This window comes from Triticum aestivum, chromosome 1A (genome assembly GCF_018294505.1).
Source record: "Triticum aestivum cultivar Chinese Spring chromosome 1A, IWGSC CS RefSeq v2.1, whole genome shotgun sequence".
Lineage (NCBI taxonomy): Eukaryota > Viridiplantae > Streptophyta > Magnoliopsida > Poales > Poaceae > Triticum > Triticum aestivum.
In genome coordinates this window covers 287,435,591-287,507,679 of record NC_057794.1, presented here as the reverse complement: position 1 = coordinate 287,507,679, position 72,089 = coordinate 287,435,591, and positions in this window count along the sequence as shown.

Here is a 72,089-nt window from a genome sequence, read left to right as displayed (position 1 = left end):
TGCATTGATTTCTACGTTGTACTGCTTCTAATTTTTTGAATTGCCACTTATGACAAGACACTTTTAACTTGGCAGAGTAATATTGGTTGCATCTTTCATATGGTGTCTAGCTTGCATTACTTCTATTTTCTTGAAAATCCTTCTGCTTAGTTTGCACATCGTAGCTGTGAATATGTCATCCCGTACTATTTTTCTTACATATTCCATCCTCATACGGTTGTCTTATATCAAAGTATTGCTTGTCTGTATCATGCATCAATGAGTTCTGAAGAGTGATTTTATTCTTTTGTGTTGTGGGTACAGCTTGACATGGCAAAGTCAAAAAAGAGCAAGGAAAATAATATAGTAGGGACTGATGTTACTCGTCGGGTGAAATGGAAAAGGTTCTGTCGTCGAGATTCTGCTAGTACTTATAGTGCAGTAGAAGGTCCATGTCCACCGGCTAAATCTACAAACACAGTATCACCTGCTCCACCAGCTGCAGCATCCGCTTCAACTGTACCAGCATCTCAACCAGTTACTCGTTCGTTTGCTCCGGAACTGGCCAGTTCCCAAGCTGCCTTCACACCTAACACTACTTCCGAAGCACTACTAACACAACATGACTTGGCAAGATCAGATGAACCTCATGAGCATCAACACCAAGACGGTACCTGACCGAGTCAAGCTGGAGTTGCATGCTCCTTTATATGTACTCTCACAGTTTGATGTACACTAACACTTTCCATATTCGTTGTTGAACTAGCACCATGGCGCAAGCGGAAACAGACATCATGGATAATGCTTGACAGATTAACAAAATCTAAAGGAGGAAGAATGGAGATCCATTTTGAGGCAGGTTTAAAACGGGCACGTGATGCTACAGAGTCAACCAAATTAGTATCAGAGGCAGTAGTTGCCGTTAGGTGTCATGCACATATCCTCCCAACGTGGATCCAGTACAGGAATGAGAAAGACAATACCCAGTTTAACACCTTCCTTGACCATTTATCCGTAAGTAATGTTATTCATCGCAATTAGTAATATTGTCTTGCTCTGTCCCATACTTTCTAGCTTCCTCCTAATAAGACTCACATTCTTTTTTCAACAGATGAGGTTCAAGTTGGATCCGAAAGATGATGCAACTAAACAAGCATGCACTCATGCTTTTCAGTCGGCTCTGCGACAGTATCGGTACCACCTTAGAAAATCTCACTTTGAAGGCAAGGCTAACAATGAAATTGCCCAAACATCTCCAGAGGAATATATTACAGATGAAGACTGGACAGCCCTCGTTAAACACTGGTCAGATCCAAAGTATCAGGTAGGCTATATGTATTTGATCAGACCACATATTGAACTTGTATTTATGTATGTGCCTTACAAGTTTATCTTCTTCTAGGCTAACTGTTTGAAGAACAAAACCAACCGTTCTAAAGTGAAATTCCAACAGACAACAGGATCTCGTAGCTATATTGCACACTGCGAGGCTCTTGTAAATAGCTGCTACTTCCTTCTTTTTTTGTGCCATATTATCGTATCTATATTGACTTGTTCCAAATACAGAGGAAAGCCCGTGCGGACCAAAAAGAACCTGAACCGAATGCAGTGCAAATCTTCAAGGATTGCCACACCAGCAAGATGAAGGGCATGAGCACACCAGTTCAAGCCGTTGTTGTAAGTCCTTACTCCTCCTGCCTTGAACTGATTGGTACTATGATGTGTTTATTTAACTACTTGGTTTGCAGCCAATGCCAGTTACTCTGTCCACTTTTATTCACAGTTGTCTTAACGTATCATTTCACCTTACATGGTTTAAAAGAGATGAAGGATATTCTTTTGGTCTTGATCTGTAATCTAGTTGTTATGTTCACATGCGCACACAATGATAATAGCCTGTTTGTTTTATATCTGTTTGCCCATGATATGAATGATGTCATACTATGTTCATCCTACTTGAAACCTTGTCTCTTTATCCTTAGATGGCAACGAATGTGAGGAAATAGACAATACAGTAGGCATGCTACATGGACATATGTTCCGAAACTGATTTTATTATGTAGTTGGCACTACAATACATGCTAATGTATTACAGTAGTTCACCAAAATAAGTTATGTATAAACGTTTAACCTACTTTGTTTGTTTTTGTCTCATTAGTAACTTATCTGGTACACTAATCTACGAGTTCAAACTTTTAGGAAGCTATGGAACAAATGATTTAACAGCCACAACCACCTGAAGGTGATGAGGCTACTACAGGCACAATGTCACCTCTTGCTGCAGTGCGTCAGTATCTCTCCACTAACAGTGCAAAAAGCACCTTCCTGCGTAATTCTCGGTTGGTTGTCAAGGTAACCTCGTCCAAATTGCCTACTGAACAAAATCTTCCTGCTAGACAGAGTGATATATCTGTGCTCCAGACACAAGTCCAATCCCTAATGGACGTTGTTTCGGAAACAAGAATAGTGGTTGAGAAATGTCGTCAAGATATGAACGGTTTTGAAACCAGACTATCAGACATTCGCTTCCTTGTTCAAGAGCAATGGCGGAAAAAAGGTGGAGATCGTGCTGCTCCATCAGATTCTACAGCCTGAAACATTAGCACTCAGGTCAAATGATCTGTGCTTCTATACATCTGATGGTGCTTTTATCTGGAAGGACTGTAAACTTTATGCCAACAAGCCTTTTGTTGTATGGTTGGAATTTATTTTGCTGTGATACAACATTTATGATGCTGCCTCAGGCTGCAGTAATTACGACGCTATTTTTGTATAGTGTAGGTTTATCTTAGTAATGTATTCGGCCGAAAGCTTCGTAGGAGCCCAACATGCCAACATTCGTCGGGCCCATTCCAATTGGGCAAAAAACGATTACGGGCCGAAATTGGCATTTATCCCACTAAAAATATCTGGGCCTAAATCAGCATAAGCTTTCATATTTTTCTGGTAGGCTTGTGCCCATAGTGGGCCTTTAACAGGCCTAAACATAATTTGGGCCCTCAGTAAAAATAGTCCGTTTACAGGTGTAAATATCTCGAGCCCATAAAAAACATGGGCCTTTAATAGACCAAAAGTGAGATTGGGCCCTGATTGTGCCAAATAACCCACTGGACTTAGCAGGCCGAAATGGTGGCCCATTTATGATGCGGATCTTTGATAGGCCGAAATTCGGACGGGCCGTAAATGCGCCGACCTATGGCCCATGGTATGACACGGGCCTTTAACAGGCCGGAACTTCGGTCGGGCTAGATTATCGTCATTTTTATATGGGCCCTTAATGGGCCCGATATGACCTTGGGCCACATATGGCCCATGGTTTACGTCCGGCGTTAACAGGCCGAAAATGACAACAGGCCGAAAGTGGCCCAAAGATGTAGTGGGCCTCTAACAGGCCGAATGTCAGACATGTCCGAATATGACCCAAATCCTTCACGGTCGTTTATGGGCTGAAAGTTTTGATGGCCTGTAAATGGGCCCAAATGAAGCCGGACCTTTAACAGGCCGGAAATACACCGGGCCATAATTCGGCCCAATTACTTAGCAGACTGTTAACGGGCCAGAAGTGACCATGGGCCGAGTTGATGACAAGTTTAGGACAGGCCGTTGATGGGCCGATTTGACAGAGAATGTTGGGCCTTTAGCTGGGCCAGCCCATTATGGTCTGCAGAATCTTGTGGGCCTTTACCTGGGTCAGCCCATTGTGGTCCGCAAAATCTTGTGGGCCTTTAGCTGGGCCGGCCCATTATGGTCTGCAAAATCGTGTGGGCCTTTAGCTGGGCCGGCCCATTATGGTCCGCTAAATTTTGCGGGCCTTTAGCTGGGCCGGCCCATTATGGTCTCCTAAATCTTATGGGCCTTTGGTTGGGCTGGCCCATTTAAACTTTGTGGGCCACTTTTGGGCCGGTCCACGTGTCAACATATCATAGGCCCATCTCGACCGTTGGGTGAGTGACACATGTGCCAACGCGGAGCTGACGTGTGGATCAGTCATCCAATGAGAATTTTACACGTGGAAAATCGACATTGGTCATGGCTGTTAACTGGTTATCGGATCCAAAATCTGACCCGATAGCTTAACGGCGTTCCGTTACGGTGGATGCCACGTGTCGGTCACCCTTGATGAAAGCACTTCTGTGACACGCGATTTATCGTCATGGAAGTGGACACTTCCGTGATGATAATTTTGGCAATGTCATGGAACACTTCTACGACAGCACAGGTATGACTATCTTGATTCTGTCATAAATTTTTCATGGATGTACATGCATCACAAAAAACGCGACCTACTGTGACAAACACGTATCATCCCAGAAGTGTATTTTTTTGTAGTGCAAGCTAGATACCATATGCAACATGCAACCACATTTGACAGTGCGAAGTTAAAGCAAGCACCTGGGAATGTCGGAAATGTCGTACAAGTTTAATTGTACAAGTTTAGGTTTTTTAGTACATATATTTAATTGTACAAGTTTAATCTTTAAATTATGAACGTAGGAAATGTCGTACTCGGACGATGACAGTCTCCCGAGGGAGTGCAGCTGGTGCCACGACGATTGAGGTATGTGCGACAGGTTCGTTGAGCTGGACGAAGATCGGCGCTTCAGCATTAAGCTCGAGGAGACCTTTGATGTTGAAACGGTACGCAACAACGACAAGTGTTTTTTTCATAATTAAGCATGACTTCAACTATTTCAACATCTAATTTTCATGTTTTACAATTCGACTAGCTTATCCCATGCCATGCAAGATGCTATGTCTTGGAGAGGATGGGTTTTGAAGACCATGAAAATTTTCAAACAAAGAAAATACACCTAAGAACCCATCATGATATCGATTTTGAAGTAAATCTGTACAATTCTCAGAGTGTAACCCATTTTGGTTGCCAAAATTGGGAAGCACTTTATAAAATATATGGTTTTTATGAGGGTATGATTGTCACCATGGATTTTGGTGATCCTGACATCGAGCAAGACAATATGGACATTTGGGTCCTTGTTGATACACTTCCGATTCTACCACAATGTGAGTTTCTCAAACATAGTTATTAACTAATTTATATTTTTTATTTCAAAATAGTTGACAACTTATTTCCATTGACAGCTTATTCTGAATCTTCAAAGAATGCGCAGAAGATGGTAGAAAAAACCCACTACACTAATGGCTCCGAATTAACTTATAAGGAGAAAAGTGAATTGATTGCTTATTGTACTTATCTTGAGAATTACAATACCTATTATCGAACTCCTCCAAATTATGGTGAATACGTGCCACTAGTGCACGTGTTGAACCACAGTAACTTCTATGGAGATACCCTGGTAAGATTTTTTTACTATTACGACATCAGTGCATCTTTTGCATACTTCTAAAACTAGTACATCATTGCTAACTACGAAGTTATTACTATGTTTTTCAACAGAAAATCCCGATGGATTGTGTGCCTCATTTGATGTATCAGAATGGTCGCCTTGCTGTTCTGAACATACAGCCAGGTCAATCTAAGGAGCTCACCTGTGCATATCATATTTCTAAAACCGGTGAACACATGCTAATCAAAGAATGAAAAAAATGTTTGGACATTCGCAAGGAGGTTCTTGGAAGTAACATTAAGCGAAAGGCGAGAATTGGAGACAGGATAATCTCCATTCTCCATAATGGAGAGTCAGGGGCTATCTTGTTTTTTGCTATTTTACCTTAGAGAATATAGTAGGTCCTAAGAGAATGTAGTAGGTCCTATGAGGTACAATATGTTTATTATGTGATACAATGTGTTAGAGTTCGTGATGAGGAGTACTTGTGATTACTACTAGTGACCAATTTGCTATGTGATGTCTCATTGATGAAAATGATGATCTTGAGGAGGTGTTATATGACAATGATGTATTATGATGATAAGTTGTTAATGATATGATGATGATGATATTTATTATATCATTGGGTGAAAGAACCGCGGAATAGTTTCAAGTGGATGTCCATCCACTTGAAACTAGTCCATGGTTCTTTCACCCCGTGATGTAATAACTCATTATGATGTAAAAACAATTTCTAAATTCCTGTTGTATGAAAACTTGTGTAAAGGTGTACGAATACAACATGAAATAAAATACGAAATAATAGTAGCAGCGCGGGCAGGGAGAAGCGCTACTACTAATTACCAGTAGCGCTCCTCCGGGAAGTCACTACTACTAAGTCGATTTAGCAGTAGCGTGGGCAGAGGCACGCTACTGCTATACGTTAGCTGTAGCGCCTTATCAGTAGCGCATCGCCCCGCGCTACTGATAGGCCTAAAACCCGCACTGCTGCTAGGCTTTTCCCTAGTAGTGGATGGTTGTGTGTGGCAATTGAGATCATCAACTGCAGAGCTACGTTTATTGTCCCCATCTACTGACACTACACCCTTTAGAGCGCTGAAATGCTTAGTGCTTATCTTCGAATTACACTGGAGCGACTTATGTCTTTTCTTTTTTGTATTCATCAACACTGCATCAGAGTCTGAAATACCCATGCATAAAAAACAATAGTGTGAGTATGGGTGAAGTGTGTGCACAAGTAGTACAGTGTAAAGGTAGCAGATAGCAGGTCGGTGAGAAATAAATGACGGGAGACATATGATAGCTCTACAACATGCATGGCACACGAAATTACTAGATTGTAGGATTTTGAAATATGAGCACAGGGATGGCTAGGAAATGCAGATGCTCCTCCAGCACACCACAAGGTGTGGTCCTATGAAAATAAAAGTCAACTAAAAACAAATAGGTCAGACCATTTTTTATGCACCGTCCGATGTACAAAGAACATGCACATCGCCTTCATCTACCTCCAACCAGTCAGTGTTACGATCTTCCTCGAAACACAGCGACCACCGGCCCAGTCCCCCGCCTCCGCCCTCCCCTCGACCTCACCGCGCCGCCGTACTTTGCACCGCCCCCGGCCATCCCTTCAAGCCTCGCCGACCTCCAGATCAGATGCAAGCAGCTCTTGCACCCTACACCCCTATGATAGACACCGATGTGCCACTTCCCCAGCGAACAGGTGTACTAGGTGCTCTGCGCGCCTAAGCAGGTGCTGCTTCTTTTAATTGCAATTCAACTGACCCTGAATTCAAATCCAGGCGGGCTACTGACCTCTAGCCAAGGTCAAATAATAAATGGGAGGAAACCTTGTGCATTTAGTATCACGAAGGAGATGCAGTAAAAAGCGCTCAACTAGTTTCTTTCGTGGGATGAATCGGCGTGAGCAGAGATGTAAGATTTGCACGAATAAGGGAAGAGGAGTACCTCTTTCTGCTGGCAGTGTTGTGTCCTTCTATTTTTTCAACGATCTTCTTATGGTTCACTAGAAACGATAAGTTGTGGAGGACGTTGGAGCCTTGGACGAACCCATGGCCAAGTTGTTGAGTATGGTGCAGTGGCTAACTGTTGGCGGCAGGGAACCAGATCCGAGGCGGCGAACAACGGCGTAGCAGGAATAGCTCCGGTGCGGTGGACGCTTGCGATAGTGGAGCGACAGCGGTGAGGTGCAGGACGGTGTGGTCGAAGTGGTTCTGGTACGGCGCACGTTGTGTCGGCGTCGTGGAGGCAGCTCTGCCTCGGCTTCAGCTGCTAAGTCCTTAAGGGCGTTGCGGTTGCGGTTGCGTTGGACGACGACGTCAGGGTACCGGCTCTGGCATGACGGTGGAGGGCGGTGGTGGATTGGGCGCGATGGGGTGGAGGACAGAGGAGGCTGGGGTTTCGCGGCTAGTGGAGAGGGCATTTTGGCGCCCACGGAGTATGAATGGGGAAATGGAGGGAGGGGGAACTAAGGGGGAACAATGTTTCGGTTTGGGACGCGCTTGTTTGAAATTTGGCGAAAGTTACAAACTTTTCCCCCATCTAAAATTTCGGACATATTGCGGGTTGGGGGTAGGACAGTAATTTCAGGTGTCCCAAATGGTGGGAGGGATAGATTTTGGCCGAGCACATGGGTGTTTAGGCGCCCACAGCATATGAATGCTTCTCGGAGGCGGTTGAGACTAGCTTCTTGGTGAAGTTACAAACCTACCCCGGTTTAGACCTTTGGACACTGGGCTGATAGGCTACACGGTCCAGAGTCAGGACAGCAATTTCCTACCACCAAACATTAGTCTCGCGCGGTTTCGGGTGACCAGAGGCTTATTTGATGCTTCATTCAATATTTGGGAGCAGAAGCATTAACGTTTTCGGTTCTCTTGAATTGAACTTTTAGGATTTGTCAAACTTCACAAATCTTGACTCTTGAAAATCTTACAACTACGATTATTTTGGTTTGGAGGGGGTACATTTGAATATACATTGTACATGAGTATATATTAAAAAATATGCAACTTACCTCTGTTCATGCATGGTTCCAGATATAATGTCCTTGGTTGCAAAAAAATAGTTAGACCTGCGTATGAATATATAGCATGTATAAACGCACAACAAAGATTGATTCCCCATTTTAGATCTGATTTACAAATGCCATTATCTCGGATTCAAATAGATGAATGCACTTCCTATGAATTCGAATATTTGAAACCCCTTTTATGTTGAATTCAACATGTATTCTATTTCACAGCTAGCAATTTGGAATGTATCCATGTAAGTGACAAATGTATAAAGTGCTTCACACTAACAACATGGTGGGCACTAATTAATGTTTATATATGAATTGCAAAAGCAATGCATTGCCTGTATTTCAAACTGCTCTCACTCTATGGATCGATAATATCAAATAAACACATGCACATGCTAGATTTCAATTGAGTATGGGTGTCCGATAGACTGATTTTCATTCATACGCAAATTGCAAAATTCATGATCTCATCCAAAAATAATAATGCCATTTATATTTTAATTTAATGTGTAGAACCGCCTTTTACACGTAGATGCACTATGCCTCGACCCGTTTCACACACATGCTATACATCTCTCTATCTATCGCATAAGTGCACACACTTTATATACATCGGCATTTCCCTTTCACACATGCTCACAATCTCTCCCGGGGTGTCAGGGTGTCTCACGCACACACTCTCTATATCTCCCTCTCTCTTTCTGACAACTATGTACCACTCTTTTCACTAATCTCAGTTGGAAAAAACTATTTCTCTCACATGCATATATACACACGCACGGTCTCTACTAGCCCTCTATACGCACATATATGTGCCTACGTGTCTCCCGCGCACACATTATATTTAGGCCTCTCTCCGCACATTGCCCCCCCTAGACACACCTCTCTCTCTTAGTAGTTGGCAAATATGATTCCATCAGATCATTCAGTAGGATATCCCTGACTGTTAGGCTGGATGGTAATACGAGACAAATTTTTACCCAAGTCCGGACCCTTGCAGTTGAGGAAAAAGCCTACTCCTGGTACTGTATATTAGTGATAGGGGTGTGTACAAAGTACACGTGAATACCGAGCATTGTATGTGTGTGTGTATACTATCGACGAACTAGCCCTCAGGCTTCTATAACATACTCGGGGCCTAGGGTTACAAATCATATTTAGTCGACTTATCACCAGTGGGGATAGAGTCCTCCACGACTTTGGTAGCTTCGTCTTGTACGTCGAGTCCTCCACATGGGTCTTCGTATAATGCGTATCGGTCCAACCTATGTGGCGCAGGATGGAACAGACCCATGAGTCCTCATGTTGACCCAGCACAACTAGAAATGATGTGCCCACCCCAACTAGAAATGATGTGCCCACCACACCACACACGCAATTGGCCACTAAGAAAATAAGCACATACAACAGTACATTGTTATACATGAAAGTTAATTGCATGGTGCATCCAAAAATATTTGTTCTCCATTGTGAATGTTTGTATTTTCTCCTAAAATATTAGTCATGGGAAAGAGAAACGAAGGGCATATCTCTCCTTGTATCGACCGGTCACTCCCTCTTTCTACACCACTTTCACGTACGCGCACAAACTATCTCTTGGACCTCTTAAAGTATGCATGCCCCTAACACATTGACGCGTGATGGTCACTGTATTTCAAGCGAATGCACTATACGGTCACTGGACTTCAGAATATGCTCATTACGGTCACCGTATACATTCTCGTGGTGATCATACGGTATATAGCTCACGACAAGTCTCCGTATTTTGTTGATGACACTAACGGACATTGTATTTGACGCATGCTCCGTATTTTGTTGACGACACTTATGGTCATTGTTTTCGAAGCGAAAGCATGATATGGTCACTAAACTTCAGAATAAGATCATCACAGTCACCGCATGCATTTTATGGTGCTAACCAACCTGTGGTTGGATAGTTAGGAGGACAGTGGTTTCCTGAGCTTACTAGGGTTAAAGTCCTGGTGCTCGCATTTATCCTGGGTTAATTTCAGTATTTTCCGGCAATGTGCGTTCACTGGGAGGAGACGTTCCACTCGACTATGAGGCACCTATGGCGACTTCGTAAAATCTCAAGATCATATGCTGGCTCACTCTCTTGAAGGTGCTCATGGGGGTAGGGTCTGTGTGTGTGCGCTTATAGCGGTGAGTGCTTGCGCGTATATATGAGCGCCTGTGTCTGTACCATGTTAAAAAATACATGTCATGATTATATGGTCACTGGCTCACCCATACAACTCTGTATTTTGTTGATGAAACAATCAATTGACCAGTCAAACATTCCACATGGCGAACTAGTGTTGCACCATCTAGGCGTGTAACCGTGGGGCCCACCTGTCAGCACGTATATGAAAGAAAGAAATGGTAGTTTGAGTCTGTAGCGTGTTAATAAAATACATTTTAGGGTGATCACACGGTCACTGGCTCACCATACAGCTCCGTAATTTGTTGATGACACGATCAATTGACCTGTCAAACGGACCACATTCAGCAGTGCACATTACCATAGGGCCCACCCGTCAGCGCGTATATGAAAGACATAAGAGGTAATAAATTAGTGGTCGGTGGGGATTCGAGCTCGTGAGACCTCTGGTTGGCAGTCGCCGGTGGTGGGGGGGTGATTGGGCGGTGGCGTGGGGGTCGCCGAAGAAAAAGATCGGTGTGGGGGGGGCTTGAGGGATGGCCGGGGCGGCGGCGGACCGGCGGTGGGGAGTGGTTTCGGGGTGGGCGGGGCGGCAAGGGCCGGTGGTTCGGCCGGTGGTGGCTGGCGGCTCAGGGGGGTGGAGGTTGAAGATAAACTTCAGGCCCTTGATTTCGTATCCAATGGCTGGAAAATCGACTGACCAGAGATGAAAAAGTCAGTCGACTGACGTGTAGCCTCACCCCGCACGTACACATGCATGCACGTAACACTCACACGAACACACGCACACATGCAGGCGTGCAACACTAACACGTACACATAACGAACACAGACACACATGCAGGCGTGCAACACTAACACGTACACATAACAAACATAGACACACATGCAGGCGTGCAACACTAACACATACACATGCACTCATGAACACACGCACGTATGCACACATGCATGCAACACTAAAACATACACATGAACACACGCAACACTCGCGCGCCTGCATGCACACAGCACACGATGCAAGACACATGCTCAACCTATACGTGCATGCACCCTTTTTAAGGACATGGATTTTTACGGGTATTAAACAATCTTATCTGTGATAAGCACAACATTGATGTTTGCAGTAGTCTTTATGAATCACAATGTATCGAACGGGCTATCAACATATATATGAAAATTTTAAAATTTGCTTACATTTTGTAGTAGGCTTATCTACATGAAATAGATGATGTCACACTCAATGAACAATCATCGGTGGATGAAATGCCCGCTTCTAACCGCCTTGGCCCACCAAAAGTTCCTCTACCGTGCGCTGCCTCCGTTGGGTCATTGACATGCAGGCCATGTACCCAAAGATCCCACACGTCAGTTGAAGAAAGACACAGTGTCGTACGTTAGAGTCGAGGGCGCCACTCGCTGCACGCCCGAATAATCACGCCTCCTTGCCGCATTCAAACGCCTCCATGAAACCCGTGTGGAAGCCGAGAAACCCACTCTGGACACACGTCCGTTCATGACCGGGCCGGCATTAAACGCAACGTCAACCGAGCTCCTCCCGTCCGCCATATATTTAATCTCCTATTTAAACAAGGCCAGACGCCGGCCAAGAATAGCACACCTCCACCGCTCCCCTATCTCCTCCTTCACCATTAATCCACTCTTACAATGGCTTACGAAGAGTAGTTATCCCGTATCCAAGTCGGCTCGGTGGCCCGCCGAACCCGTCGGATACGAGCTATGCAGCTTGTTCATCCACCTCCCTCCCCTCGCTCGGCTGGGTGGCGCGCGGTTCAGCAACTCGCCGCTCCAGGCCAGCCCAACGAGGAGTGGCGCACGGGCGTCGTCGCTGCCATCCACGCCGCCGCCTCGTACCGTGCCTCCCGTGTCTACGGCCACGTCTCCTATTTCTATGGCTGAGACTCCCATGCCGGCGGCCACGCCATGCAAGTAGAGACATAAGCCGGGTGCGCGGAGAATGACGAGTCGGTAGCCAGCGCCTCCGCGTCCACCGCCATTATCGAGGAGAAGTAGAACAGGGGAGGCTGCCGCCGCTTGGGTCCCATGAAGGCCACCGCGGAGGTGACGCCGGCGTACACAGCAGGTGTCTTGTCGGATCCTTTTGTTGTGAGGACCTTCATCGACCCCACATGGGCTCCATGGAAGCGGAGAAGCCCCCTTCCATCTTCATCTTGGGCATCAGCCCACGATGTCAGTTGGACAGTGGGGAAGTGAGTCGTCCTTTGCACTGAAGCATATACCTCCGGGGCTCCAGGCAGTCTGGTGATCATGCTGCCGGACACCAGGAAGACAAATGGATCGGCGGGCGACCATTTAGTCTAGGTATTATTATACATGTGTTGTTCAGAACTAGCACCGCTTAGTTGATTTGAATGTAATGAAATCCATCATGTTTGTATGAAAATCCAGTATTTTATATGAATTCAGTCATTGTTTATATGAAATATCGCCGTGTTTGCATGAATTTCGTCCGGTTGGTTGAGTTGCTATCAGAATGTGTGCCGCTACGGTTGGATGGCATAATTTGCGGGTCACTGGTCGGTCTGCGGCCGACTCGGGAGGCGTGGTGGGACAAAAACAACACAGCTCGTGCGAGCTTTTCTCCAACGCGCGCTGGAGGATGCATGAGCACCCGAGCTATTCCTCGTTCATCAGTGGCAAAGGCACCGGGCAAGATCCAAAAATCCCCTCCCAACACATTCAAATCCCTCGTTCGCCATGAAATTTTGCCATGTGTTGTTTTCATGGACTAGCAAGATGCATGTGCATTGCACAGAACATTAAGATGCATTTTTAAAAAAACACATGTTGTGATTGACCAATGCTGGAGTAATCCCATGTGTAAAAACTAATGATATCTCGAGAATTTTATCAGAAAAATGGTATCTCGACCATTTCATCGAAAAAATGAAAGATGAGAGATAAGATGAGGTGGAGATGGGCGTTTTTATTGAAGCTTGAAATGTGAACATGTGAATGGGAGGGACTACTACAACCCTTCCAAATGAACTGTAATACTAATGGCATCGTACTCCCTCCGTTCACCATCTCACATGCTCAGTTTTTTCATTTGATAAGAGGCAAACCATGTGAGGCCTACTAAGGGAGTCCTGGATTAGGGGGTATCCGGACGGCCGGACTATATCCTTTGGCCGGACTATCGGACTATGAAGATACAAGATTCAAGACTTCGTCCCATGTCCGAATGGGACTCTCCTTGGTGTGGAAGGCAAGCTTGGCAGTACGGATATGTAGATCTCCTTCCTTGTAACCGACTCTGTGTAACCCTAGCCCCCTCCGGTGTCTATATAAACCGGAGGGTTTAGTCCGTAGGACCAACAACAGTCATACCATAGGCTAGCTTCTAGGGTTTAGCCTCTTCGATCTCGTGGTAGATCAACTCTTGTACTACTCATATTATCAAGAACAATCACGCAGGACGTAGGGTATTACCTCCATCAAGAGGGACCGAACCTCGGTAAACATCGTGTCCCCTGCCTCCTGTTACCATTGGCCTAGACGCACAGTTCGGGACCCCCTACCCGAGATCCGCCGGTTTTGACACCGACATTGGTGCTTTCATTGAGAGTTCGACTGTGCCATCACCGTAAGGAAGGATGCCTTGTCTCGTTGTTAAAAACAACATTACCGCCGGGGGAGCCCTGGCTGTCGGCCAAACTCTCCGGTTAGGCAGTTTCATCATGACCGCCCGTTTGGCTGCTGCACCGACGATGACTTCTCGGGTCATCGAAAACAGCCTCCACGTCGGCTTGGAATTTGCCGAGAAAATGGATCCAATGGAGCTCTCTTCCCTAAACGAGCTCTTGGATCGCATCGCCGCCTTGGGAGTCGCTACGGACTATGATCGGATTGGGCTTAAACCTGATCAAAGGGAGATTAACTCTCCACCGGTCACCCATCATATTGCGGTGGTGGAGGAACAATGTGGCCATTATTCCTCTATCTTGAGGACTAACTATGTCCGGATTCCTAAGCTCTCCGAACCGGATACCCATTTACGGGAGGACATCACACAGTCCCTGAACCTAGAGTCAGGCAGCGGGCCAGACTTATCGGGCAACATCCCGGAACCCGAACTTCCAAGATTGGAAACTCCTCGGCCCCTGGGTCTCAGATCGGTTAAGGGTTCGGACTCAAATCCACCCACCCACCCAAACATAAACAATCTTTCCCACATTAGGGAAGAGCCCCAGGAAACAGTACATCATTATTGGGCCAGATTCCTCCTTGTGATGAACAAGGTTAAGGACTGTCGCGAGGAAGACGCAGTCTCATTTTTCTGCAATAATTGCACGGACAAGGGAATCCTTAACGCCATAAGTCGCCATGACATATCCCGCTTCGCCGACTTGGCGTCCATAGTACGAAAGTACTGTGCGATGGAAAGCGCCTGGAAAACCGAAACGAAATTTTGGGATAATCCGGCTCTGAATATACACCCAGTCTGAAGTAAAAGGGTGCACTATCATAAGACACTCAAGTTAATTACAAAGAAGCAAAGACCCTCTACAGGGCGTGGAACCGTATTGGAGGGATGGCTCAACGGACCCTGCAAAATTCATAGTGCAACGGATACCACACCAGCACACAACCTTAGAGCATGTTGGGTACTCCGGCAGGTGGCCAAAAGTGGTGAGGATCTTCTCATCCCAGATGCCACAGAGCACCATCCCGTGGATAACAATACGGTATTAATAGTCTCTGAAACCTTCGCATCAAATAATAGGCGCAAGTGAACACTCCGCAGCCTTGCCGAAATCTGCCAAGTGGCAGCGATAAATCCATGGAATGACACGGCTATTACCTTCAATGCCAGTGACGAACCTAAATTCCGAACAGCCCGAGCACTAGCTGCACTGGTCCTCAGTCCAATTGTGGACAGCTTTCGACTCACCAATGTACTCATGGACGATGGCAGTGGATACCTCCTCAGGGGCAGCTTCACCAGGCTGGCTCGCGAGGGGCGTAGAGATCAAGGCAAGGGACACCTCGCGAGGTTCCTGTGACGCAAGCCATGATGTCTGGAGCCAGGCGGGCGCCAGCGCGTGCAGTGTCCTTGTTTCCTCTTTGGTGCTAAAGAGGCAAGCGTGGGCAAGGAGTTCCTAGGCATCAGGCAAAGGTTTACATATCGGTGCGACAAGACCAAGACCAGCAGGACAGCAGGAAGGAGGTCACCATGGAGCCCAAGACGGCGTCACCACCAGAGCCTTTGGCAGGCGAAGACTACTTTTGTCAGGATAACCTGTACTACTTGTCTCCCTTTGAATTCGACCATTGTGGGATCCCTTCCCGCTCAATATTTGGCAAGAGGACCAGGGACTCCATAAATAGGACTAGCCACTACCGTGGTGAGATATCTGATCTTGGACTGGAACCATTCCACCAAGGCAACCACACCAGCTCACCAAACACAAGAACACCTCGCCTCAGGAGGCTGTTCCTCCATTGTAACTATTCATCCTCAGCCCAAGAGGCAATCCACCACACCACACTGGAGTAGGGTATTACACCACAACGGTGGCCCGAACCAGTATAAATCTTATGTCTCTCGTTCTTTGGGTTTGTCAAGCTAGGCCGTGAGATCGTAGAGTGTGCGAGCTAGAGAGGGGGAGAGATCTTTGTGCGCACCCCAGTGTTCGAACCTCAAGGGTTTTGCCGGAACCCAAAATCCAACACCTGTTCTGGCACCCTGCCGGAGGGGGAAATCATCACCGGTGGCCATCTTCATCATCCTGACTCTCTCCATGATGAGTAGGGACTAGTTCACCCTCAGGGTTGAGGGTATGTATCGGTAGCTATGTGTTTGTACGTCTCCAACATATCTATAATTTTTGATTGCTCCATGCTATATTATCTACTGTTTTCGACATTATTGGGCTTTATTATCCACTTTTATATTATTTTTGGGACTAACCTATTAACCGGAGGCCCAGCCCAGAATATTTGTTTTTTGCCTGTTTTAGGGTTTCGAAGAAAAGGAATATCAAACGGAGTCCAAACGGAATGAAACCTTTGGGAACGTGATTTGCTCAATGAACAAGACCCGGGAGACTTGGACCCTACGTCAAGAAAGAAAAGAGGAGGCCACGAGGTAGGGGGTGCGCCCACCCCCACCAGGCGCGCCCTCCACCCTCGCGGGCCCCTTGTTGCTCCACCGACGTACTCCTTCCTCCTATATATACCTACTACCCCCAAACGATCAGATACGGAGGCAAAACCCTAATTCCACCGCCGAACTTTCTGTATCCACGAGATCCCATCTTGGGGCCTGTTCCGAAGCTCCGTCGGAGGGGGCATCGATCATGGAGGGCTTCTACATCAACACCATAGCCTCTCCAATGAAGTGTGAGTAGTTTACCTCAGACCTACGGGTCCATAGTTATTAGCTAGATGGCTTCTTCTCTCTTTTTGGATCTCAATACAATGTTCTCCCCCTCTCTTGTGGAGAACTATTCGATGTAATCTTCTTTTTGCGGTGTGTTTGTTGAGACCGATGAATTGTGGATTTATGATCAAGTCTATCTATGAATAATATTTGAATCTTCTCTGAATTGTTTTATGTATGATTAGTTATCTTTGCAAGTCTCTTCGAATTATCAGTTTGGTTTGGCCTACTAGATTGATCTTTCTTGCAATGGGAGAAGTGCCTAGCTTTGGGTTCAATCGTGCGATGTCCTTTCCCAGTGACAGTAGGGGCAGCAAGGCACGTATTGTATTGTTTCCATCGAGGATAACAAGACGGGGTTTTCTTCATATTGCATGAGTCTATCCCTCTACATCATGTCATCTTGCTTAAGGCGTTACTCTGTTTTTAACTTAATACTCTAGATGCATGTTGGATAGCGGTCGATGAGTGAAGTAATAGTAGTAGATGCAGACAGGAGTCGGTCTACTTGTCTCGGACGTGATGCCTATATACATGATCATACCTAGATATTCTCATAACTATGCACAATTCTGTCAATTGCTCAATAGTAATTTGTTCACCCACCGTAGAATACTTATGCTCTCGAGAGAAGCCACTAGTGAAACCTATGGCCCCCGGGTCTATCTTTATCATATTGATCTCCTACTACTTAGTTAATTCCTTTGCTATTTACTTTGCCTTTATTTTACTTTGCATCTTTATCATAAAAATACCAAAAATATTATCTTATCACATCTATCAGATCTCACTCTCGTAAGTGGCCTTATAGGGATTGACAACCCCTATTTGCGTTGGTTGCGAGGATTTATTTGTTTTGTGCAAGTACGAGGGGCTCGCGCGTAGCCTCCTACTTGATTGATACCTTGGTTCTCAAAAACTGAGGGAAATACTTACGCTACTTTGCTGCATCATCCCTTCCTCTTCGGGGAAAACCAACACAGTGCTCAAGAGATAGCAAGAAGGATTTCTGGCGCCGTTGCCGGGGAGGTCTACGCAAAAGTCAACATACCAAGTACCCATCACATACCCTTATCTCCCGCATTACATTATTTGCCATTTGCCTCCCGTTTTCCTCTCCCCCACTTCACCCTTGCCGTTTTATTCGCCCTCTCTCTCTATCCTCCCTCTCTTTCTCTATGTGCCTCTTTTTGCCCACTTGCTTTTTGTTTGCTTGTGTGTTAGTTTATTTGCTTGTCGTTATGGCTAGTCCCTTATCTTCTCCGTTGTCTCCCGAGAATGAAATTCTAAATTTTAAGCAAAGGGAGGGAGAAAATCTAAAAGATGCTTGGTATAGAATTTGCAATGCTCAAAATAGATCTACTAGGAAGCAATCTACTTCCATTCTCCTTCGCAATTTTTATGTAGGCATTACTCCTTGGCACCATTATGTTCTTGATACTATTACCGGAGGGAACTTTTTGGGTAGCCATACTTTTGATTCTTATAATGTTATGTTAGATTTATTTGGCTCACCCCCTCTCTTGGTTAATGGAACTATATTAACTTTGGAGCATGTAATGCAAAGGCTTGAAATTATTGAAAATAAGGTTGCTACCATAGAGTTAATTGAAAATTTTGATAAAAAGATCCACAGCCGAATCTCTCAATATGGATCTAAAGTAGGAGTTACTTTGAAAGATATTAAAGAAAAGGAACCCATAGTTAATGAGAAAATAAATCACGATTCTGTTAGGATCGATAAACTTGAGAATATAATTACCAACTTGGGAACCGCTTTTTCTTCCATAAAGAATACTCCAAGTCCTTCCACTAAAGTTGCCAAGCTTATGTACGTTCCTAAAAATAAGGGTGAATCCTCTAGTAAGGATGCGGATCTCAAATCTATAAGTATTCATCCCGATCTTTTTGCTATCATTAAGGAACCATTTGTTACGACTGAATTTTTCGATCTTGTGCCTAAAAGTTTGATAATTAATAAAAATAAAGAAATTCCTAAAGATGGTAGATGCCTCATTGAAGAATTGCCTACCAAAGATGGCAATACCTAGATCTATTCTTGCTTGTTATGCCTAGCTAGGGGCGTTAAACGATAGCGCTTGTTGGGAGGCAACCCAATTTTATTTTTATTCCTTGCTTTTTGCTCCTGTTTAGTAATAAATAATTTATCTAGCCTCTGTTTTGGTTGTGTTTTTTGTGTTTAATTAGTGTTTGTGCCAAGTAGAACCGTTGGGAAGACTTGGGGAAAGTCTTCTTGAACTTGCTGTAAAAAACAGAAACTTTAGCGCTCACGAGAACTGCTGTAATTTTTATTTGAAAGTGCTATTTAGTTAATTCTTTTTGCAGATGATTAATAGATAAATTCCTCACGTCCATCAGTTTATTTTATAATTTTTGGGGTTCCAGATCTTGCGCTAGATACAGATTAGTACAGACTGTTTTGTTTTTGACAGATTCTGTTTTTCGTGTGTTGTTTGCTTATTTTGATGAATCTATGGCTAGTAAAATAGTTTATAAACCACAGAGAAGTTGGAATACAGTAGGTATAACACCAATATAAATAAATAATGAGTTCATTACAGTACCTTGAAGTGGTCTTTTATTTTCTTTCGCTAACGGAACTCACGAGATTTTCTACTTTAAGTTTTGCGTTGTGAAGTTTTAAAGTTTTGGGTGAAGGTTTGATGGATTATGGAACAAGTAGTGGCAAGAGCCTAGCTCTTTCGTCTACTTCTATCGGTAACTTTACTTGGAGCTATATTTTTATTCGCCACATGATATGTGTTTTGCTTGGGGCATCTTGTATTATTTGAGTCTTTGCTTTTTAGTTTAACACAATCATACTTGCTGTACACACCTTTTGAGAGGACCATACATAATTTAGAATTTGTTAGAATACTCTATGTGCTTCGCTTATATCTTTTGAGTTATATAATTTTGCTCTAGTACTTCACTTATATCTTTTAGAGCACAGTGATGGATTTGTTTTATAGAAACTATTGATCTCTCATGCTTCACTTAGATTATTTTGAGAGTCTTAATAGGATGGTAATTTGCTTTAAATCCTAATATACTAGGTATTCAATAATAAAAAAATTCTTTTATGAGTGTGTTGAATACTATGATAACTTTGATACTTGATAATTGTTTTGAGATATGGAGATGGTGATATTAAAGTCGTGCTAGTTGAGTAGTTATGAATTTGAGAAATACTTGTGTTGAAGCTTGTGATTCCCATAGCATGCACGTATGGTGAACCGTTATGTGATGAAGTCGGAGCATGATTTATTTATTGATTGTCTTCCTTATGAGTGGCGGTCGGGGACGAGCGATGGTCTTTTACTACCAATCTATCCCCCTAGGAGCCTGTACGTAATACTTTGCTTTGATAACTTGTAGATTTTTGCAATAATTATATGAGTTCTTTATGACTAATGTTGAGTCCATGGATTATACGCACTCTCACCCTTCCACCTTTGCTAGCCTCTCTAATACCGCGCACCTTTCGCCGGTATCATACACCCACCATATACCTTCCTCAAAACAGCCACCATACCTGCCTATTATGGCATTTCCATAGCCATTCCGAGATATATTGCCATGCAACTTTCCACCGTTCCGTTTATTATGACGCACTCCATCATTGTCATATTCCTTAGCATGATCATGTAGTTGACATCGTATTTGTGGCAAAGCCACCATTCATAATTCTTTCATACATGTCACTCATGAGTCATTGCATATCCTGGTACACCGCTGGAGGCATTCATATAGAGTCATATTTTGTTCTAAGTATCGAGTTGTAATTGTTGAGTTGTAAGAAAAATAAAAGTGTGATGATCATCATTATTAGAGCATTGTCCCAATGAGGAAAGGATGATGGAGGCTATGATTCCCCCACAAGTCGGGATGAGACTCCAGATGAAAAATAAAAAAAGGGAGAAAGAAAAGAGGCCATAAAAAGAGAAAAGGCCCAAATAAAAAAATAAAAAATGAGAGAAAAAGAGAGAAGGGACAATGTTACTATCCTTTTATCACACTTGTGCTTCAAAGTAGTACCATGATCTTCATAGTAGAGAGTCTCCCATGTTATCACTTTCATATACTAGTGGGAATATTTCATTATAGAACTTGGCTTCTATATTCCAATGATGGGATTCCTCAAAATGCCCTAGGTCTTCATGAGCAAGCAAGTTGGATGCACACCCACTTAGTTTCTTTTTGAGCTTTCGTATACTTATAGCTCTAGTGCAGCCGTTGCATGGCAATCCCTACTCACTCACATTGATATCTATTGATGGGCATCTCCATAGCCCGTCGATACGCCTAGTTGATGTGAGACTATCTTCTCCCTTTTTGCCTTCTCCACAACCACCACTCTATTCCACCTACAGTGCTATATCCATGGCTCACGCTCATGTATTGCGTGAAGATTGAAAAAGTTTTGAGAATGTCAAAAGTATGAAACAATTGCTTGGCTTGTCATCGGGGTTGTGTCATGATTTAAATGTTTTGTGTGGTGAAGATAGAGCATAGCCAGAATATATGATTTTGTAGGGATAACTTTCTTTAGCCATGTCATTTTGAGAAGACATAATTGCTTTGTTAGTATGCTTGAAGTATTATTATTTTTATGTCAATATGAACTTTTGTCTTGAATCTTTCGGATCTGAATATTCATACCACAATTGAGAAGAATTACATTAAAATTATGCCAAGTAGCACTCCGCATCAAAAATTCTGTTTTTATCATTTACCTACTCGAGGACAAGCAGGAATTAAGCTTGGGGATGCTTGATACGTCTCCAACGTATCTATAATTTCTGATTGCTCCATGCTATATTATCTACTGTTTTGGACATTATTGGGCTTTATTATCCACTTCTATATTATTTTTGGGACTAACCTATTAACCGGAGGCCCAGCCCAGAATTGCTGTTTTTAGCCTATTTTAGGGTTTCGAAGAAAAGGAATATCAAACGGAGTCCAAACAGAATGAAACCTTCGGGAACATGATTTTCTCAATGAACAAGGCCCGGAAGACTTGGACCCCTACGTCAAGAAAGAAAAGAGGAGGCCACGAGGTAGGGGGTGCGGCCACCCCCACCAGGCGCACCCTCCACCCTCGTGGGCCCCCTGTTGCTCCACCGACGTACTCCTTCCTCCTATATATACCTACGTACCACCAAACGATCAGATACGGAGCCAAAACCCTAATTCCACCGCCGTAACTCTCTGTATCCACGAGATCCCATCTTGGGGCCTGTTCCAGAGCTCCGCCAGAGGGGGCATCGATCACGGAGGGCTTCTACATCAACACCATAGCCTCTCCGATGAAGTGTGAGTAGTTTACCTCAGACCTACGGGTCCATAGTTATTAGCTAGATGGCTTCTTCTCTCTTTTTGGATCTCAATAAAATGTTCTCCCCCTCTCTTGTGGAGAACTATTCGATGTAATCTTCTTTTTGCGGTGTGTTTGTTGAGACCGATGAATTGTGGGTTTATGATCAAGTCTATCTATGAATAATATTTGAATCTTCTCTGTATTCTTTTATGTATGATTGGTTATCTTTGCAAGTCTCTTTGAATTATCAGTTTGGTTTGGCCTACTAGATTGATCTTTCTTGCAATGGGAGAAGTGCTTAGCTTTGGATTCAATCTTGCGGTGTCCTTTCCCAGTGACAGTAGGGGCAGCAAGGCACGTGTTGTATTGTTATCATCGAGGATAACCAGATGGGGTTTTCTTCATATTGCATGAGTCTATACCTCTACATCATGTCATCTTGCTTAAGGGGTTACTCTGTTTTTAACTTAATACTCTAGATGCATGTTGGATAGCGGTCGATGAGTGGAGTAATAGTAGTAGATGCAGGCAGGAGTCGGTCTACTTGTCTCGGACGCGATGCCTATATACATGATCATACCTAGATATTCTCATAACTATGCTCAATTCTGTCAATTGCTCAACAGTAATTTATTCACCCATCGTAGAATACTTATGCTCTCGAGAGAAGCCACTAGTGAAACCTATGGCCCCGAGTCTATCTTTATCATATTGATCTCCTAGTACTTAGTTATTTCCTTTTCTATTTACTTTGCCTTTATTTTACTTTGCATCTTTATCATAAAAATACCAAAAATATTATCTTATCATATATATCAGATCTCACTCTCGTAAGTGGCCTTATAGGGATTGACAACCCCTATTTGCGTTGGTTGTGAGGATTTATTTGTTTTGTGAAGGTACGAGGGACTCGCGTGTAGCCTCCTACTGGAGTGATACCTTGGTTCTCAAAAACTGAGGGAAATACTTACGCTACTTTGCTGCACCATCCCTTCCTCTTCGGGGAAAACCAACGCAGTGCTCAAGAGGTACCATTGATCTCTTTCTCTCTCGTGTTCTTGATATGGCACGATCTTGATGTATCGCGAGCTTTTCTATTATAGTTGGATCTTATGATGTTTCTCTCCCTCTACCTTCTTGTAATGGATTGAGTTTTCCCTTTGAAGTTATCTTATCGGATTGAGTCTTTAAGGATTTGAGAACACTTGATGTATGTCTTGCACGTGCTTATCTGTGGTGACAATGGGATATTCATGTGATCTACTTGATGTATGTTTTGGTGATCAACTTGCGGGTTCTGTGACCTGGTGAATTTATGCATAGGGGTTGGCACACGTTTTCGTCTTCATTCTCCGGTAGAAACTTTGGGGCACTCTTTGAAGTTCTTTGTGTTGGTTCGAATAGATGAATCTGAGATTGTGTGATGCATATCATATAATCAAACCCGCGGATACTTGTGGTGACATTGTAGTATCTAGGTGACATTAGGGTTTTTGTTGATGTTTGTCTTAAGGTGTTATTTTAGTATGAACTCTAGGGCTGTTTGTGACACTTATAAGAATAGCCCAATAGATCGATCAGAAAGAATAACTTTGAGGTGGTTTCGTACCCTACAACAATCTCTCTGTTTATTCTCCACTATTAATGACTTTGTAGTGACTCTTTGTTGCACGTTAAGGGATTGTTATATGATCTAATCATGTTATCATTGTTGAGAGAACTTGCAATGGTGAAAGTATGAACCCTAGGCCTTGTTTCCAAGCATTGCAATAACGTTTTCGCGTAGTTCTAGCACTAGCTACCTGATACGTCTCCGTCGTATCTACTTTTCCAAACAATTTTGCCCTTGTTTTGGACTCTAATTTGCATGCTTTGAATGTAACTAACCCGGACTGACGTTGTTTTCAGCAGAATTGCCATGGTGTTATTTATGTGCAAAAACAAAAGTTCTCAGAATGACCTGAAACTCCACGGAGATTATTTTTGAAAATAATAACAAATACTGCTAAATAATCAAGGCCAGGGGGCCCACACCCTAGCCACGACGGTGGGGGCGCGCCTACCCCCCTGGGCGCGCCACCTACCTCGTGGGCCCCCTGGAGCTCCACCGACCTCAACCCAACTCCATATATTCGTGTTCGGGGAGAAAAAAATAAAGGGGAAGGATTTATCGCATTTTACGATACGGAGCCGCCGCCAAGCCCTCAACTCTCTCGGGAGGGCTGATCTGGAGTCCGTTCGGGGCTCCGGAGAGGGGAATCCATCGCCGTCGTCATCATCAACCATCCTCCATCACCAATTTCATGATGCTCACCGCCGTGCGTGAGTAATTCCATCGTAGGCTTGCTGGACGGTGATGGGTTGGATGATATTTATCATGTAATCGAGTTAGTTTTGTTAGGGTTTGATCCCTAGTATCCACTATGTTCTGAGATTGATGTTGCTATGACTTTGCTATGCTTAATGCTTGTCACTAGGGCCCGAGTGCCATGATTTCAGATCTGAACCTATTATGTTTTCATGAATATATGTGAGTTCTTGATCCTATCTTGCAAGCCTATAGTCACCTACTATGTGTTATGATCCGGCAACCCCGAAGTGACAATAATCAGGACCACTCCCGGTGATGACCGTAGTTTGAGGAGTTCATGTATTCACTATGTGTTAATGCTTTGGTTCGGTACTCTATTAAAAGGAGGCCTTAATATCCCATAGTTTCCACTAGGACCCCGCTGCCACGGGAGGGTAGGACCAAAGATGTCATGCAAGTTCTTTTCCATAAGCACGTATGACTATATTTGGAATACATGCCTACATTACATTGATGAATTGGAGCTAGTTCTATGTCACCCTAGGTTATGACTGTTACATGCTGAACCACATCCGGCATAATTCTCTATCACCGATCCATTGCCTACGTGTTTTCCATATATTGTTCTTCGCTTATTTACTTTTCCATTGCTATTGTTATCATCACTACAAAACACCAAAAATGTTACTTTTTTATCGTTACCTTTTACCACCATTACCACTACTATCGTATTACTTTGCTACTAAACACTTTGTTGCAGATACTAAGTTTCCAGGTGTGGTTGAATTGATAACTCAGTTGCTAATACTTGAGAATATTCTTTGGCTCCCCTTGTGTCGAATCAATAAATTTGGGTTGAATACTCTAACCCCAAAAACTATTGCAATCCCCTATACTTGTGGGTTATCAAGACTATTTTCTAGCACCGTTGCCAGGGAGCATAGCGCTGTTCTTTGAGTCACTTGGGATTTATATCTGCTGGTCACTATGAAGAACTTGAAAGAAGCAAAAACAAAAATGTATCCCTCAACTACGAGGGGAGGTAAGGAACTGCCATCTAGCTCTGCACTTGATTCACCTTCTGTTTTGAGTAAGCTTGCGACACCTAGACCTGCTTCTGCTATTAATTCTGATATGTCGCATATTATTGATGATGCCACTTCTGCTATGCATGATACTTATGATGAAACTACTTCTATGCTTGATACTACTATGCCACTTGGTGAATTTCTTGATGAACAACTTGCTAGGGCTAGAGAGAATGAAATTATTGAAACTGATAATATTGATGAAAGTGATGATGAAGGATCTCCTAATAAATATGAATTACCTGTTGTGCCTGAGGGCTGTGTTATGGGTGAAGAAACTAAAAGAGACTTTCTTGCATGCAATGATAGAAGTGATCTTAAGAAATTATTAGCTAAGCTTAAATAAAAAACTCTGAATGCTAGAATGAAATATGATCCTGCTTATGCTACTTCACCTATCTTTGTTACTGATAAGGATTATGAATTCTCTATTGATCCTGATATAATTACTTTGGCTAAATCTGATCCTTTTTATGGCTATGAATCTGAAACTCTTGTGGCACATCTTACTAAATTAAATGATATAGCCACACTGTTCACTAATGTTGAGAGAACTCGCTACTTTTATATCCTTAAAATATTTCCGTTCTCATTAAAGGGTGATGCTAAGATATGGTTTGATTCTCTTGATCCTGGTTGTGTGCGTAGTCCCCAGGATATGATTTATTACTTCTCTGCTAAATATTTCCCTGCTCATAAGAAACATGCTGCTTTAAGGGATATATATATATATATATATATATATATATATATATATATATATATATATAATTTTGTGCAAATTGAAGAAGAGAGTCTCCGACAAGCTTGGGGGAGGCTTCTCCAATTACTTAGTGTTTTGCCTGATCATCCTCTTAAGAAAAATTAAATACTTGATATCTTTTATAATGGACTAACCGATGCTTCCAGAGATTACCTCGATAGTTGTGCTGTTTCTATTTTCAGGGAAAGAACACCGGGTGAAGCTTAAATTCTATTGAATAATATGTTGACAAATGAAAATAACTGGACACTTCCTGAGCCAACTCCTGAGCCTATTCCTAAACCAACTCCGAAGAAAAGGGGAGCTCTATTTCTCAGTCCTGAAGATATGCAAGAGGCAAAGAAATCCATGAAAGAAAAGGGTATTAAAGCTGAAGATGTTAAGAATATACCTCCTATTGAAGAAATACATGGTCTTAATTTACCGCTTGTTGAAGAAATATATGGTTTTAATCCATCACCTATTGAAGAAGCACATGGTCTTGATAACCCGAAATAGGTAGTAAAGGTAAATTCTCTCTATAGATATGATAAAGTTGAAATCCCTCCTACTAAGTTTGCTAGCCAATGTTTGGATGAGTTTGATAAGTTTATGGTTAAGCAAGAAGACTTCAATTCTTATTTTGGTAGACAATTGAAACAAAATGCTTATATGATTGAACACTTGGGTGATTATATGTCTAGAGTTAAAGGTGAACTTAAACTCATTAGTAAACATGCTTCTATGGTTACCACTCAAGTAGAATAAGTACTTAAAGCTCAAAATGATTTGCTCAATGAATTAAATAGTATGAAAAATGATAATGTTGTTAGAGTTATGACTAGAGGTGGTAAAATGACTTAGGAACCTTTGTATCCTGAAGGCCATCCTAAGAGAATTGAGCAATATTCTCAGAGAAATAATATAGATGCACCTAGTCCTTCTAAAAGGAAGAAAAAGAAAAATGATAGGACTTCGCATGTTTCTAGTGAACCTGTTATTGACACACCTGAGAATCCCAATGATATCTCTATTTCTGATGCTGAAACACAATCTGGTAACGAGCATGAAACTAGTGATAATGTTAATAATAATGTTCATGTTGATGCTCAACCTAGAAATGATAATGATGTAGAGATTGAACCTGCTGTTGATCTTGATAACCCACAATCAAAATATCAACGTTATGATAAAATAGACTTTGTTGCTAGGAAGCACGGTAAGGAAAGAGAGCCTTGGGTTTGGAAACCCATGCCTTTTCCTCCTAAGACATCCAAGAAAAAGGATGATGAGGATTTTGAGCGCTTTGCTGAAATGATTAGACCTATCTTTTTGCGTATGCGTTTGATTGATATGCTTAAAATGAATCCTTATGCTAAGTACATGAAAGATATTGTTACTAATAAAATAAATATACTGGAAGCTGAAATTTCCACCATGCTTGCTAATTACACTTTTAAGGGTGGAATACCAAACAAACTTAGAGATCCAGCAGTAGCCACTATACCATGCTCCATTAAAAGAAACTATGTTAAAACTGCCTTATGTGATCTTGGAGCCGGTGTTAGTGTTATGCCTCTCTCTTTATATCGTAGACTTGATTTGAATAAGTTGACACCTACCGAAATATATTTGCAAATGGCTGATAAATCAACTGCTATACCTGTCGGTATTTGTGAGGATGTGTCTGTTGTGGTTGCAAACGTTACTATTTTAACGGACTTTGTTACTCTTGATATTCCCGAGGACGATAGTATGTCTATTATTCTTGGAAGACCCTTTTTGAATACTGCAGGGGCTGTTATTGATTGCAACAAGGGCAATGTCACTTTTCATGTTAATTGTAATGAGCATACGGTACACTTTTCGAGGAAACAACCTCAAGTTCACAGTATCAATTCTATTGGAAAAATTCCATCGATTATTTTTGGAGGCTTTGAATTTCCTCTTCCTACTGTCAAGAAGAAATATGATATTCTTATTTTTGGGGATGTGCATATCCCCATTGAGGTAACCTAGTGTTATTCGAAAATTCTCCGGTCCCATATTATTCGGAATGAGTTAGTTAACAAGACCTGATCAACCTTGTTAGTGGATTCCTTTTGATGAGCATGAGATGGAAGAATTTAGAAAACACAACTCTCTGTACCCTGTTTTTACTTTCTGTTATTTATATTAAATAAAGCAAAAATAGTAATTTCTGTCTGTTTTCTGATTATCCGTGCAATATAAAAATACCCCAAAAATAAAAGTTCTCCAAATGCCCTGGAATTTAAATATGTTTTTTTCTGGAATATTTGAGAATATCTAGCACTGAGAACACAACAGGGCGAGCAAGCACCTGGCCACGAGGGTCCACGGCGCGCCCCCTGCGACGTGGGCCCATGGTGGCTCCCCTCCACTTATTCCTGCACCCACACACTTCTTCTTCCTCCCAAAAAATCACTATCCAGCTCAAGCACGAGTTCTAGCTCATTTTGCTGCGATTTTCGATCTCCTTGCTCAAAGCACCTCTCACAAAACTGCTTTGGGGGATTGTTCCTTGGTATGTGACTCCTCCATTGGTCCAATTAGTTTTTGTTCTAGTGCTTTATTCATTGCAAATTTCTGTTGCCTAGGTGACCATTTTTTTGAGCTTGCATGTCAAATTTATATGGTTCCAAGTATTTCTAATGGATGATATAGGCTCTAGGCACTTGTAGGAGTAGTTGTTATCAATTTTGTTGAGTTTGGTTTACTTTTATTTGAAGTTACTAAAAATTTCAGAAATTTTTCAGAAGAAGAAATATGTTTAGGAAAATGTACCAAGGAGGTCCTTCAAGGAAGTAAGGACCCAGGCTTGCAATGCGTGATGCTGATGATGAGCCACCAAGGGACGCTCCAGTGCGGCCTTGTGAGTGGACTTCAGAGGACTTCACGGATCGAGCAGGAATTAAGGAAGAATTTAACGCATATTTGCGTAACGCTGATCTTGTGAGCTTCGAGGCAGAAAAGTGCCGTCAGTACCACTATCTCACTAGTTCCTTTGTGAGGAGGTTTGAATTTTCATCTTCACGCAATTCTCAAACTGTCCTGTTTGATCTTTATGAAAATTCTTATACTATGGACTTAGAGGATTTTACCACTGCTTGCAAACTTCCACAATGGGGTAGTACTAGTGAACCTCGCAAATCTGAGTTTAGAGATTTTCTTGCTAGTATAACTGTGGGGGAATCTAGAGATATAGCACAAGCTACCATAGGGAGCATTCATTTTCCTGCTATACATTATTTGCTCTCTTCATAGGTAGGTGCATAAATGGTAAAGATGAAGCATGTCATATGTGTGTCCCTGACCTCAGTATTCTTAGGAGTGCTGTGTTAGGAGATAAATCTTATAATTTGGGAGCCATTGTTGCACGTAGGTTGCATCATAATAGATTTAATGGAGATTTCTTTGGTGGAATTTATGCAACCCGTATAGCTAATTTTCTTGGTATAACCATACGTGAGGATGATATTGAGTTGCCTCCTGCTTATTTGGATTATGAGGCTATGGTTCGTCATCATTTTGTTGAGAGGAACGATCAGTTCCTCCAGTACCGACTAATCTTTGACAGACGACGCACCTATCATGTCGCTCTCCCTGCTTCTACTTTCTTTGACTTTCAGGCAAAAGGGAGATATTTTATAACCAGAGAGGAGGCGGAAGAGTATAAGAGGAGGGCTGAGATAGCTCGCCTCCAAGCTGCAGCCCATGATGCAATGACTGCTGCATCTCAGTACGACCCCAACTACAACTTTGGATATCCGCCAGGCCATCCGTGGCATTAGACCAACTTAGGCCAAAAGCCTAAGCTTGGGGGAGTACGTATTTCCCACCGACATTACATTCATGTTCACACACTCATTGCTAGTTGTCGGTGCTCATACTCTTTCATTGTAATATCCATGCTAGTTTATTTCTTTTTTATGCTTTCTTCTTGTGTGTTTGATAAACCTTAAGAAAAACCAAAAAAAATTAGTTGTAGCTTTTAGCTAGTTTTAATTTCCATGCTTGTAGTAGTAATTAAAAAGAAAACCCAAAAAGATTTCATGTTCTTCTTTTGCTTGTTGGGAGCTTTCCCGTGTAAATAGTTTTATTTCTTTTCTTTGGGGTCGATAGGAGAAGACCATGATTAAATTGTTGAAGTGACTCCTATATGCATTATTGTTGATTTAACCAAGAGTCCATATTGCCTTGTCTTCTCCTGTTTATTGAATGCTTGCAGATTCCAGCTTAGTCCAATGCACGTGCATTGTTATTATTATTATTCACATCATTCGGTCGTGCAAGTGAAAGGCAATATGATGATATATGATGGACTGATTGAGATGGGAGAAGCTGGTATGAACTTGACATCTCTTGTTTTTGTAAATATGATTAGTTCATCGTTCCTGATTCAGCCTATTATGAATAAACATGTTTGCAATGACAATTAGAGATTATAGTTGCTTATGCCATGCTTAATTAGCTAGGAGCTTATAATGGTTTACCTTGCGTGCCAACATGCTATTAAAATGGTTGTGATGTGGTATGATAGGGTGGTATCCTCTTTTGAACGATTCGAGTGGCTTGACTTGGCACATGTTCACGCATGTAGTTGAAACAAAATCAACATAGCCTCTACGATATTTATGTTCATGGTGCATTATATCCTACTCATGCTTGCATTCGGTGTTGATTAATTTTAATGCATGTTCATGACCGTTGTCGCTCTCTAGCTGGTCGCTTCCCAGTCTTTTTCTAGCCTTCACCTGTACTAAGCGGGAATACTGCTTGTGCATCCAATCCCATAAACGCCAAAGTTATTCCATATGAGTCCACCATACCTACCTATATACGGTATCTACCTGTCGTTCCAAGTAAATTTGTATGTGCCAAACTCTAAACCTTCAAATAATCATTCTGTTTTGTATGCTCGAATAGCTCATGTATCAACTAGGGTTGTCCGTATCTTCCATGTTAGGCGGGTTATTCTCAAGAGGAGTGGACTCCGCTCCTCACTCATGAGAAAATGGCTGGTCACCGGGATGCCCAGTCCCATGCATTATGCAAATCAAATCAAAATAATTGCAAACTAAACTCCCCCGGGACTGTTGTTAGTTGGAGGCACTCGTTGTTTCGAGCAAGCCATGGATTGATGCTTGTTGGTGGAGGGGGAGTATAAACTTTACCATTCTGTTTGGGAACCGCCTATAATGTGTGTAGCATGGAAGATATCGCCATCTCTTGGTTGTTATGTTGACAATGAAAGTATACCGCTCAAAATATTATTCATTCTATTTCAAAATCGAGCTCTGGCACCTCTACAAATCCCTGCTTCCCTCTGCGAAGGGCCTATCTATTTACTTTTATGTTGAGTCATCATCCTCTTATTAAAAAGCACCAGTTGGAGAGCACCACTGTCATTTGCATTCATTACTATTAGTTTACATTGAGTATGACTTGACTAGATCTCTTTTACCATGAATTACAATGTCTAGTCAGTCCTTGATCTTTAAAGGTGCTCTGCATTTATGTTTTGCGGTCTCAGAAAGGGCTAGCGAGATACCATCTTGTTATATCATATTATGATTGTTTTGAGAAAGTGTTGTCATCCGAGATTTATTATTATTGCTCGCTAGTTGATTATGCCATTGATATGAGTAAACATGAGACCTAAGAGTTATTGTGAATATGGTTAGTTCATAATCTTTGCTGAAAACTTGAATACTGGCTTTACATATTTACAACAACAAGAGCAAACCGAGTTTGTAAAAGTTTTTCTTTATCACTTTCAGTTTATCAACTGAAGTGCTTGAGGACAAGCAAAGGTTAAAGCTTGGGGGAGTTGATACGTCTCCGTCGTATCTACTTTTCCAAACACTTTTGCCCTTGTTTTGGACACTAACTTGCATGATTTGAATGGAACTAATCCGGACTGACGCTGTTTTCAGCAGAATTGCCATGGTGTTATTTATGTGCAGAAACAAAAGTTCTCGGAATGACCTGAAACTCCACAGAAATTATTTTTGGAAATAATAAAAAATACTGGCAAAGAATCAAGGCCAGGGGGCCCACACCCTAGCCATGAGGGTGGGGGCGCGCCTGCCCCCTAGGCGCGCCCCCCTACCTCGTGGGCCCCCTGGAGCTCCACCGACCTCAACCCCAACTCCATATATTCGTGTTCGGGGAGAAAAAAATAAACGGGAAGGATTCATCACGTTTTACGATACGGAGCCGCCGCCAAGCCCTAAACTATCTCGGGAGGGCTGATCTGGAGTCCGTTCGGGGCTCCGGAGAGGGGAATCCGTCACCGTCGTCATCATCAACCATCCTCCATCACCAATTTCATGATGCTCACCGCCGTGCGTGAGTAATTCCATCGTAGGCTTGCTGGACGCTGATGGGTTGGATGAGAGTTATCATGTAATCAAGTTAGTTTTGTTAGGGTTTGATCCCTAGTATCCACTATGTTTTGAGATTGATGTTGCTATGACTTTGCTATGCTTAATGCTTGTCACTAGGGACCGAGTGCCATGATTTCAGATCTGAACCTATTATGTTTTCATGAATATATGTGAGTTCTTGATACTATCTTGCAAGTCTATATTCACCTACTATGTGTTATGATCCGGCAACCCTGAAGTGACAATAATCGGGACCACTCCCGGTGATGACCGTAGTTTGAGGAGTTCATGTATTCACTATGTGTTAATGCTTTGGTCCAGTACTCTATTAAAAGGAGGCCTTAATATCCCTTAGTTTCCACTAGGACCCCGCTGCCACGGGAGGGTAGGACAAAAGATGTCATGCAAGTTCTTTTCCATAAGCACGTATGACTATATTCGGAATACATGCCTACATTACATTGATGAATTGGAGCTAGTTCTGTGTCACCCTAGGTTATGACTGTTACATGATGAACCACATCCAACATAATTCTCTATCACCGATCCATTGCCTACGAGCTTTCCATATATTGTTCTTCGCTTATTTACTTTTTCGTTGCTATTGTTATCATGACTACAAAACACCAAAAATATTACTTTTGTTACCGTTACCTTTTACCACCATTACCACTACTATCATTTACTTTGCTACTAAACACTTTGCTGCAGATACTAAGTTTCCAGGTGTGGTTGAATTGACAACTCAGCTGCTAATACTTGAGAATATTCTTTGGCTCCCCTTGTGTCGAATCAATAAATTTGGGTTGAATACTCTACCCTCGAAAACTGTTGCGATCCCCTATACTTGTGGGTTATCACTACCTTGTTGTTTTTATATTTTTTAGATTACAAAATCCTATATCGACCATCCATACTACACTTGTATCACAGTCTCTTTGCCGAACTAGTGTATGTATACATTTTACCATTGTATTGGGCGTGTTGGGACATACGAGACTCTTTGTTATTTGGTTGGAGGGTTGTTTGAGAGATACCATCTTCATCCTATGCCTCCCATGGATTGATAAACCTTAGGTCATCCACTTGAGGGAAATTTGCTACTGTCCTACAAAACTTCGCGCTTGGAGGCCCAACACGAGTCTACAAGAAGAAGGTTGCGTAGTAGACATCAAGGAGTAAGGTTCATAGTCCCCCATGCCTTCTTCTCCGTCACCATGCTCGGAGAGATCTTCAAGGGAGATGTCATCACCATCATGTGCAGCTCATCGCCGGTGCTCAGCGGCAAACCCGCGGGGTCATGGCCTCACCTGCAAGCTTCTCCTCCATGCAGCCCACTCTCACGGGTGGCAGCAAAGTTGTCACGCCTCCATTCTGCACCAACAACAGGGGCTATGTGGGCAGCAGCTCCTACAGCTCTTCCACGACCATCGTGGCGGTCCTCGTTTCTGTGATGTCGCTGGTTGTCGGCGGCCAGCGAGGCAGCGGGGCTGTGTTGATGTCGATCTCCATTGCCCGTGATAGGAAGATGGCCTCCGATCATCCTTCGTGTAGCTACAACTATACTCTCCTCAATCATATCACCAAGTGTTGCTCGATTTTTGAGATCATCTCCCACATGTTGATGTCCATGTACACTCGAGTTGGATCATGCCATGTTAACTCTCGGAAACAAGTGGACAAAAGAAAAAAATATAGTGGAAAACACTTAGCTCACCTTCTTTCTTACCCAAATTCTAATGATACCTTGGTGGCTGTGCAGTGGTAGAAAATCAGGAGTGGACGGGTGAATGAAAGGAAGGAAGATGACGGTTTCCAGGTGGATCTGGGTGAGGTAAAATGAGGAGGGCTAGTGCTGAGATCCCATCGATGCAAACCAAATGAACAAGAAAAATTTGTAGATCCTTGCACCACATTTGAGCTGCAACACTTGCCACTACAACTTCCGAAATTTCTCACCAAACTGAACATAATTGCACACTTTCTCGACACTTTCTATTTTTATTCTCACTTGTTTTTGCTCTTTTCTCTCTCTCTCTCTCTTGCTTTTTTCTGCACAAAAGATGCAACAACAAGACTCGAAGAAAACAACAGCAACTTTGGATAGAACTTGGTGCAAACACAAAAAGGAAAGCAAACAACTAGATCTTAGCAAACAAAGGCTTGGATTTTTTGGTGCCTTTTTGGATTTGGACTCTGACGAGGAAACCAAACTAAAAAGGATAGATCTAGCTACAAGGATACAAATCCTACCATGTAAACCTTGCTCTGAATACCAGATGATGCGACACCGTCTTCGGAGAAGACGGTGTTCAAGGGGAGGTCCGATCTTCACGGTGTAGGATCAATAAATGGATGGGGATAAATAGCTGCAAGTGACCAGAAAAGGAAAAGAAGTGATTATGACCCAAGAGGAGGATGCTCACTGAAGCCTGCAATTCGAATATTCGCCAATCCACAACCCTCAATACTACCCCACACTGTCGGATGTGGGGTTCTGGCAAACCCTAAAGGTTTGAACACTGGGGTGCACGCGAAGTCTTTTCCTCCCACCGATCTACGCCCTAGCTCACTAAGATCTCGTGAACGAACTCGACGCACTCGCAACACAGAAAGACACAAAGATTTATACTCGTTCGGGCCACCGTTGTGGTGTAATACCCTACTCCAGTGTGGTGGTGGTGGATTGCCTCTTGGGCTGGTGATGAACAATACAAGGGGAAGAACAACCTCCTGAGGTTGAGGTCTTCTTGTGCTTGGCCAACTTGTGTGGGTGAGAGTGGTCTAAGATGTCCTCTCCCTCCCCTATGGTGGTGGCTAGTCCTACTTATAATGGCGGGCAAATTTGAAGGTGGACAACTAGTACAAGCTATCCTGACAAAAGGTGGTCTGCGCCTGCGAAAGGCTCTGGTGGTGATGCCGTCTTGGGCTCCACGATGACCTCCGTATTGCCGTCCTTCTGGTCTTGGTCCTGTTGTACCAAAATGGCAACCTTTGCCTGATGCCTCGGTACTCCTTGCCTGCACTGGTTCCCTTAGAACCAAAGAGGAAACAAGGACGCTGTGTGCGCTGGCCCCCGCCTGGTGTCGATCGTCATGGCTCACGTCGCGAGAGCCTCGTGAGGTTCGCCTTACCTTCATATCTCCGCTCCTCGTGAGCCTGCCTGACTAGGCCGCTCCGGAGGAGGTCTTATGTCGTCCGCCTCGCGAGGCTTGGCCCCTCGCGAGGGTCTTGGATGCCTTCTTGATGAAGGTGGGCCGTACGTCCTGCTAGCTTAGCCATGCCGCGGGCCGCGGGCAGGCAAGTCTGGGGACCCCCGTTCCCAGAATGCCGACAGTAGCCCCCGGGCCCAAGGTGCGCTCGGGCTTGGCTTCACGGCGAAGCCAAGGGTCAAGCATGGAGCATTGCGGGCCCCAAAATCCTGTGGCCTCGGTTAACGTGTGGCCGCTAATTGGACGTGGGTGTCTCCACTTCCCCATGCTGCCTCGGCAACTGCACGACTTGACGAGTCCCTGCGACATGCAAGGAAAACCATCATTACCTGTGATCGTGGGAGGTGCCGGTTGGCCTTCTCTTGCTATAAATGGGGAGGGGAGCGGAGCCCCCTTTGCCCATCCCTTCCTTGCTTGATCACTTCTTTCTCCTTGCTTCGCTGTTAGCTTCTTCTTTCTTGCTTCGTCGCTAGCACCGATGACGCCTATCAGAAGGTTCTCCGCCGAAGAAAAGGGGAAGGCCCCCTGAGGGAGTCCTGGATTAGGGGGTCTCCGGACATCCGGACTATCTCCATTGGCCGGACTGTTAGACTATGAAGATACAAGATTGAAGACTTCGTCTCGTGTCCGGATGGGACTCTACTTGGCGTGGAAGGCAAGCTAGGCAGTACGGATATGGATATCTCCTCCTTTGTAACCGACCTTGTGTAACCCTAACCCTCTCCGGTGTCTATATAAACCGAAGGGTTTTAGTCCGTAGGACAACAACCATAACATACAATCAACCATAGGCTAGCTTCTAGGGTTTAGCCTCTCTGATCTCGTGGTAGATCTACTCTTGTACTACCCATATCATCAATATTAATCAAGCAGGACGTAGGGTTTTACCTCCATCAAGAGGGCCCGAACCTGGGTAAAACATCGTGTCCCCTGCCTCTTGTTACCATCTGGCCTAGACACACAGTTTGGGACCCCCTACCCGACATCCGCCGGTTTTGACACCGACATTGGTGTTTCATTGAGAGTTACTATGTGTCGTCGCCGTTAGGCTTGATGGCTCCTACTATCATCGATAGCGATGCGGTCCAGGGTGAGACTTTTCTCCCCGGACAGATCTTCGTATTCGGCGGCTTTGCACTGCGGGCTAATTCGCTTGGCCATCTGGAGCAGATTGAAAGCTACGCCCCTAGCCATCAGGTCAGATTTGGAAGTTTGAACTACACGTACGACATCTGCGGATACTTGATCTTCGACGGATTCGAGCCACAGCCGGGCGCGCCGCACTGTATCGATGGGTATGACCTAGCTCTGCCACCGAACAGTACCCCAGAGGCCGCGCCCGCATCAGCTCCGACCCTTAGCTCGGAGCCAACTGCGCCAATCGAGGACTGATGGTTAGACACCGTCTTAGGAGCTGCAGTCTCAACGGCGATCGAGCCAAACACCAGCATAATCCTCTACGCAGCCCGTGACTCCAAGGTGCCGGACTCTTTTCCGGACTCAGAACCATCCGCGCCCCTGCCAACCGAATCCGATTGGGCGCCGATCATGGAATTCACCGCTGCTGATATCTTTCAACACTCGCCCTTTGGCGACATTCTGAATTCACTAAGGTCTATCTCTTTGTTAGGAGAGCCCTTGCCTGATTATGGCCAACAGGATTGGGATGCGGACGACGAAGAAATTCGACGCCCACCCACCACCCACTTCGTAGCCACTATCGATGATTTAACCGACATGCTCGACTTCGACTCCATAGACATCGACGGTATGGACGACGATGTAGGAGACAAACATGAACCATCACATATAGGGCACTGGAAAGCCACCTTGTCATATGACATATACATGGTGGATACACCCAATAAAGGCAATGGCGATGAGATAGCGGAGGATGACCCCTCCAAGAAGCAACCCAAGCGCCGATGTCAGCGGCGCCGCTCTAAGTCCCGCCAAAGCAAAAGTGGTGATACCGGCACAGGAGATAATAACACTCCGGATAGTGCCGAAGACAAATACCCTCCACCAAGATTTAGAGCAGGAGGATAAAGGAGCCAGCTCTCCTGAGAGAGAGGTAGACGAAGAGGAGGATGACAATCACATGCCCCCCCCCCTCTGAAGACGAGGCAAGCCTCGGTGACGATGAATTCGCCGTACCAGAGGATCCCGTCGAACAAGAGGGCTTCAAGCGCCGGGTTATGGCCACGGCAAAAAGCCTGAAGAAAAAGCAGTAGCAGCTTCAAGCTGATCAAGATATGCTAGCTGACAAATGGACTGAAGTCCTCACGGCCGAGGAATATAAACTCGAGCGTCCCTCCAAGAGTTACCCAAGGCGCAGGTTACTACCCCGATTGGAGGAAGAAGCGTATGATACGGCTGATCGGCCACCTCGTGGCCGCGATAGAGAGGCATTCCAGCCAAAGGCTCAGCCTCCACCCCAACGCCATTCAAATAAAAAGGCATGGGGAGATACGCCAGACCTGCGAGACATATTGGAGGAGAAGGCAAAGCATTCAAGATCGATCTATGGATCACGAGGGCGCACCACTCTGCGAGACGACAAACGTCACGCCGGATACAGTAAAAGCAAATCCGGCCGGGCCGAACACAACGGGCAAGACCCATTCGAGCTATGTTGCGATATAACCCAATACAGAGGCGCCGCACACCCCTTATGCTTCATAGACGAAGTAATGGAACATCAATTCCCAGAAGGTTTCAAACCTGTAAATATTGAATCATACGACGGCACAACAAATCCCGTAGTATGGATTGAGGATTTCCTCCTCCACATCCACATGGCCCGCGGCGATGACTTACAAGGCATCAAATACCTCCCACTAAAGCTCAAAGGACCAGCGCGGCATTGGCTTAACAGCTTGCCAGCGGACTCCATTAGTTGTTGGGAAGATCTGGAAGCCGCATTCCTCGACAACTTTCAGGGCACTTATGTGCGACCACCAGACGCCGATGACTTGAGCCACATAATTCAGTAGCCAGAAGAGTCGGCCAGGCAATTCTGGACTCGGTTCCTTACAAAGAAAAATCAAATCGTCGACTATACGGATGCGGAGGCCTTAGCGGCTTTCAAGAACAACATCCGAGACGAGTGGCTAGCCCGGCACCTTGGTCAGGAAAAGCCGAAATCTATGGCAGCTCTCACGACACTCATGATCCGCTTTTGTGCGGGAGAAGACAGCTGGCTGGCTCGCAGTAATAACATATCAAAGAACCATGGTACTTAAGATACCAAGGACGGCAATAGCAGGTCACGTCGCAACAAGCATAAGCGCCGCATTAACAGCGAAAATACTGAGGATACGATAGTCAATGCCGGATTCAAAGGCTCTAAACCCGGTCAGTGGAAAAAGCCATTCAAACAAAGTACACCAGGTCCATCCAGCTTGGACCGTATACTCAATCGCTCGTGTCGAATACACGGCACCCCAGACAATCCAGCCAATCACACCAACAGGGATTGTTGGGTGTTCAAGCAGGCCGACAAGTTAATTGCCGAAAACAAGGACAAGGGGCCGCATAGCGATGACGAGGAGGAGCCTCGGCAGCCGCACACTGGAGGACAAAAGAGGTTTCCCCCGCAAGTGCGGATGGTGAACATGATATACGCAACCCACATCACCAAGTGGGAGCGGAAGCGTGCGCTCAGGGATGTATATGCGTTGGAGCCAGTCGCCCCAAAGTTCAACACTTGGTCCTCCTGCCCGATCACCTTCGATCGCAGGGACCACCCCACTAGTATCCGTCATGGCATATTCGCTGCACTGGTCCTAGACCCAATCATCGACGGATTTCACCTCACTCGAGTCCTTATGGACGGCGGCAGCAGCCTGAACCTGCTTTATCAGGACACAGTGTGCAAAATGGGTATAGACCCCTCAAGGATCAAACCCACGAAAACGACCTTTAAGGGCATCATTCCAGGTGTAGAAGCCCATTGCACAGGCTCAATTACACTGGAAGTGGTCTTCGGATCCCCGGATAATTTCCGAAGCGAAGAGTTAATCTTCGATATAGTCCCATTCCGCAGTGGTTATCACGTGCTGCTCGGGCGAACCGCATTCGCTAGATTCAATGCGGTACCGCATTATGCATACCTCAAGCTCAAGATGCCAGGACCTCGCGGAGTTATTACAGTCAATGGAAACACAGAGCGCTCTCTCCGAACAGAGGAGCACACCGCGGCCCTCATAGCAGAAGCGCAAAGCAGCCTCTCAAGGCAATCAATCAGTTCGGCGCTTCAAAGCCCATACACCTTCAAGCGCGCTTGAGGCAATTGGCAAATAGACCGCGTGGCGCGATCTGAGCTCGTGTAGCAATACGACGGCCACCCCAATCCCATCCCAACGGCGATATTCATGCCGCGCCTACATAATCACGCATTAAAAATACCATGGGCACAGGTGGGGAGGGGGGCACAACTGCGGCACGCCCCAAAACGTGGCCTAAACCGCACTAGGGGCTTCCCGTTTGGTTATTTTTCTTTTTCTTTCAGGACCTTAGTCTCTGGAAACACTGTCCGGCAGCAATATTGCCGAACACATGATGCAAAAACCAAGGAGGCAGATAGCTACGTTATACCACGGAATTCCCAGGTTGATTACAGTAACGAGCGAAATATTCGATTTCATATCATTCCTCAGCTTGCCCTTGGAAGGGACATAGTCCTACTCTTTGCTTATCACACTATCTGTATCAATCTGCTTTTACGCAATTTTTCAATAAGCAATGCATGACATTACGACTATTATTGCATTCTTGTTATATATATATATATATATATATATATATATATGTGTGTGTGTGTGTGTGTGTGTGTGTGTGTGTGTGTGTTCATTAATGACGCCTTGCAACCGTACACTCTGGTATGGCCAATACACCAGGGGCTTACGTACCCCACAATACGGTGTGAAAAGTCCGAACACTTTCACAAGTGCGGCACCCCGAACTTATAGCATTATATGCATCACCTCCGAATCATGTCTTTGGTCAAATGTTGGGTTTGCCCGGCTCCTATGTTTTGGTACCTTACGTTCTGCTCTATCGGCTAAGGTAGCACTAGGAGAACTACTGCGATTGTGCCTCGGTTCTGCCGGGCTGAGCACCTCAGTAGAGAAAGCTAAAACTGACTGTCATGATAAGGCGAGAGACTGGTCGCTGTTCGGCGAGGTTTTTCGAGTCCCTAAAGACTTATGCCGCTTAGGGCGAGGGCCGGCCCTGTCCGGCTTATAGGCGTGTATCGCGCCCCGAATTCGGCCTTCCGAATACCAGGGGCTTCGCCAAAATTAAAATTATAGAATTCTATGGCTAAGTGAGAGTGATAAAGCATTGTTAGTCTGGTTGCCTTGTTCGTTGTGCTGAGCACCTCCCTCGAAAGACCCAAACATGCGAACAAGAGTGCTCAGGTTTATCCCGAACACCCCAGCACTCGTGGCATGGGGGCAGATGCCGAGGATTAGCCAGCTCTCAGATTGGATAAATAGCCAAACAAAAGGTAATATTTTAAATTCCAACAAGCGTTGCATAGCGCATATGAAACAAGTTTTCATAAATACAGGATAAAACAAGCAAGTTTACTCAAATATTACATCTTTTGAACACTCATCCGCGATAAGACGGGCACCCGGCAGAACACCCTCGTAGTACATCTCGGGGTGGCGGTGCTCCTTGCCCTCCGGCGGCCCCTCCTTGATCAGCTTCATGGCGTCTAGCTTGACCCACTGAAATTTCACACGGGCGCAAGCCCGGCGTGCACCTTCAATGCAGACGGATCGCTTGAAGACCTCCAGCCGTGGGCAGGCATCCACAAGTCGCCTCACCAGGCCGAAGAAGCTGTTCGGAAGGGCGTCGCCAGGCCACAACCAGACTATAAATCCCTTCATGGCCTGATCGGCCGCCTTATGTAGCTCGACCATCTGCTTCAGCTGGTTGCTCATCGGCACCGGATGTTCGGCCTGAGCATACTGAGACCAGAACAGCTTCTCCGTCAAGCTTCCGTCCTCGGCCTGGTAAAATTGTGCGGCATCGGACACACTGCGGGGCAAATCTGCGAATGCTCCTGAAGAGCTCCGGATCCGGGTAAGTAATCAGTAATTTACTTTTACATGATTGCTTTGCATATAGGAAGCCTTACCCGCCGCTATCTTCTTCATTGCGTCGATCTCCTGGAGGGCCTTTTGGGCCTCGGTCTTGGCACTCTTTGCGCTCTCAAGGGCCCCGGCAAGCTCAGACTCTCGCGTCTTCGAGTCAAGCTCCAACGCCTCGTGCTTTGTCACGAGAGCCTGGAGCTCTTGCTGCACCTTGCCCACCCGAGCCTCATGCTTCTCTCGCTTGGTGCACTCCTTGGCCGCTGTATCTTCGGCCTTGGCCAGCGCTTGCTTTAGGGTCGCCACCTCGGTCGTGGCCCCTGGCAAACATACAATGATCCTGTCATTTTGCAATTGCGTCCTTTTTTATATATACATATCTATAGATGAGGTATTACTTACCCTTGTTCTCCTCGAGCTGCCTCTTGGCAAGGCTGAGCTCTTTCTTGGACCCCTCAAGGTCCTACTTCAGTACGGCGACCTCCGCAGTTAGTGCGGCGGACACCAACAGCGAAGCCTGCATATGCATATTAACATACTTATATTAGACTCCTGCGATATTATTTGATCCTCTGTTCGGCTTTTCTTTGTGAACACTGAACAAAGCATCAGGGGCTACTGTCTATGCGGTAATATTTCTACTACATTTTAAAACACTTACCTCAAAGCCTGTTAAAAGGCTGGCACAGGCTTCAGTCAATCCCTTTTGGCGGACTGAACCTTCTAGATCACCGCACTCATGACGGTGTGGTGCTCCTCGTCGATGGAAGCGCTGTGAAGCGCTTCCAGCAGGTTGTCCGGCGCCTCTGGATGGACAGAGGTCACTGGCACAGGCGTTTTGCCCCTCTTAGAAGGAGGCTGCCTACCCGAGCTCAGAACCGCTGGAGGGTCTGACGCGGTGTTCGGCTGAGGGCCGAACTCGGAGCTCTCGGGGGCCCTGTCCCCTCGGCTCCCGAAGTCCGGAAGGTCGCCTTGAGGCGCCTCCGGGACTGTCTCCCCTCGATCCGGTGCGTCTTGAGACAACACCTCGGCGTCGTCGGCAGGATGAGGGGAGGTGGCGGTCGGGACTGGGTCGCTATCCATGTCCAACGAGCCCAGGGAGCCGTCCGATGATACCTCGATATTGGCTCGTGGCGGCCTATGTAATTATGTTCGGCGATTAGGGAAAGCAGTGCGACAAAGGAATCCTATGGGTTAATTTGGTATCTGAATACTTACAATCTCCCTGGGGGCTTGGCCCTGGTCAACCACTCGCCTTCGCCTTCGTTGGTGGCGGCGGAGCTGTCCGGAAGGAGAGTCCTTCCCTTCTTGGACCCTTCGCCCCCCTAGTTGGGGCGGCCTTCCTTTTTCTGTCTCCCCCAGTCGGTGGGGGAGCATCTTCTTCTTCTTCCTCGTCTTCGGGGGAAGAGTGCGCCGTAGAGTCTCGGACGGTGAGTCCGACGATGCCTGGCATCGGGAACTCTTTCGAGCTCCCTTGGCCTTCTTGGTCTTCTCTGGCACCTTATAAGGGGCCGGAGTCAGCATCTTCGTCAGAAGAGCATAGGCGGGGCCTTCGGGCAAAGGAGCCGGACAGTCGATCTGTCCGGCCATCTTCTGCCACTCCTGTCAAAAGTATGGGAGTTTAGATCCCACATAGAGTCAATCTATATAAAAAAAGTATCCTGTGAAAGGTAAAGCACCTTACCGCACTGGCTTGGCGCTTTGCGCTGAATCCGCGATCCTCAGTAATAGGGCGAGGGACCTCGGCACTTTTGAACAGCACCCTCCAGGTGTCTTCATGAGTCGTGTCGAAGAGCCTGTTCAGAGTCCGGTGCTGCGCCGGATTGAACTCCCACAAGGTGAACTCCCGTTGTTGGCACGGGAGTATCCGGCGGATGAGCATAACCTGGACTATGTTGACAAGCTTGAGCTTCTTGTCCTCCACCATGTTTTGAATACATGTTTGGAGTCCGGTCAGCTCTTTCGAACTACCCCAGGACAGGCCCTTCTCTTTCCAGGAGGTGAGCCGCATGGGGATGCCAGATCGGAACTCGGGGGGCAGCTACCCATGCGGGGTCGCGCGGCTCGGTGATATAGAACCACCCCGATTGCCACCCCTTTATGGTTTCCACAAAGGAGCCCTCGAGCCATGTTATGTTGGGCATCTTGCCCACCATGGTGCCTCCGCACTCCGCCTGGCGGCCGCCCACCAACTTCGGCTTAACATTGAAGGTCTTCAGCCATAAGCCGAAGTGGGGCTTGATGCGGAGGAAGGCCTCGCACACGACGATAAACGCCGAGATGTTGAGGACGAAGTTCGGGGCCAGATCATGGAAATCCAGGATGTAATAGAACATGAGCCCCCGGACGAAGGGATGGAGAGGGAACCCCAGTCCGTGGAGGAAATGGGTGAGGAATACTACCCTCTCATGGGGCCTGGGGGTGGGGATGAGCTGCCCCTCATCTGGGAGCCGGTGCGCGATGTCGTCGGGCAGGTATCCGGCTCTCCTCAGTTTCTTGATGTCTCCCTCCGTGACAGAGGAGACCATCCACTTGCCTCCCGCTCCGGACATGGTTGGAGAGGGTTGAGGTGGAAGTGAGGACTTGGGCGCTAGAGCTCGAATGTGCGGAAACGGATGAGCAAAGGAGGAAGAAGGCACGGATAGAAAAGTGAATCCTTATCCCTTTATATGGGTGGGCGAAACTAAGCGTCCCCACTTGCCTGGTAAAACTCGATTATCCCCCAAGCGTCGCAATTGATGGCGCGGTTGGGTTACCCACGCCCGTATTGATGAGAATCCCGTAATAAGGGGACACGATCTCTTCTTTGACAAGACGTGTTGAAAAACCGCCTCGCGTTATGTGCGGGACTGGTTAAAAGAAACAGTTCGAATAATCACCGGGCCATGACATAACGTCATGCTTCCAAAACAAGCCAGCAAATTAGATCTGCAAAAATATTATTCTCTCTACGGTGGAATGTGGAACTTATTTTGCAGGGTCGGACACTATCCTCGTATTCAAATTCTTCTGTGGTATATTCGGAGAAGGAACCCGCCTTGCAATGCCGAAGACAACACTGCGTGCCGGACTCATCGTCATTGAAGCCTGGTTCAGGGGCTACTGAGGGAGTCCTGGATTAGGGGGTCTCCTGACAGCCGGACTATCTCCATTGGTCAGACTGTTAGATTATGAAGATACAAGATGGAAGACTTCGTCTCGTGTCCGGATGGGACTCTACTTGGCGTGGAAGGCAAGCTAGGCAGTACGGATATGGATATCTCCTCCTTTGTAACCGAACTTGTGTAACCCTAACCCTCTCCGGTGTCTATATAAACCGAAAGGTTTTAGTCCGTAGGACAACAACCATAACATACAATCATACCATAGGCTAGCTTCTAGGGTTTAGCCTCTCTGATCTCGTGGTATATCTACTCTTGTACGACCCATATCATCAATATTAATCAAGTAGGCCGTAGGGTTTTACTTCCTTCAAGAGGGCCCGAACCTGGGTAAAACATCGTGTCCCCTGCCTCCTGTTACCATCCGGCCTAGACACACAGTTCGGGACCCCCTAAACGAGATCCGCCGGTTTTGACACCGACACCCCCCGAGATGTCCCGGAGCAACTTCCGCTGAAGAAGAGGTTGATCCATCGCCGTGAAGAAGCGGTGATGCAGGTGGTGGCGAGGCCTTGGTGTGAGGGGCCTCCCCCAGGGTATCCGCTTCCCCTGTATGCCCAAGCCGAGGACCCTGGAAGGCGGAGCGACGAGCAGCGCCGCCGGTGCCGCTCCTGGGGTGGCCGCGCCGTGGCAACGCGCGTCGTCGCCCCTGGAATCCACTCCGCGGACTCGTCACGCGAGCTGGTGCTGTTGGCGCCGATGCCCCCAAGATCTTGGATCCGCTTCCCGCGATTCTTCTCCAACATGATGCCACCGAGGGGGCCTCTCGAGCTCTAGTTGCAGCACGCCAACTGCGGCGCTCCGGCGACGGGAGTGGAGATCGAGCGGTCCCCACCGTCAAGATCTTCATGACTCACGGCTGGGGCGAGATCGCGCGGGTCTGCTGCACGAGGGGCGCCCTTGCGATCCATCTTGAATACGACGGCGTCTCCACCCTCTTCTTCAAGGTCTTCGATGCCGAGGGCCGCCGCCTGGAGTGCTGCTCTGGAGAGGAGCGCGAGGCTGATGCGCGCTGCGCTCGCGACCACTGCAGCAGTAGCAGCCCTTGGGAGTCCAGCAGCTCTCCTGAGCTCTATGAGACTTCGGAGACGAGCGACGATAGCTACATGCCGCCGAGCTCTCACTGCGCTCGGCGCAGTGCTGCCGCGTCCCGCCGTCACTGCCGCTGATCCGGATGGGGCTGGCGCCGGCCTCCCGTGGCCCACTTTTGACGATGGCGTCTGCCACGGGGGGTGTAGATAGGATCATCCTTAGTTTCAACTTTTGTTTCCTGGGAAGAATCATGAAGCGCCCCATGGGGGCATGTAAGGGTCTGTAATGTCATTTGTGCTTATCTTCCCTGTTATGAAGATTTGATGAACGCGCGTGATAACCCACAAGTATAGTGGATCAATTGTAGCCTCTTTCGATAAGTAAGAGTGTCGAACCCAACGAGGAGCTAAAGGTAGAACAAATATTACCTCAAGTTCTATCGACCACCGATACAACTCTACGCACGCTTGACTTTCGCTTTACCGGAAACAAGTACGAAACTAGAAGTACATTTTAGGTGTTTTTGGGTAAGCTTGCAAGAAAGTAAAGAACACGAAAATAAAATCTAGGGGCTGTTTGGATAAAGACACAACTAAATTAGTTTTAGTAGAGAGCTTTTGTCAACAAGAAAGTTATTTGTCCCTAGGCAATCGATAAGTAGACCGGTAATCATTATTGCAATTTTATTTGAGGGAGAGGCATAAGCTAACATACTTTCTCTACTTGGATCATATGCACTTATGATTGGAACTCTAGCAAGCATCCGCAACTACTAAAGATTCATTAAGGTAAAACCCAGCCATAGCATTAAAGTATCAAGTCCCCTTTATCCCATACGCAAACAACCTACTTACTCGGGTATGTGCTTCTGTCACTCACGCCACCCACCATAAGCAAATCATGAACATATTGCAAACCCTACAGCGGGAATCCCTCAGGCTTGCGCGACACGGAGAGCACCATAGGACAACACCAATAATAAAACATGCAACTCAAATCAATCTTGATCATCAAATAGCCATTAGGACAAAGCAGATCTACTCAAACATCATAGGATAGCCATACATCATTGGGAAATAATATATAGTGTTGAGCATCATGTTTAAGTAAAGATTACAGCGGGTAAGAGAGAGGTTACACCGCTGCATAGAGGGGGCAAGAGTTGGTGATGATGATGGCGAAGTTGTTGGTGAACATGGTGGTGATGATGATGGCCCCCGGTGGCACTCCGGTGCCACCGAAAGCGAGGGGGAGAGAGCCTCCCTCCTTCTTCTTCTTCCTTGACCTCCTCCCTAGATGGGAGAAGGGTTTCCCCTCGGGTCCATGGCCTCCATGGCGTGGGAGGGGCGAGAGCCCCTCCGAGATTGGATCTATCTCTCTGTTTCTCTCTCGTTCTGTGTTCTCTCCTGGCTCTGTTTCACCGTTTCATATATATATGGAGATTCGTAACTCCGATTGGCCTGAAACCTTCGCCGTGATTTTTTCCGAATATTAACTTTCTTGCGGAAAAAGAACAGCGTCAACCGCCTTACGGTGGGCTCACGAGGGTAGCAGGCGCGCCCTAAGGGGGGGGGCTGCCTCGTGACCACCTCGGGCACTGGTTCGCGTTGATTTTCCTTCCAAATTTTCCATATTTTCCAAAAATAAGCTCCGTTCGCGTTTGGACTCCATTTGATATGGATATTCTGTGAAACCAAAAACATGCAACAGACAGGAACTAGCACTGGGCACTGGATCAATATGTTAGTCCCAAAAATAATATAAAAAGTTGCCAAAAAGTATATGAAAGTTGAATAATATTGGTATGAAACAATCAAAAATTATAGATACGACGGAGACGTATCAGCATCCCCAAGCTTAATTCCTGCTCGTCCTCGAGTATGTAAATGATAAAAAAAGATGATTTTTGATGTGGAATGCTACCTAGTGTAATCTTGATCATATGTCTAATCATGGCATGAATATTAAGACACGAGTGATTCAAAGCAATAGTCTATCCTTTGACATAGAAATAATAATACTTCAAGCATACCAACCAAGCAATTATGTCTTATTGAAATAACATAGCCAAAGAAAGCTCATCCCTACAAAATCATATAGTCTGGCTATGCTCCATCTTCACCACACAAAATATTCACATCATGCACAACCCCGATGACAAGCCAAGCAATCGTTTCATACTTTTGACGTTCTCAAACCTTTTCAACTTTCACGCAATACATGAGCGTGAGCCATGGACATAGCACTATAGGTGGAATAGAATATGATGATGGGGGTTATGTGGAGAAGACAAAAAAGGAATAAAGTCTCACATCAACTAGGCGTATCAACGGGCTATGGAGATGCCCATTAATAGATATCAATGTGAGGAGTAGGGATTGCCATGCAACGGATGCACTAGAGCTATAATTATATGAAAGCTCAAACTGAAACTAAGTGGGTGTGCATCCAACTTGCTTGCTCATGAAGACCTAGGGCATTTGAGGAAGCCCATAGTTGGAATATACAAGCCAAGTTCTATAATTAAAATCCCCACTAGTATATGAAAGTGATAACTCAAGAGACTCTCTATATGAAGAACATGGTGCTACTTTGAAGCACAAGTGTGGTAAAAGGATAGTAACATTGCCCCTTCTCTCTTTCTCTCTCATTTTTTTCTTTTTTTTCTTTTTTTTGTAGGCTTCTTTGGCCTCTCTCTCTTTTTTGGGGTCTTCTTTGGCCACTTATATTTTTATAACCTCACATGGGACTATGTTCTAATAATGATGATCATCACACTTTTATTTACTTACAACTCAATATTACAACTCGATATCTATAACAAAGATATGACTCTATATGAATGCCTCCGGCGGTGTACCAGAATGTGCAATGATCTAGCGTAGCAATGACATCAAAAAACGGACAAGCCATGAAAACATCATGCTAGCTATCCTACGATCATGCAAGGCAATATGACAATGAATGCTCAAGTCATGTATATGATGATGATGAAAGTTGCATGGCAATATATCTCGGAATGGCTATGGAAATGCCATGATAGGTAGGTATGGTGGCTATTTTTAGGAAGATATAAGGAGGTTTATGTGTGACAGGGTGTATCATATCACGGGGTTTGGATGCACTAGCGAAGTTTGCACCAACACTCGAGGTGAGAAAGGGCAATGCACGGTACCGAAGAGGCTAGCAATGATGGAAGGGTGAGAGTGTGTATAATCCATGGACTCAACATTAGTCATAAAGAACTCACATACTTATTGAAAAATCTATTAGTCATCGAAACAAAGTACTACGTGCATGCTCCTAGGGGGATAGATTGGTAGGAAAAGACCATCGCTCATCCCCGACCGCCACTCATAAGGAAGACAATCAATAAACACCTCATGCTCCGACTTCGTTACATAACGGTTCACCATATGTGCATGCTACGGGACTTGCAAACCTCAACAAAAGTATTTCTCAATTTCACAATTACTCAACTAGCACGACTCTAATATCACCATCTTTATATCGCAAAACTATTGCAAGGAATCAAACATATCATATTCAGCGATCTACAAGTTTTATGTAGGATTTTATGACTAACCATGTGAATGACCAGTTCCTGTCATCTCTCTAAATAGATATAAGTGAAGCAAGAGAGTTTAATTATTTCTACAAAAGATATGCCCACTCTCTAACAAGTATAAGTGAAGCAAAAGAGCATTCTACAAATGGCGGTTGTCTAAGTGAAGAGAGACAGGCAATCCAAACTTCAAATGGTATAAGTGAAGCACATGAAGCATTCTATAAAGCCATACTCAAAAGATATAAGTGAAGTGCAATGAGCATTCTATAAATCAAACAAGGACCATATCATACCATCATGGTGCATAAAAGAAAAATGAAAACCTAAATGCAAAATACGCTCCAAGATTGCACATATCGCATGAACGAAACGAATCTGAAAACGTACCGATATTTGTTGAAGAAAGAGGGGATGCCTTCCCAGCATCCCCAAGCTTAGACGCTTGAGTCTCCTTGAATATTTACTTGGGGTGCCTCGGGCATCCCCAAGCTTGAGCTCTTGCCTCTCTTCCTTCTTCTCACATCGAAACCTTCTCAATCATCGAACACTTCATCCACACAAAACTTCAACAGAAAACTCGGTAAGATCCGTTAGTATAATAAAGCAAATCACTACTCTAAGTACTGTTGCAAACCAATTCATATTTTGTTTTTGCATTGTGTCCACTGTAATATAACTTTTTCATGGCTTAATCCACTAATATAAATTGATAGTTTCATCAAAACAAGCAAACTATGCATCAAAAACAGAATCTGTCTAAAACAGAACAGTCTGTAATAATCTGAACATTCACCATACTTATGATACTTGAAAAATTCTACCAAAATTAGGAAAAATAAAAATTTGTATAGGAAGACACTGCAAAAATAATCAGAACCATTTTGAGTTCCAGCTAAAAATGTAAAATCGCGCACTACAGCCAAAGTTTCTGTCCTGCACCGTACAAACCATCAAGCAAATGTAAACATCCTAAAGGCAAACCTTGGCACATTATTTTTATAATACAATGGAATTGTACAAGGGTATAATTATTTTTGTTGAAAGGTTTCTGTAATTAAGATTCACAAAGTTCCCATGGGCATGAACAAAGTTCAAGGACGTCCCCCACTTTCACAATGCCCGTCTCTCTCACTTTCACTTTTCTTTTAGAAAAAGTTTTGGGTTCCACTCTTTATTTTTGTTGTTTTTAAACTATATGGAAGCACTCAACATAAATAAATGACTCTATAAAACTTCCGGGTTGTCTCCCTGGCAGCGCTTTCTTTAAAGCCATTAAGCTAGGCATATAGTGCTCAAGTAGTGAATCCACCCGGATCCCAAGGTATATCAAAGACAATTTGAATCAACAATGATTTGTAATTTAGTAGTGAGCACAAAGTAACATATATCAAGCAATGGCGAAGTCTAACTCTCTTCCTATGCATCGGCATGTCATAAAAGAACCATTCATGCACACATAGTAAAGGCCAATGCATAGTATAAACAGTTTCTTGCAATTTTTTCGTGTTGGAAACATACAGAGGTGGAGATATAGTTCCTCTCATAATAATTACAAGTAGGAGCAGCAAGCACATGCATATTATATCTATCAAAATCATCATGTGCAACGGTAGAAGGCAACCCATCAATGTAATCCTTAATAAGTGCAAACTTCTCCGATATAGTGTAATCGGGAGAATTCAAAAAGATAATAAGACTATCATGTGTGGGTGCAATAGCAACAATTTCATGTTTAACATAAGGAACTATAGCAAGTTCATCTCTATAAGCATCATTCATATTGGCATCTTGGCCACAAGCATAGCAAGCATCATCAAAAAGGGATATTTCAAGAGAATGAACGGGATCATAACAGTCATCATAGCAATCATCCTTCGGTAAGCATGAAGGGAATTTAAACAATGTATGAGTTGAAGAGTTACTCTCATTAGAAGGTGGGCACGGGTAGCTAATCCGCTCTTCCTCCTTTTGTTCTTCGCTCTCCTCATCATCTTTTTCATCCAATGAGCTCACAGTTCCATCAGTTTCTTCTTCCATAGACTCCTGCAAAATATTAGTTTCTTCTTGGGCAGCGGAGTACTCCTCAATATATTGTTTAACATAGGCATTAGAAGCATAATTCTCATAACAATATTCAAGTATGGAAAAAATTTCAGATTTGCAAAGAGTAGCATCATACTTTTCAATCAAAGAAGCAATTTCAAAAGCACCCTTAAAAGAAACAAATTCTTCAATTTGTTGAACATCATAGTAACTATAAGCACCTTTAGCATACGAAGATACGATTCCATTATCACTAAACTCACATTGGTAGGGAAGGTGTTTCTTAGGGTTTTCAGAACAACAAGTAAAATCATAATAATAGCATAAATTCCAAGCATAGCATTGCATAGTATTAATTTGATGCTGTAAAAGTTTCCCTTTTTGAGATATACGGTGTCGCACATAACAAGCATGCTCATCTAAAGATTTTCCCTCAACTAAGCTAGTTGGGGTTTCAGCACGAGCACATAGGGATCGAAGATGATCCAAGTAATAAGCTTTAGTAGTGTGATAGATTTTGATTGGTTCTTCAACCATTGGTTCAATAGGTACAACTATTTTTTTGGTAGTTTGCGTTTCCTACCCATAACTAAAGATAGGAAACATCCAAGAACAGCAAATAAAAATTACATAGTGATAAAGCAAACAAGCACACACAAGAGTATTCACCCCACGCTATTGCTCCCCGGCAACGGCGCCAGAAAAAGGTCTTGATAACCCACAAGTATAGGGGATCAATTGTAGCCTCTTTCGATAAGTAAGAGTGTCGAACCCAACTAGGAGCTAAAGGTAGAACAAATATTCCCTCAAGTTCTATCGACCAACGATACAACTCTATGCACGCTTGACGTTCGCTTTACCGGAAACAAGTATGAAACTAGAAGTACTTTGTAGGTGTTTTTGGGTAAGCTTGCAAGAAAGTAAAGAACACGAAAATAAAAGCTAGGGGCTGTTTAGATAAAGACACAACTAAATTAGTTTTAGTAGAGAGCTTTTGTCAACAAGAAAGTTATTTGTCCCTAGGCAATCGATAACTAGACCGGTAATCATTATTGCAACGTTATTTGAGGGAGAGGCATAAGCTAACATACTTTCTCTACTTGGATCATATGCACTTATGATTGGAACTCTAGCAAGCATCCGCAACTACTAAAGATTCATTAAGGTAAAACCCAACCATAGCATTAAAGTATCAAGTCCCCTTTATCCCATACGCAAACAACCTACTTACTCGGGTCTGTGCTTCTGTCACTCACGCCACCCACCATAAGCAAATCATAAGCATATTGCAAACCCTACAGCGGGAATCCCTCACGCTTGCGCGACACGGAGAGCACCATAGGACAACACCACTAATAAAACATACAACTCAAACCAATCTTGATCATCAAATAGCCATTAGGACAAAGCAGATCTACTCAAACATCATAGGATAGCAATACATCATTGGGAAATAATATATAGTGTTGAGCACCATGTTTAAGTAGAGATTACAGCGGGTAAGAGAGAGGTTACACCGCTGCATAGAGGGGGGAAGAGTTGGTGATGATGATGGCGAAGTTGTTGGTGAAGATGGTGGTGATGATGATGGCCCCCGGTGGCACTCCGGCGCCACCGGAAGCAAGGGGGAGAGAGCCTCCCTCCTTCTTCTTCCTGGACCTCCTCCCTAGATGGGAGAAGGGTTTCCCCTCTGGTCCATGGCCTCCATGGCATGGGAGGGGCGAGAGCCCCTCCGAGATTGGATCTATCTCTCTGTTTCTCTCTGGTTCTGCGTTCTCTCCTGGCTCTGTTTCACCATTTCGTATATATATGGAGATCCGTAACTCCGATTGGCCTGAAACCTTCGCCGTGATTTTTTTCCCGAATATTAGCTTTCTCGCGGCAAAAGAAGAGCGTCAACCGCCTTACGGTGGGCTCACGAGGGTAGGGGGCGCGCCCTAAGGGGGGGCACCCCCTGCCTCGTGACCACCTCAGGCACTGGTTCGCGTTGATTTTCCTTCCGAATTTTCCATATTTTCCAAAAATAAGCTCCGTCCGTTTTTATCCCGTTTGGACTCCGTTTGATATGGATATTCTGCGAAACCAAAAACATGCAACAGACAGGAACTGGCACTGGGCACTGGATCAATATGTTAGTCCCAAAAATAATATAAAAAGTTGCCAAAAAGTATATGAAAGTTGAATAATATTGGCATGGAACAATCAAAAATTATAGATACGACGGAGACATATCAGCGCGTCCCATTAAGGCTCGGTCCCCCTTTCTTTCCTCGCGATAGCTTGTTGCTCTACGCCGACGGGTCCCGGTCCCTAGGCAGGCTACAGCCGTCGCTGGTATGCCAGGTCGCGTGTCGTGGTTAAGGCCAGGAGGTGTGCGGCCCGAGGTCCAGTAAGAGCCCCTGGCGCGTGGTTCTCAGGAGGTCCCCCTTAGCGCTCAAGCGGCCATGATAGGGGAAGAAAGGGAGTTGACGTGGCCGCAACGGGATTGCGGCAAGGCGTGAGTATCCATAAGGCCCAGACATTTAGCCGATACGAGGGCGAGACTTATCTTGTGAACTTCGTGGCGATTCCTAACATTGCGCTGGGGCTGCGCGCCAACTTGTGCGGCATAGCCAGGCCGGCCCATACAAGTTTCCCTCCTCCCATGCTCTCCTTAATGCTCTGCATCCTCAGGTCCCGGCCCTTGAGCGAGCTCAGCTGCCGCTGGTATGCCAGGTCGCGATGCTGTGGTCAAGGCCAGGGGTGAGGCTGGAGAGCCAGTAAGGGCTCATGAGTCGTGATGCTCAGGAGCCCCCTTTAACGCGCAGGGGAATTGCATGAGATAAAAGGAGACTCGCGGTGCCACCTGCCATCCTCCCACCGGGGTCCCTGTGGAAGAAGAACATGGTTTGCCGTTACAGCCGTGAGCCTGCCGCTGGTTGGTCCAGATGAAGTGAAGGCACTGAGGGACTGGTGAGGTGACGTGCGCGGGGCGTGCCGCGAGCCAGAGCTCGACCGCTCATATTTGTCGACGTGGCAGGGATGGACCCATGCACTAACGTCGTGCCTGTGAGGAGGCCCTGTGGGAGGCGATGATCGAGCAGGTGATAACCATAGGCAGGTTAAGCAGGGAAGGCAAATCAGCTTGGGTAAATGCAGGAAGATACATGCCACTGGGTCCGGCCCGAGCGGCTTGGGGATGATGCAGCCCGAGGGGCGCCCCCAGCAAGGTAAGCTAAAGACATAAGCAAATGGGATACATGTCGTGGGGATGGACCAACACGGCCTGGGAATAATGCAGCCCAAGGGGCGCTCCTAGCTTAAACGAGCTTGGAAGATGTCACCTGGTTCTGTAGACGAAGCAGAGTTGGTGCAGCTGAAGGCGTGCGTCGAAGAAAGGACTCCTCATGAGACACCGGAGCCCAGAGCCTCGGGAGAATCTGGGGGCTCGGGAGGCTTCCTGAAGACCGTCTCCATTCCCTCCAGGACGACACGGTACCTGGCCTCTTGAGCCGCCAGGTCACGCCGCATGGCACGCTGATAGGTTGACACCACGCTCGGCAAGTCGAGGGGCATGCGAACGTAGCTATGTGGCGGGCCCTTGCAACGGCCCGCGTGAGAACGCCAGAAGCGCTCCTGAGACGCGGACCTGTTGAGCCCTGGGACATCAACGCAAACACGCAGCTCAGCACCCTCGCCGGGTGGTGAGCCGCGCCTTGTGAGCGGCTGTCTCCGCGCATGGCTCTTGCGTCTTGCAGTTCCTGTGTGATCTTGGCGATGAACTCCTGATCGGTGGGCACCCCTTGCCCTGCGTCCTCCTAAGGAAGACGTGCTGCGTGGCACACCTCCAAGTGGCGCCCAAGCGCCTCCCTCGTGAGGTTGGCAAGTCCTGAGACCCTCCAGAAGAGAGCCCCCGAGCCCTGCCCAAGGAGGGTGCTGGGCGCGCCTTCCTATGCGATGGAGGGAGGCGCCCCTGGGATGGACGCTGATCCTGACGAGGCTCCTGCTGCGACGCCATCCTCCCGAGATCCTATGCGGCGCAACTGCTTCTTCTTGGGGATGGCCTCCGGAGGGCCCTCACTTCTGCTGTCGAGGTCGTCAATTGCTACAGCTTGAGAGGCGCGCTCGAGGGAGGACACCGCATCCCTTTCTTCACATGGGACCGTGATGACCCCGCCACTTCCAGGCATCTTGAGGACGTTCTAGCCGTGGTGGGTGACCGCCATGAACTTTGCCAGAGCCGGATACCCGAGGATGGCGTTGTACAGCAGGCGGATGTGCACGACGTCGAAGTCAATGAGCTCGGTGCGGTAGTTGTAGTGTGTGCCGAAGGTGAGAGGCAGGCGAACCTGCCCTATTGGTGTGGTGGAGTCGTCGTTCACTCCTGAGAAAGGTTTCGTGGGCTGGAGCTGCTCATATGGCACTTGGAGGTTGTCGAAAGTGTCGACAGACAGGACGTTGAGCCCTGCACCACCGTCGATGAGGGTCTTGGTAACCTGCACATTGCTGATGACTGGGAACACAACATCATGAGGACGTCAGTGGTGGCCGCGCACTTGAGCTGATATGCCGAGTTGAAAATGATGGCGCACTGGGACCACTTGAGCGGGCGCGCGGCCTCAAGCTTGGGGAGCGCCGCGTTCACCACGCAAGCGAACCGTTTGAAGATGCACTAAGAGGCTGGGGCCTGGGCGCCACCCAAGATGCAGGCGATTGCACGCGGCTCCTGGAAGCCCCCAGCCCCCTCATCCTAAGGATGGTCGTCGTTCCTTCTTGGTGGTGGCAGTGGAGGAAGACCGGTGTTGCCTTGGGGGCGATCCTCATGAGGCTGGTCCCTCTAGGGCCCCTTGCGAGGATGGTCCTGCCAGCGGTCCTCATGATGCCTGTCGCGCCATTCCTGGCGCGGGCCACGGTCGTCCCAGCGTCCACCTCATCCTCCTCCATGGCCGTAGCCCCGGTCGCTGCGCTCGGGGCATCGACTGTAGCGTCCCTCGCATAGGGCTTGGAGCTCTTGGTAGTCGCTGGTGTTGTGGGTGTTCAGGATGTGGAAGCCGCAGAATAGTCGGCTGTTCTTGGATGACTTGGGCTGATCTCTGCCTCGTTTGGTGTCGGGCTCCGCAGCTACCACTATCGCTTCCTTGTGCTTCACGTCCTTGGCCTTGGCTTTCTTCTCCTCTATGCCTGCGGCTGGAAGATCAAGGAGGGAAAGGCCCCCCTCCTCAGCTCTCATGCACTTGGTCGCCAGGTTGAACAGCTCCTGAGACGTGCAGAGCTCCTCATGGATGGCGAGCTCTTCCTTCATCTTGACGTCACAAACACCGTCGGAGAATACGAAGATGATGGCCTCATCCGTGACCTTGGGAATCTTGAGGCGGGTGCTGTTGAAGCGCTGGATGTACTTCTGGAGGGTCTCCCTTTGTTGTTGCTTGATGCGGTGCAGGTCGGTCGCGGCCGGCGGGCAGTCGTGAGTGCCCTGGAAGTTGGCGACGAAGAAGTCGCGCATCTCGTCCCAGGAGGAGATCGAGCCGTGCTGTAGGTTCAGGAGCCAGGTGCAGGCCCCATCCTTGAGAGCCATGGGAAACCAGTTCGCATGACTTTCTCGTCGCCGTTGGCTGCTTCGATGCTCAGCTCGTAGAGCTGCAGGAACTCTGCGGGGGTCGGTGGTGCCGTCGTAGCGAGGAGGCAGATCCGGCTTGAACTTGCCTGGCCAGGCGATGCGGCGCAGCTCGGGGGTGAAGGCGCGGCAGCTGGCCATGATTACTGGGGCCCGCCTTGGAGGTGGAGCTTGGTCTTGTCGAGGTCCGCATGGCGCCACCGCAAGCGGCGCACGGTCTTGACGAGGCGGCGCGGGAAGTGCGGGTGCAGCTTCATGCAGCCTTGGGACTTCTTGGCAGCTTCTCTCTTCGCACACGGGCACTAGTCGTGGCGGATCACACCGCGGGGCCGCGTGCCTTGGTGCCAAGGCGCTGTCTTCGGGCTAGGGTGGTGGAGGCGCCCCTCGGGCCTCGTCACCCGTGGCTGGCTGAGGGTGAGGCCGAGAGAGGGACGGTGCTGGGGAGCCCCCTGCGGCACGGATGAGCTCGGCGACGCGGTCAAGCCACTGCTCGTAGAGGTCATCGACTGGGCAGTAGCGCAGGAGCTTGTTCGCGGTGATGAGTGCGTCCCGCACCTCCATGGGAGCATGGTGTGCATGAGACGAAGAGCCGGCTGGGGCCAGCGATGGAGTGGCGGTGTGGCCATCCTGCCGCACCGAAGGATGCAGCGAAGACGCTTGCTGCTCGTTCCCCACCGGGCCGGTGGCAGCGTTGGCGGCGGGAGACGGAGAACAAACTGGTGGCCCGCCGATGGGAGCCGTGTGAGCAATATGGGCGGTGAGGGCAGCCCGACGCTCAGCTCGAGCACGGCGAGCGTCCGCCATGGAGAAGATGGAGCAACGGAGCGATGAACTGGTGGAAGGAGAGCTACGGCGCACCCCTACCTGGCGCGCCAAATGTTGGATGTGGAGTTCTGGCAAACTCTTAAGGTTCGAACACTGGGGTGCACGCGAAGTCTTTTCCTACCACCAATGTACGCCCTAGCTCGCTAAGATCTCGTGGACGAACTCGACGCACTCGCAACACAGAAAGACAGAAGATTTATACTGGTCCGGGCCACCGTTGTGGTGTAATACCCTACTCCAGTGTGGTGGTGGTGGATTGCCTCTTGGGCTGGTGATGAACAATACAAGGGGGAGAACAGTCTCCTGAGGTTGAGGTGTTCTTGTGCTTAGCCAACTTGTGTGGGTGAGAGTGATCTAAGATGTCCTCTCCCTCCCCTATGGTGGTGGCTAGTCCTATTTATGGAGGCCCAGGTCCTCTTCCCCAAATCTTGAGTGGGAAGGGAGCCAACAATGGCGGGCAAATTTGAAGGGGGACAACTAGTACAAGCTATCCTGACAAAAGGTGGTCTGTGCCTGTGAAAGACTCCGGTGGTGACGCCGTCTTGGGATCCACGATGATCTCCGTCTTGCCGTCCTTCTGGTCTTGGTCTTGTTGTACCAAAATGGCAACCTTTGCCTGATGCCTCAGTACTCCTCACCTGTGCTGGTTCCCTTAGCACCAAAGAGAAAACAAGGACGCTGTGCGCGCTGGCGCCCGCCTGGCGCCCACCTGGTGTCGATCGTCATGGCTCATGTCACGAGAGCCTCGTGAGGTTCGCCTTGCCTTGATATCTCCGCTCCTCATGAGCCTGCTTGACTAGGCCGCTCCGGAGGAGGTCTTGTGTCATCCAACTCGCGAGGCTTGGCCCCTCGCGAGGGTCTTGGATGCCTTGTTGATGAAGGTGGGCCGTATGGCCTGCTAGCTTAGCCATGTCGCGGGCCGCAGGCAGGCAAGTCTGGGGACCCCCGTTCCTAGAACACCGACACACACAACCACGCTCAAGTCGTGGATCACATGATAGGTGCAAACCGAAAGGGAAACCACGAAATCTAACCCACACAACATGATCTAGTCTTGGAGCACGAATTAGGAGCAATTTGTCAAGGAATCACGAGAATAAGGATAACAAGAGCTCTCCAGTCTCTGGAGGAGTCTATGTCTTTGGTCTTTGATAGAAAATGGCAAAAGTCCCCAACAAAGGGAAGAGCTAGCCTATTGATAATCGTGACAACCCCCCGGATAGGTGTGAAAATGAACCAGCTTTGGAACCAGCTTATGTGTGAAGGTGAACCAACTTTGTTTTGACTAATTGTCTTCGATACTTAAAGAGGTAGCTTCTGGAAATTTCTCGTCGGAGGTGGTTGGCAGTTCCCAACCAAACATTGTTCATTGGGGTCGAACAATGTTTCCTTCAGCGGCAAACACGAGTTCTAGGAACCTTTCGCAAGTTGGGATATCCAAACTCATGCAAAACATTGTTTCGTCAGAATCGGAACAATGTTTCTTTGGTAGACAACTCATTTCTTCATGAACTCCTAACTTTGTTTCTTTGCCATAAAACATTGTTTTGCATGCACTGATATGTATTTGGCCTTCTCTGATGTTGCACCTGAGTTCAACCAACAACAAAGGAGGTGAAGGCACAACCATTTTTTCAAGGGCAAATGATAAACTTAAGTTAGCGTTTAGCTGATCATGTAGTTGCACTACGTGACTTCTTGTTTTTTTGTGCAAAACTTCTTGTGATTTGACCGTTGATGGTTGGGCCGTCCTCATCAGGGTACCTTCTCACCTTCAAGCTGGCGAGTCATGCAAACTTGAAGGCTGTCATCTTCAACAATGAGGGCATTGAGATGGTGGCAAAGTGCGGGCCGCACCACAAAGCATTTGACATGGATATTGAAGGTGTTGTTGAGGGTGCTGCTGAGGGTGTTGTGCTTAGGATGCTCCTATGAGTGCTTAGGGTTTTATTTACAATGTTAATCTAGTTTGAAGACTATGGTAATCTAGTTTGAAGACTCTGTGCTACTATTTGTATGACAGTTATGGTTATGATGTATGCTATTTAGGTTGTTGTCTGTGTCTGTGCACTAGTAATCTCACCACTCTTAGAAAAGGTTCCTGCTTGCTCCCGTAGAAGTTTTTGGGATTCCCCCAAGTGTAAGGGTGGCAGCATCAAGTATTTTCCTTAGTTAGAGTACCAAGGTTATCAATCTAGTAAGAGCTTCTCACAGCGAACAAATTAAACATCACCTACACGCAAAACACAAAACAACTTGTCCCTAACACAACAAGAGGGTTGTCAAGCCCCTTATCTTGCTAGTCACAAGATTAAATGTGATAAATGATAGAGGTAATTTCTAGCAAAACAAAATGAAAGCAGTAGCAATTGTGTAGAAGTTCAGCAATGGGGAATGGACCCAATGGGTCATAGGTTCACTAGTGACATCTCGCTCTCTCTCTCTCTCTCTCTCAAACAATCTAGTGACATGGTCAACAAAATACAATTGGGTACCGGTTAATGGGGGCTAGGGTATCCAGGGAGTGAGAGGGGGGCTCTTATCCTTCAGGGGGGGCGCGGGATGGCCGGCACCTGGCCGGGGTGCCATGGATGTCCGCCACGGCTCCCCTGATCCTGTAGCGTGAGGAGAGGGATGAGCGGGGTTGTGGGTCAGGCTGGGCTCTTTTAGTTAGTTGCGCCAAGTGGCCTAGGGGGGGGAGAGGGGCCTTTCTCTTTGTTTTCTCTCTTATTTATATTTTGTTTTACATTTAAATCATGCGCTAATTGACTTTTTGCAAAAAGTTCTAATGGCCAGAATAATTACTAGGCAAAATCTAGTATTGCCACAAAAGTTTGGAGCCTGTTTGAATTTACTCAAATTAGGTTTGTATATAAATGGTTCAATTAAGTGATGTTCGGACATGCTTTAATTCTCTAGGGGCATTTTTGGAGTTTCAATAATGTTGGGTTCAACATGAAAATGATCAGGGGGAATTATAGAACATTGTGAACATTTTAGTTTTACTGTTTGAAGGAATCATTTATTAGACTTCATTTTAAAATTTGAATTTGAATCAGATGGAATAAAAGGGGGGATTAGCAACAGTGAAAGCGATGACATGGCACTGTTACATTGGGATCACTGTAGCTTAATTATCCGGGCGTCGCAATTCTCCTCCACTACAAGAAATCTCGTCCCGAGATTTTAGGAGGTAGACGCAAACAAAACGGGGTATTCATCACGAAGACGATCCTCGCGTTCCCAAGTGGCTTCATCTTCAGAATGATTTGACCATTGAACCCCTTAGAAATTTGATAGCCCTTAGATGGGCGTGACATTCAGTTAGAATGAGAACGCAGATCGAATGCTCTCTGTAAGTGAGATCATCTTGCAGGGGTTGAGCTTTATAAGCCATGTTGTTGTTACAATAAGACTTGCGACTCAGGGCATTGTCCATGATATTAACCTTGCCAGGGGTATAAGAAATATCGTAGTCATAGTCCGTGATTGTTTCCATGCATCATTGCTGATGGAGATCCAGATCTAGCTGAGTAAACAATTACTTCATACTTTGATGATCGATGAAGATCTCGCAACGATTAGCAAGAACTTAATGTCGCCACTATTTAAGTGCATATATGACAGCTGCAAGCTCGAGGTCATGAACTGGATAGTTCTTCGGGAAAGACACCTTGGAATTCACAAATGACTGGAGCGTTTTCAATTCTCACAAGAGGAGAAGCATTTACTACATTCGGGGAAGAATCCGTGCTTCAGCATTTCGAACAAGATGAGCATGGTAGTTTACTATCTTGCTTGAAGGATGTAGTAGACGGACGGCTTTAGTGACGCAATGATAGAAGTGATATGTGTTTTCAACCATTCCATACACAGAATGAGGTCAATATTGGAAGACTTCGAAATAATGGGGGAAACATGGAATTCCAACCCTTCAATTTCAATGGGGACGTTGTGACTAACCATGGTGGTTCGACATTGGCTCGCGGAATGCATCTTGGAAATCCAGCCAAGTGATGGCGGTTCCAATAGGTAAGGAACGCATGTGGCTGTCCCACCATTGAGAAACGGGACCTTTCAGGTAATAGTCCGCGAAGGTATCATAGTTGGCAGGGCTACATCAGCAGACTCCAAGTCGAAAGTGATGTCACGGAGCCAGTCATCAGCATCAAAGGGCTGAGTTGAGCTGCGGTAGATGACAGGGTTGAGGCATGCAAAGTCTTGCAGTGTTACTGGGGCTGGTTGCTGATTCATATTGGGGTGCAGGAACTGAGCCATGACATTTTCCATAAGCTGGTGATCCAGCTCAACTGATGTATCATTCCGGTCATGTATTCGGGAGGTGGTGGATTATTGCCACCATGACCAGAACTAGTGGGTCTAACCATCATGCTTAATGCAACAGGGGGTAGTTTAGCAAGGGGTGGAGCAAGTGCATGGAGTCATTCATGGTATAACTTGAATAGTGAGCAAAGGCACAGTATGTACAAAGCAGTAGTCATTGAAGACATACAGATACATATACGGGGCCAATTACATGTTTGTATGCGTTCGGACAAGAGAAACATCATAGACATACTAGGCGACACGTATGCACGCAATGGAGGGATCCAACAATGGGACATAGGAAAGGCTACATCAACGTCGGAAAAAAATCACTGGAGTGAGGGATCTTCAAGTGCCGACATAGGGTTCCGTCGATAAGAGGATCCTGCGGTCAGTGAACAATGTGAAGCAAAACTTGGCCCTCAATTCAAGAAAGGCGTAATACAAACCTCCGGATGGATGTGATCAAGAGAACCTAGTGTAGAGCTAGCAAAATAATTTAACCCAAATAGGAGAGTGGTCAGAGTCCCGGAGTAAAGGTCGAGGAGTAAAAGATCCTAATACCACCCAATGGCGATGTGGGCCCATAAGCCACATAGCCATGTTAGTAAGAGTTTTTTAGTGACTAGACTCAACTTCAGCCAAGGAGCCGGAAGGGGGTTCCTACAAGCAGTCGGCTCTGATACCAACTTGTGACGCCCTCGATTCGACCGTACATGAATCATACACGCAAATGTGCACGATCAAGATCAGGGACTCATGGGAAGATATCACAACACAACTCTAGACACAAATTGAAATAATACAAGCATCATATTACAAGCCATGGGCCTTGAGGGCTTGAATACAAAACCTTGAGACACAAGCATCAGCAAAAGCAACAATATCTGACTACGAACATAAATTAACAAGACTGCCTTAAGAAGGCAAACATGAAAGCAACAACGATCGAAGAGGCAAGGCCTCCTGCTTGGGACCTCCTAACTACTCCTGGTCGTCAGCGGTCTCCATGTAGTAGTATCCGTCGGCGGTGGCATCTGGCTTTGGGCTCCACCATCTAATCGCAACAACCGGGTATAGAGAGAAAAGAGGTAGCAAAGCAACCGTGAGTACTCATCAAAAGTACACACAAGACTTACATCAGAACTATACTAAGTATGCATTAGTATCAAATGGAAGGGTTGTATCTGTGGACTGAACTGCAGAATGCCAAAAGAGAGGGGAAAGCCTAGCCTATCAAAGACTAGCATCTTCAAGCAACTCCAAGCATCTTGCAGCATGTAGAAGAGTAAAGAATAGCATTTTATAATTTAACAAGCATGTTGTAGCATTAACGCCCAGAGACCCTTCCTCGACTCCTTGCAAGAAAGCAATCCCGGAGCCAACATATCCATCACATGTCTCAAGTAACCAGTTCTAGTTGTAATAGATCAGGATACAAGTCTGAACGTCCATTACCATGGACATGGTATTCGAATAGATAACTTCCCTGCAGGGGTGAACCACATTAACCAACATGCTTGATTACTCTGGCTGGACACACTTTTCTGAGTCAATGCCCAGCCTCGAAAGATCAACACGTCGCAGCCCTACCTAGGCTCAGTAGAGAAGTCCCTGCCGGTCTACATCCTAAACGCTCTGGGGTATTGGTCCCATCGCCCGTTGCCCTCTGGGTTATTGCGCAGGGTGAATACCAGCGCCATCGTGATAACCCACAAGTATACGGGATCGTTTGTAGCCTTCTTTGATAAATAAGAGTGTTGAATCCAACGAGGAGCTAAAGGCAGAACAAGTATTCCCTTAAGTTCTGTCGACCACCGATTCAAATCTACGCACACTTGACGTTTGCTTTATCGAAAACAAGTATGAAACTATTTTGTTGGTGTGATGCTAGAACTACTTTGCAAGAATAAAACTAGAAGTACTTTGCAAGATAATAAAAGTTAGGTGTTTAGAAAAGGGGTTTGTGTCAACAAGAAAGTTATTTGCCCCTAGGCAATCGATAACAAGTACCGGTAATCATTCTTGCAATTTTACATGAGGGAGAGGCATGAGCTAACCTACTTTCTCTACTTGGATCATATGCACTTATGATTGGAACTCTAGCAAGCATCCGCAACTACTAAAGATCATTAAGATCATGAAACCCAACCATAGCATTAAGTATCAAGTCCTATTTATCCCATACCCATAGCCCACCTACTCGGGTTTAATCTTCTGCCACTCTCGCAACCCACCATAAGCGAACCCTGAGCATATTGCAACACCCTACAACGGGGGCCACTTGAGGGAGTCCTGGATTAGGGGGTCCCCGGGCGTCCGGGCTATGTGATATGGGTCAGACTAATGGGGCAAGACGATACAAGATAGAAGGCCTTCCCCCATGTTCAGATGGGACTCTCCTTTGCGTGGATGGCAAGCTTGGCGTTCGGATGTGAAGATTCCTTTCTCTGTAAACCGACTCTGTACAACCCTAGGCCCTTCCGGTGTCTATATAAATCGGAGGGTTTAGTCCGTAGAGGCGATCATAATCATATAGGTTAGACATATAGGATTTAGCAATTATGATCTCAAGGTATATCAACTCTTGTAACCCCTATACTCATCAAAGTCAATCAAGAAGGAAGTAGGGTATTACCTCCATTAAGAGGGCCCAAACTTGGGTAAACATCGTGTCCCCTGCCTCCTGTTACATTTGATCCTCAGACGCACAGTTCGGGACCCCCTACTGGAGATTGGCCGGTTTTGACACCGACATTGGTGCTTTCATTGAGAGTTCCTCTGTGATGTTGATAGAAGGTTCGATGGCTCGTTCGATCATCCACAATTATGCCGTCTCTGGGGAGACTTCCCTCCCTGGCCAAATTTTCATATTCAGCGGCTTCGCAATGCAGGCCAACTCGACTGGCCGCCTTGAGCAGATCGACAGCTACGCCCCTGGTCATCAGATCAGTTTTGGAAATCTGAACTATGTCACTGATATCCAAGGAGACTTGATCTTCGAAGGGTTCACCCCTGACCGCCGGTCTGGCCTTAGATCCAGAGCAGACTACCAGGTCCAAACACGGGAGTTTAGAGCCCGCCGGACTCCCTGCAATTATGGAACTTCCTACCGGAGATATAGAGGGGACTGCGTCATTGGCAAACCCGAAGAACCGCGTTCCCCTTGTCGCTAAAGTGCCGGACTCCCCCTCGGACTCCAGATCTGAATTCTCGAGGTCTGGTCAAGCGAGCGTGGCCAGGAGGCTCTTACCCCTGCCGCCCCCACGGACTCTTGCTTCCCTGTCCAAACCTCGCTCCTAAACAAGGCTCTAGACTTAATGCGATCCCTCGCCATTACAGAGGAATCGCTTCCGAATTACACCCAGCCCGGACTAGGGGCTGAGAGCGGGTAATTTTATGTCCCACCCACCACCCACTTCATAGCCACTATCGAAGACTTAACCGACAAGTTGGACTACGCCTCCGAAGACATCGACGACATGGACAAAGATGCCGGAGATGAACAAGGCCAAGACCCTCCGTTTACCGAACGTTGGACGGCCACATCCACATACGACGTATACATGGTAGACACACCCAAAGAGGATGACGACAACGGCAAGAAGGATCTGGTTGACGACAAGCCTGCTGAAGCACCTACAAAGCGTTGATGTCAGCGGTGCCGCTCAAAACCGTGTCACAAAAAAGACAACAATACCGGCACCGAAGACAATAACACTCCAGAGAATGCCGAAGACCCCGAAGCCCCTGTCAAGCCAACATCTAAAAAGGATGATTGGGAGGATGGGAAAGTTAACCCCGACGATCCTGTCGGGAACGAGGACTCGTAGGACAGTAACTACCTACCGATCTCCGAAGAGGATATGAGCTCGGTGACAAAGACTTCATCGTGACAGAGGAACCCCACAAACAAGAGCGCTTTAAGCGCCAGCTAATCTCCATTGCGAGAAGCCTAAAAAAGAAGCAGCGGCAACTCCAAGCCGATCAGGATACGCTCAATGACAGATGGACAAATGTCCTGGCAGCCGAGGAATATTTCCTCGAGTGCCCAACCAAGAGCTACCCGAAGTGCAAGCTACTACCACAATTTGACAACGAGGCCCTTGAGCCAATACCGCCAAAGTATAAACCCGTTGACGAACCTGACCGACCAGCACGTGGACGGGACAGACCGGCTACTTGCACCGAACACCAGCCTGCTCCACCCCGCCGTGGAGGAAGGGAGGCAGTGGCCTCGGGCCATACCTATGACCTACGCAGGGACCTGGACAATAGAGCTGGTCAGACAGGATCAATCTATGGGTCAAAGGGGCGTGCTCCAACGCGAGAGGACGGCCATCAGGCCTGACACGACAGGCACAACCCCACTCAGGCCGAAAACCACATTCAGACTTCATCCGAACTGCGCCGCGACATCACCCGATGAGGTGATGGAGCACCAGAAGGGTTTAAACCCGTGAACATTGAGTCATACGATAGTACTACAAATCCCGTAGTATGGACCGAAGATTTTCTTCTCCATATTCACATGGCCCATGGTGATGATCTCCATGCCATCAAATACCTCCCGCTAAAATTAAAGGGACCACAGCACTGGTTAAACAGCCTCCTACAAAACTCTATTGGCAGCTGCGAAGACTTGGAGGATGCCTTTAGAGACAACTTCCAAGGAACCTATGTTCAGCCTCCAGATGCCGATGACCTCAGTCACATAGTCCAGCAACCCGGAGAATCAGCCCGGAAGCTATGGACTGGATTCTTAATTAAAAAGAACCAAATTGTGGACTGTCCAGACGCCGAAGCCCTCGTGGCCTTTAAGCACAGCGTCCAAGACGAGTGGCTCGCCCGACACCGCAGCCTAGAAAAACCGAAGTCAATGGCAGCCCTTACCGCACTTATGACCTGCTTTTGCGCGAGAGAAGATAGCTGCTTAGCTCGCAGAAGCAATAGCACCAGCGACCCTGGCACCTCCGAAGCCAGGGATGGCAACAGCAAGCCACAACGCAACAAACACAAGCGTCGAGGCAATAATGAAGATACCAAAAAAAGTCGATCAATGCCGGATTCAGTGGCTCTAAACCTAGTCAGCGAAAGAAGCCATTCAAAGGAAACAATGATGGTCCATCTAGTTTGGACAGAATACTTGATCGGCCTTGCCAGATTCATGGCTCCCCTGATAAGCCTGCTAATCATACCAACAGGAATTGTTGGGTCTTTAAACAGGTCGGCAAGCTAACCGCCGAATATAAGGGGAAGGGGCCGCCCAGCAAGGACAATGATGAAGAGCCTCGCCCACCGAACACAGGGGGACAGAAGAAATTTCCCCCCAAGGTAAAAATGGTGAATATGATATACGCTACACATATCCCCAAAAGGGAGCCCAAGCACACACTAGGGGACGTCTATGCCATAGAGACAGTCGCCCCAAAATTCAATCCATGGCCAGCCTGTCCGATTACTTTCGATCACAGAGACCATCCGACTAGTATTCGTCATGGAGGTTCGGCAGCATTGATCCTCGACCCAATTATCGACGGGTTCCATCTCACGCGCGTCCTCATGGATGGCGGTAGCATCCTTAATCTGCTTTATTAGGACACCGTCCGCAAAATGGGTATAGACTCATCAAGGATCTAGCCCACTAAAACTACCTTTAAAGGAGTAATAGCTGACGTAGAGGCCTGTTGTACAGGATCCATTACGCTGGAGTAGTCTTCGGTTCACCGGATAATTTCCGTAGAGAAGACTTGATCTTCAACATTGTCCCCTTCCGCAGCAGCTGTCATGCACTGCTCGGACGGACCGCTTTCGCCCGTTTCAATCCAGTCCCGCACTACACTTATCTAAAGCTCAAGATGCCTGCACCACGTGGTGTTATAACAGTCAATGGCAACATGGAGCACTCCCTCTGTACTAAGGAGCATACCACGGCCCTCGCAGTCGAGGTGCAGGGTGGCCTCATTAAGTCGAATACTACATCAGCAGTCAAGCCCCCGAACACTGTCAAACGAGTTCAGTCTACACTGCAGAATGACAGTCCGGCTCGTCCAGAGCTAGATTAGCAATCCAGCCTTCGTCAAAACCCCAACTTGATAGTGGCATATGTACCGCGCTTACATAACTACGCACTAAAAATACCATGGGCAAGGATGGAGGCCTACTAAAAATAAGGTCCACAATAGGGTTCGACCCTATCCGGACCCTCATATTCTTCCTTTTCTCCTTGTTTTTCTTTTTCAGGTTCTTTACAAGCCACACCAATCTTCGATGGTACTTAGGGTCCTTTCCCATGTCCCTCATATACACTCGACCATTGATTTTCTCAAAGGACCATACACTATGGGGAAAAGTGGCGCAGACGTGCGGCAGAGTGTCCAAAGGATCTTCAAGATCATATTTTTCAATTCAGGACCAGCATACAGCTTTCCCTTGTTCTCAGCATGTAAAATGGCCTTGATTCTTATGGCATATCCTATAAAAATACGTTTCGACGTACGAATCAGACTATACTGGAAACAGTTTCACCCAACCTTGTTCGGTATTGGATTATTTCTTAATCTACTTTTCCACTCTATATCCGAATTGGCATATACACCTTGGTATGACTTAAATAGCCAGGGACTCTATGTCAGGCCACATATATTCTCAACAATAGAAAGTCCGAACACTCTTAGAGTATACTTCGGCATCCCAAATACTTCATTATATGCATCGGCTCCGAATCACGTCTTTGGTCAATAGTTGGGTTGCCCGACTCCTGTGCTTGCTACCTTACGTTCCATCTTTTCGGCTAAGGTAGTAAAGGGAGAACTACTGTGATTGTGTTTCCGGCTGGCCCGGTCAAACACCTCAGTAGAGAAAGCCGAAAACTGACTGTCGTGATGCCGCGAGAGCTGGTCAGCAATTCGGTGACTTACTAAATCTCTAGCGATTTCTTCCGTATTACACGAAGGGCTGGTTTTTTCCAACCAAGCGTTTAAGGCACCCAAGTTCGATAGCCGCATACACACCAGGGGCTACCCTACAGTCCCATTGTCAAACTCCTATGGCTAAGTGAGAATGATAAAACCGTATAGTTTTATTGCCTAGTACGCCGTGCTGCCACCTTCTTTACAGACCAAGTCGTTGGGTCAAGTGTGGTCACACGCTATTCTGAACACCCCCGTAGTATCTACGTGGGGGCTAAAGGCGACAACTGGTAAATTCTCAAGAATTAAAAACGGCCGCACAGGGGGAATAACACTTTACGATAAATGCATACAATATATTACAAGGCCTTGGTTTATATTACAAAGCTTTGGTTTATAAAATATCCGGGCATTTCAGACAAATTCATTCGAGCATGATGTCCTTTGAGCACTGACCCTCTATCAAGCGGGCACCTTCCAAGACGTCCTAAAAGTAATGCTTCAGCGTACGGTGGTCCTTTTCCCTGGGTGGACCCTCGACGGCCACGATGGCGGCCTTCATTTTGGCCTAGTGCATCTTGACACGGGCAAAGGCCATCCGCGCACCTTCTATACATGCTGAGCACTTCACGGCCTCTACCCGGAGCAAGGTGTCGCCAAGCCGCTTGACCAAGCCGAAGTAGCTTCTCGAAATAGATCCGGCCGGCCATAGCCGGACTATGATGTCCTTCATGGCCAAACCAGACATCCTATGCAGCTCTGGCAGCTGCATTATCTGATTGTTCAGCAGCGCTGGTTGCTCCGGTGCCAAGTATTGTGACCAGAAGAGCTTGTCCGTCGCGTTCCCTTCTTGGGCCCGAAAATACTCGGCAGCATCGGAAGCACTCATCGGGAGATCTGCAAAAGTGTTTGGAGCACTCCACAGTCGATTTAGCAAAGCATATCTTCGACCGCCGAATATACTCTGTAAAAGAAAAGTCTTACCAGCCGCTATCTGTCCGGCTTGCTTCATATCCTCCCGAGCCGCCAGGGACTCGGACCAAGCCTCCTTTGCAGCTTGAAGAGCCTTGGTGAGTTAGGCCACTTGGGCCTTGTTACTCTCCTCCAAGGACTCACACTTGTTGGCGGCTTCTTGGAGCGCTTGCTCTACTTCGGTCACCCTCGCCTCATACTGAAGGCGGGCAGCCTTTTTGGCCTCTACATCGGCAGCCACTTTCTCCGCGGCTGCTTCTTGCCCTCCCCGCCTCCTTGGCTTCGGCAAGGGCACTCTTGAGGGCCTCGACCTCGATCGCGTTGCCTACAATCATTTTCGTAGCAGTGCATGAGCTTAAAACTCTAAGTTTGCATTATAATTTAGGCTTGTAAAGGGGTCTTTTTAACAAAAAAACATACCTTGGGCCTCATCGAACCGCTTATCAATACAGTCGATCTCATCGTCAACCAGCTTCAGTTTCCGCTGGAGTTCGGACACTTCAGCATCCTTAGCTGAAGCCACCAACAGTGAAGCATGTTTATCAAAATAGATGAATGTGTTATCTCCAGTGACTATTTGATCCTCTATCTGGCTCTTTTTTCCAAAGGCCCAAATAGAGTCTCAGGGGCTATTATCTATATACATGCATATTCTTCCAATACGAAAAGCGGCTAAAGCATGTTATATCACTTACCTCAAAATTTGTTAACAGGCTAGTGAAAGCTTCGTTTAGACCGCTTTTGGTGGACTGAACCTTCTCAGCCACCGTACCCATCAGGGTACGGTGCTCTTCCATGACGGAAGCACGTTGAAGTGCTTCCCTCAATGTATCCGGTGCCTCTGGATGGATAGAGGTCGCCGATGGAGTTGACACTCCCCCCTCCCTCAAAGGGGGCTGCTCACTCGATTCCGGAGCCACGTGGGTCTCCGGAGTAGTATTCGGCCGAGGGCCGGACTGATCCAGGACCCCGTCGCCAGTTTCAATGGGGGTAGTATCCCCCATGTTTGCGGCAGCCACGGCATCACCTTGTGGCGCCGTTTCAGCGGCCTTCCACACCTCCCCCTGGCTTGGAGAAGTCCTTTGGGACAACACCTTGTTGTCATCCTCGGCTCGTGGCGGAGAGGCTCGTGGAGGCGTTTCGCTCTCCATCATCTCCAGCGCCAAGGAGTTTCCCAAAGACGACGATTGTTGGGGGAAATCACGGGGATGACTGAAAATACATCAATAAAATGTTAACCTGTGATCTGTAAAAGGCCAGATGTATGTATAGTATCTTTAAATACTTACGAGTCGGCCGGGGGCTTCGGCCTGAGGCGCCACTCGAGGATGACTTTGGTGTCCGAATCCGAATCATCCGAAAGGGAAATCTTCCCCTTCTTGGACGCCTCCGCTTCTAGGTCCGTGGATGCCGCCCTTTTCTTCTCTCCCTTGAGGGGAGAATTTCTCTCCTCATCTTCCTCTTCATCTTCATCTCCCTCGTGGGAGGATAGAACCTCGGTGTCTTCGGACGCGATGTCCGAAGTACC